The 67,767-nt window shown below is 44.3% G+C and overlaps 1 protein-coding gene across 2 annotated transcripts; it reads right to left on the reverse strand.

Annotated features, from left to right (window-relative positions):
* Window positions 1–21,249: 21,249 nt before the first annotated feature.
* Pmp22 (peripheral myelin protein 22) lies at window positions 21,250–51,399 on the reverse strand. Of its 2 annotated transcripts, none has more exons than XM_051180395.1 (5): window positions 51,297–51,399; window positions 47,340–47,456; window positions 45,760–45,859; window positions 29,175–29,315; window positions 21,250–22,554 (listed from the first exon to the last, which is right to left on the reverse strand). In XM_051180395.1, exons 2-5 carry the CDS (start codon window positions 47,415–47,417, stop codon window positions 22,391–22,393), a joined length of 483 nt encoding a protein of 160 aa, XP_051036352.1. In that variant the 5' UTR covers window positions 47,418–47,456; window positions 51,297–51,399; the 3' UTR covers window positions 21,250–22,390. The 2 variants fall into 2 exon arrangements, with proteins under 2 accessions (XP_051036352.1, XP_051036353.1); XM_051180396.1 differs by lacking the exon at window positions 51,297–51,399 and adding an exon at window positions 48,871–49,015.
* Window positions 51,400–67,767: the final 16,368 nt, after the last annotated feature.

A 67,767-nucleotide genomic window follows, 5' to 3' on the forward strand; every position in this document is an offset into this window, starting at 1 on the left:
TTTCCCCAAAGTCAAGCTTACATCTGCTGGAGGAATGATTAATCATTTCACAGCTCAATTCACCTACAAAGGCTTATACACAATGTTCACAGCAGCTCTACTATAGTAACCCCACACCAAAACACCCACTTAAAGATGAATGTTTAACACAGTGTATGACTAACGGGATGGAGAATTACTCAACAATTAAATGGACTGAACTACTGCTCCACTCAAAAATTGCTTTCAAGGATGTACAATAAAACATAAAAATAATTTCAAAAATATACTTAGCCTAATACATCTAAAACATTTTCATTTTTATATACAACAAATACACAAACTACCAATATGAATTGCACATGAGTAATTGTGACTAAAGTTCAACACCTGCTCCTCAGTCATGTGAGCCACTCTCCCCAACAGTTCACACGTGGTGCACGGCCACTGTGTGAAAGAATGCAGACTTAAGCCATGAGGTAACACTTGGGAGTCATAGTGCCATCTGTATTGATGCAAAAAACAAAGCCCAGTGGCCCTTCACCACCTACCACAGATGACTGAAACTTCCATACATAGCAGCTAAAAGTGAGGCAGCCACATCTTTTCTCCTCTCTGTGTCTTAACACCTCATTTATAGAAAGAGATTGCAGCGGGCATGTGGGGATCAGCTGGTTCTGTTCAGCTGGTCCTGGTTCTTGAGATTCATCCTCCCCAACCCCTGGAAGGGCACTAAGCTCCCTGAGAATGGCCTTTTATTTCTATGAGTTGTGGTTCTCCCAGCTCAGTCAAAAGTGACTTCAGAGGTACTTCCTGATCCTACAGAGGTTTTCCATCCCCTACTACAGGGAACTTGTTACAGGGAAAGTTACCCCCACCGAGCTCTTTCATTATTGTGGTATTGAAATTTAGCCAATTGACTAGTGGTTTCCACAAGGCTTTTTTATAACCTTAGTTTTGACTAATCCACCCACCCATTACCACTCCCCTCCCCCTCCCCCACAATATTGGCATGACTGTTAAGGGGTAACTGCTTTCTGGTTGGGTTTGAGGCCTAACCCACAAAAGAGAATTTCATTCCGGGTGCTGTAATCCTGGTAAAGAACCTGCCATTGTTATTTTGCTAAATGGTCATATTGTCAACATTGCTTCTAAATATTTATGTTTATTTGGGGTGTTCTTAGCCTTGGTCTAAGGAGCTTCTTCATGCTGTGGGCTACAGTCAATGGATAGAAGAATAACTGGCCACAATGGATAGAAGAATAACTGGCCACAGCACTGAGAGTAGGGAATAGAGTGCTCAGTCCTAAATAGTGCCTCTGTGTCACTTCCACACACCGAGGCTAAGGGACTGCCATAGCAGAGAAGGCAGAAAGAATGTGAGTGCCGAAGGATGGAAGAAGTGCTGTAAATGTTGTCTTATAGACATGGTGTGTGTGTGTGTGTGTGTGTGTGTGTGTGTGTGTGTGTGTGTGTCGAAGGCATGAACAGCCTGATGTTATTAAAACATCTTAAATGCCATAATCTATAGCTCTCTGAAGTGTTTGAAGACTGCCTATCTTAAATATATCTGTTTGACCTTGAAAACATATCTAACATGACTACAAGCTTGATTTTTACAGATGACTAACTACTAACCTGCATTTCTTAATTATTCTAAATCATTTATAATAATAGCTTCCAAGAACTAGAACTGTACACTACATTTTTAAATGAGCTACATAGGTAAAATACCTTAAATATACAGTGTGTTATAGCAAAAATAACCTTAAATTTGTATCGACATAACAAATCCATATCAGTGTAAAATATTTGAGATTAATAGTTGCTTTTTAGTTTAAAAGTACATTCAACAATGTACCCCTTTAGTCTATCATTCCTATACCCCTTTTCTTATCTTCTCAGAAAGAGATCCCTGAATCTCTCCTCCTTTGCTTAGTTTCATCCCTAACAACTGTAACTAACCCCCATAAATGATGACAAACACCCATAGCCCACTGAACAACAAAACCCAACCACCCTACCTCTTGAGAATGTGGGCATCATGCTCTCTAGACAGCTTCCTGTTGTCTGGGGGCAATGGCATCTTTAGAGGACTCTGAAAAAAAAAAAGACTGAATAATGGTCAAGTCCTAGGAGAAGTTGTCTCATTTGTTGTCCAGTCTATGTGTAATGGGAAAATGCAAGGTTTATCTTAATTCATGGCTACAGTAGTCTGTGAGGCTGGACCATCTCAGCCACAGCTTTGACATTGTTCTGAATACAGATTGTTGAAGAAACTTCAACAAAGGCATTCTGAGAGGCTGGATCACTTGGGCTATTTGGGCTATTTGTCTTCATTGGTGTCTTTTCCTTTTTTTTTTTTTTTTTTTTTTTTTTTTCTGAAAATACACAAACTTTTAAAAGTAACATGCATATCTACATTAACATAAGTATGGAGTGTGCAGTGTGCACAAGTCAGTTAAAGACTGTTTTTTGACCTATGTTTGAGCAGATAAAAGGCATCTGTTAATATTATAAGTCCTTTTGGACTGTGTAACCAAACTGTCATGAGAACTCTGTAGCCAACAAGATTTGTCATGTTTCACCCAGTCTCAGAGCTTTTCCCATAATTCCATCAACCTATACATCACCTGTCTTGTAGTTTTTTGTTTTGTTTTGCTTTGCTTTTTGTTTTATTTTTTCGTGTCTGCAGACCAGATTTCCAGGAGGTCTTCCCCAATCAAATTTGGTCTTGATTAATTTTGAAGAAATCCACAACTCTGAGGAAACAAAAGCATAACCTCTGCCCCAACACAATACATTTTCTGACTTCCATTCTTAAGTTGGGGGCATCCTTAAAATAAATAGGCTGGTTTAATTCAGCAGTTTCCATAATTCAATATCTCTCAGCACCTCCCATTAAAACTCAATGGTAAAAAATACATACAGAATAGAGAACAAGTTAATAGGGAGGGAAAGCAAGTAGGAGGATGAGTGAAAGCTAAGATCTTTGTTGAGTTCAAGCCCACTACCAAACAACCCAACCCATGGGCCTCCTGAAATTTCTCCCTTTCTTTCTATACTTCAAATCTGAGAGTGCATGTACCCCAAAGACTCGATTGTTCTGAGCAGAGCCAATAATACCCAGTCTCCTCTCAATTCTAGCCTGATTTCTACCAGGGGTAACTGAGGGGCCAGCATAATTAATATGCTGCCTCATATTGGGCAGATTTATACTCACCCCATGAAATTTGAGGAGCAGAGAGCAAGGACTTGATTCACAAACATCCGGACAGGCAACAGTCAGGATGTGTCCCCAGCTGATACCTGTGACTGAAGACAGAGGGTGAGATGGGAAGTGACTAAAGCCACTGCCCTTAGAAGCCAGACCCTGGAGATCTGCATGTGGAGAAACAACTATCAACATTTATCAACATTTGTGCTAGTAGTGTTTGCAGTCAACAGTAACAGGAAACTGAGCTATGTCTGTCTTAGAACATACATGGGGCATTACCCAGCCCAGTGTGAGCATATGCTGAGGTTGACCAGGTGCTGATGGGATGTTGAGCCAAGGTGAGGTTGCACAGGAGAATGATAATGGACTCAGTGGTTCCTTATACTGAATCAGGGCTGTTAAGATAAACACTTGATGTCCTACTTTCCCACCTGTCTAGTAAGTTTCTTTTAAAAAAAAATCTAGGACATGTTAGCACATCCTTGAATGACAAGAAAAAGTACAGTTTCAGAGATAAGATGGTAAAATCCTAAGAACATCATTAAAATAGAATAAGCCTTGTTTTCACTCAAGACATTCCCTGCAATGAACTTTTACTACAGCAACAATGTTTCCTGGAGACTTAATTGTGTGGAAGGATAATCCTTGGGCAAAGTTCAGGTATTACCAATTTTCAGGTATTCCTATGGTCATAACATTTTTAGAAAGGGTTAGAGAGATAGTTCAGAGATAAATATTACTGGCTGCTCTTCCAGAGGATCAGGGTTCAATCCCCAGCACCTACATGACAACTCACAACCACCTTTAACTCTAGTCTGACACCCTCCTCTATGCTCTTTCTAGACTGTGTGGCTCAGACATGTATGCAGGCAAAACACCCTTGCACACAAAATAATAAAAACAAATTTAAACCCTCTTATTTATACCAATACACTCTCAATAAACAAGACTTATCTTCAAGTTCACAAACTCCTTTATGGAAGAGCTATACCTGTATTTGCCATCTGTCTGCATATCTGTAGTGCACTGTTCATAAATGAGTAAATAAAAGACCATCACGATCATCTGTGTATAGTCAGTTTAGTTGTCTGCTCTGCTCAAGCCTCAGTGACTATGTTTTAGTGATAACACAGTTGTGAGCATAAATTTATTAGTAACGGAGGGAGATTTAATGCTGGGGATGATCTTATGATATTTCTATAGTATATGATGTACAACAATTGTCTAATCACATGCTCTGCAGGTGCCATCCAGCTACAAAAATGAAGCAGAGCTGGTGGGAACAAGGGAGGAAATTAAAGTACTAAAATTAAATAACTTTAAGTCCCAAATATAAGCTGTAATGAGGTAACCATAGCAAAGAGGTACAGAGCTAACCATGCCCTCATTAATTACTTAATATTCAGCCTTGTGATACAAGTTCCATAAAATATTGGAAAGATTGAACACATGTGAGTTGTACAGTTGGCGAGTGAATAAATCATGATTTGAAGGCCCAATTCCTGAATCCCAGGTTCTAACTCCACCTAGGGCCACCCCCTGAGTCTATGTGGCTTTTCCTATATATTCACTATTATCAGGCATCGTGGAGACCACAACAGAATTAAATACACAAATACTAATAGTGCTTATTCTGTTGGTTTAGAGGAGCCTCTAAGGAAACATTTTCTGTCCTTACAAAGGCATGCCCCTGAGTGTCTACCCCTCCTAGTATTAGATGAGGCCCAGCCAGTGTAAGCACATTTGTAGCTTTGTCTAAACAGCAGGCAGGATGGAGAGACTTTGGGTCGCAGAAACACAGAGTTTTGTACCACTCACTGAATTTTCAGCCTGTGAATAAACACACATCTCACCTGCAAAATACACGCAGTGGGGCGTAGATGGAAGAGCCTCGTGTTTCTCAGTGCGTCCCAGTCAATTTCCAGCCACCAGGGGGAGACCTTCAGGATGTTTCTGCCTTGTGATCTAGAAACACACAGAAATCTGATCAATTTACACCAAAGAAAAGCATGCTGAGGCCGGAGAGATAGCTCAGTTAAGAGCCCTGGCTGCTCTTTCAGAGGACCCAGGTATGATTCCAGTATCCACGTGGTGGCTGACAACTATCTGTAACTCCAGTTCAAAGAATCGGAAGCCCTTCCTCAGCCTCTGTAGGCATGAGGCACGCACATGCTAGCCAAACAGCCATACACAAGAAGTAAAAATAATTAAGTGCTTTAAGGGAAAAAAAAAGCATCTTGTGTTTAATAAAGCTAGGAGGGAAAAGTCTGCAAATGAATTCTACTCCAAATCCTTCTCTTGTGAGCTCAGATGTAGACGACAAGAATAAAGAGGCAAATGATCCCTCCTCTGTCCTCACCCAGAGACTTCCCCTTTTGGAACTCAGTCACAGACTCTGTAAATTGTAGGTGACACCTTCTTAAGTAATCTACTTGATAGTGGAATAAATGAAACACAGTGCAGGCTTTGAAGGCCAGCAGCCCTTCTCGATGTGCTGGAGAGAGTGTGGAAGGAGCTTGCGTATGCTCATAAATGAACAGTGCCTTGTGCCTCACAAAAGTGTTTTCAGGGAATGTGTTTGCTGTTGCTACTATTCCCAATGTGGCAGAGCACTAGAATCACCGTGGAACTCAGAACAGAACTCAAGAGAGCAAAAAGATGGAACGAATGGTCCTTATCCTGCACGATGGCAAGGTGACTGCTGTGCCTCTTCAGCCCCAAACCTGAACCCAATGAATATGTATAATCATAATGTAAATAAAATTAAATTTGAAAGCGAAATGTTTTTAGTAGCCAGCTTTTATAATTTCATGATGTTCTGAGATCATATTACCAACTGGACAGTTATTCTTTTACAACAGTTTATTTTACACATTTTGTGTGTGTGTGTGTGTGTGTGTGTGTGTGTGTGTGTGTGTGTGTGTGTGGTGTACATAGTGCATGGTGCATGCATAGAGGTCAGAAGCAAAAAATTGAGAAAATCAGTTCTCTCCTCCCACTGTGTGGATTCTGGGGATCAAACTCGGGTCATTGGGCTAGGTGGGCAGTGCCCTTATTCATTGAATCTTTTTTTTGTTTTGTTTTGTTTTTTGTTTGTTTTGTTTTGTTTTGTTTTGTTTTGTTTTGTTTGAGACAGAGTTTCTCTGTGGCTTTGGAGCCTGTCCTGGAACTTGCTTTGTAGAGCAGGCTGGTCTTGAACTCACACAGATCCACCTGCCTGCCTCTCAAGTGCTGGGATTAAAGGTGTCAGCCACCAAAACCCGGCCCATCATTGAATCTTTTATTTAGATGTTTTTATAACACTTTTTAAGTGCTGTTTGGTATCATTTTATGGATGCACCATTACATACATAAAACATGCATAGTATATATATGTATAATTTCTTTTAAAAGCCTTTTATTATTGTTTCCAGGCTTTCTTCTCCTAAACAAGAGATGGAATAAGTATTTTTGTCTCTGCTAAATTTTTGCATGTAGCCTTGTTTCCTAAATATAAAACCCCAAAGGTAGGCTTTTTAGACCTGAGGATATTTTCATATCTAATAATTTTGATACATATTTATGAATTGCCCTGTATTAATTTACTGTCTTGTACTGATGCCTCTTTTCCAATTGAATACATATGTGTGCTTGAATGTGTGAGTCTTCAGTGAGAGGAGAAACATCTGATTTGTACCTTTTATAGTTCTGCACTTACAAAGTGCCAAGTTACAACTGTCCTTTTTTTTTAATGTTTTAATATGTTGATTATTTGTTACTTACATACAACATAAAATTAAAAAGAACCTAGGGGCTGGAAAGGTGGCTCAGCAGTTAAGAACACTTGCTGCTTTTTCAGGACACAAGTTTGGCTATCCATATTGCTTGCCATAGTTTGGGGTTTCTATTGCTATGATAAAGTGCTATGACCATAAACTACTAACAACTCTCAGGTCATAGTCTAACACTTCAAGAGAAGTCTGGGCAGGAACTTGGAGTATCAAGATACATTAAGAACTCCAATACTTAAATGAGGCACAGATGTTGAGGCAAGGACTTGAGTAAGGGCTGGGTACCAGCCCCTGCTTGATGACTCCTCAGCAGCACAGATCCTATCAAACTTTCAAGAAAACCACGCCTACACACCGCCCCCTGCTTACATATACAGAAAACAAAACAAAACCCTTGAATTCCTATTTTCATCTAATTAAAAACTACCCCCAAATCTGGTTTAAAAGCAGAAAGCAAAGCAAGACCAAAGCCTCACTTGAAAACATGAGGGGGTGCTGGGATGTGGGGACAGTGTTAAGTGGGATCAAGATCCTCAGGACACGAGGACCAGCTAATCAGAAAATGAAAACAAACAAACAACAAAAAACCCTACAAATGCTAGTTAGCCCAATAATTTCTTCTGAATTTTAGGAATTTTCTGGTCTATGAACAGCAGATAAGGCTGTTATGCTAAAGGCAGAAAAATTAAGCAAAGAATTAAGCCTCCAAAAGAAACAGAGGTACACAGATCTCAGTGCTACCAGAATATGTGCCCTAAACAGCTGTAGTAGGGAATGTTTGCCATCCTGTAGACAGTTGAAAGCAGAGCAGGATGCACTGACTAAAAGGGCAGTTTCTAATCAAAACTGTCATGCTATAAATTCCTAAGGTTGAAGTATTTCTCAGAAGTGCTTAGGATGGAAAGAAAATGTCACAAATTAATCCCCTGGGAAGACTCAAGATTCTGTTGCTAAAAAAACTGTTCATCTCCACAGTTCTGTTTGACTTTCTACTGCTCTTTCAGAAGGAAGAAGAATGTTATTCCTTTAAAAATAAAATAAAAATAAACAAACCAAGAGCTAGAGAGATAGCTCAGTAGTTAAGAGCATTTGCTGTGCTTGCAGAGGATCTGAGTGTGGTTCCCAGCACCCAAGTCGGGTGACTCCAGCTCCAGGGGACCCAACACCAGCTCCTGGCCTCCAGGGGCACTACACAGGTGTGCAGAAACCCACACTCAGAGGCATGAATACTTTTTTTGTTTGCTCTGGTTTTTGTTTGTTTGTTTGTTTTGAGAAGGTGTTTCTCTGTGTAGCCCTGGCTATCCTGGAACATGCTCTTTAGACCACACTGCCCTTGAACTCAGAGATCCACCCGCCTCTGCTGGGATTGAAGGTATGCACCACCACTGCCTGGCCATAATTTTTAAAAATAAAAGTAAAATATTTTTAGTGATTTAAAAAAAATAACAAAGCCCACCAAAATAAAAGGTTTTAATGGGAGGTGTCATTCTGTAAATACGTTCCTCTTATTGATTAATGAATAAAGAAGCCCTGTTGGCCTATAGGAAAGCAAGATAGGTGGGACTAGGAGACAAGGAGGATTCTGGGATATGTAGTAGAGTGGAGTCAAGATGAAGGATATGAGAGAAGTAAGGTGCCTGGGCCCTTTCTTTGGTAAGATAAGACCACATAGAAACACTTAGATTGATAGAAATGGGTTAATATTTAAGACAGAGCTAGCCAATAAAAAGCTCTAGCCATTGGCCAACAGCTTTATAACTAATAGAGTCTCTGTGTGTTATTTTGGGATTGACACAGCTCTGGGACCAGCTGGAAGGAAAATGCACATAACAAAATGGTGCCTACAAGGGGTACTAAGACCTTCCACTTAAAACTTGACAAAAGCTTAAAAAGGGATTTTAGAAACAAAAGAACAGAGACAAACAACACTTCTTGGTAGCAGCATTTTTCTCAGGTGGGCTCTGTTTTGCTAGAGAAAAGCAGAGACTCACATGGCTCCTTTAAGGGAGGTTTCCTAACTTGACACAAGCAGAAAAAACTGCAGGGCTTTTCAGAGGCCTTGCTAACAATTGAATGGCATGTAAAAACAGCTGTCTAAAACAGCCACAGCTTTAATTTCATCAGTGTTGTTTAGCAGATGAAAGACTCATGGCTAGAAAGAAAAAAAAAAAAAGTACAGCTCTACAGACAGATTCAGATGAAGTAAAACCTAAAAGGTTTTTACAGTGTTTAGAAATATACTTAGGCTTGGGAGAGAAAAAGAAACAGGATAAAGTGGTTTTAAAAAAATAGAAAGAGAGAGCCAGACGTTGGTGGCATATACCTTTAATTCCAGCACTCCGGAGGCAGATCTCTGTGATCTGAACGTGAATCTGGTATACAGAGTGAATTCCAGGACAGGCAAAAGTTACACAGAAAAACCCTGTCTCAAAAAAAAAAAAAAAATGAAAAAAAAAATAGAAGTAGAAGAAATAGAGTAGTAAAAAAGTCACGTGAAGATGGAAAGTACACAGTCTGGGTACTATATGCTATTGTGTTGTCTTTGAATTGCTGAATTGCTAAGAAAGGAACAGCAACTGCTAAAATACACTTGATTACCAGTGCTGCTAAATTAATCCAACTTATGTATTTTAAAAATGCTTTGACTTCAAAATTTAAGTCTAAGGACAGGTTACTGGAGAAAAGAATTTCTAACAGGGTTTGAACAAGCAAGACCCTCTGAAGCAATGTCCCAGGTGATCCAACATTCAAAACAGCTGAGACAAGGCAGCTTTGCAGACTACAGCCAGGAGTTCTGTGTCTTCTTAGGATCCCATGGCATTACAGCGTCCCCAACCAGCAGGAAGCAGTTTGGAAAGAACAATGCCCAAATTCCCAAATATTGTCTATAAATGTTTGTTTTCACTTAAAGGGAATTAGTTATAAATGGTTAGTGAACACAACCAATGTCTTTTTAAAGGTAAAAAGGGGATTATGGTATAGAAATGAATACTATCTTTTGGAATGGATGTTCATTTTTTTTGATACAATTTAAGGCCAATTTTGTGCTTTGTATATTTCACCTCTTGTTTAGGTATTGTGTTTATATAAGTTCATTTAAAATGTAATGTGTAATTTATAGATAGTTACCTATAATCGTCAAAACTTACTTTGTTAGTTAGGCTTTTGAGATACACAGTGATGTATTTGAGATGGATAAATATTTTTCAAACCTTTCAAAGACCTACAGAATATGGCATTTAAAATGATTAATGGTTTTTCTTGACAGTGAGGTACAACTGCTCCTGGCAACACCACCTACATCAGAAAGGAAGATGGACATTGAAGAAACTCATTATGGAGTTTGCTTCCAATATGGCAAGACTAGCCATTTGGACAAGATACTGCTCTTGTCTGGACCGTTTGACTTTATGCTGTATTAACTGGACATGTAGGACCCACAGAAAAGCGACTGCTGAAACAATATGGACATTGCTGTAGGGTTTCTGCTTCATGAAAGGGTCTGCCAGACAGTCTACGGACACAGAAAAAAGTGACTGACAAACTGCCAATACAGGTGGGACAGTTTGAAATTTCCTGCTTTGCTGGGAAGTCTGCCAGATACATTGTGGCCTATGGGCTGAAGATGGATGTCCAATTTACAGAAGAACTTTGGATGACTGTCTAGGTATTGAGATGTCACTGTCATTTATAGAGTTTATATACTCTCCTTCTGTGGTCTTTGATGGAGTTGAAGATGGATAGTTATGATTATTGTTTTCCTTAGTTAAGATTAAAGATAAGTTACATGTAAGACTTTAGACTCACAAAGATATGATAGATGATGGAATATTTTCTTTAAATCTTGCTAAATGTTAATGGACTAAATATTGTTAACTATAGTTCTTATTTGATAACTATTTTGTTATATATTTTACTATGTTAAAGTTAAAACCTTTCTTTTTATTTTAGACAGAGGAGATGATGAGAGATGCTATTCTGTAAATATGTTCCTCTTATTGATTAATGAATAAAGCCCTGTTGGGCTATAGGAAGCAAGATAGGTGGGACTAGGAGACAAGGAGGATTCTGGGAGATGTAGTAGAGTGGAGTCAAGATGTAGGACATGAGAGAAATAAGGTGTCAGGGCCCTTTCCTCTGTAAGATAAGACCACGTGGAAATAGTTAGATTGATAGAAATGGGTTAATATTTAGGACAGAGCTAGCCAATAAGAAGCTCTAGCCATTGGCCAACAGTTTTATACCCAATAGAGTCTCTATGTGTTATTTTGGGACTGACACAGCTCTGGGACCAGCTGTCAGGAAAGTGCATGCAACAAAGTATTTTATTTTTTAAAGTACAAGTCTCAATGAGACAACAAGCAGTTGAGGACACAGTTACATCTCACTGTGTCATTAGTGAAGGGTTTCACTCCATAGGAGCAGCCCAACCCACATACAAAATTCATTGGTTTTCAGTATGTTCAGCTTCAATAAGTCAGTGTGTCACCACTGCTACCCTCAATCTTAGAATGTCATCTGCACCTCAGAAGGAAACATTAGATCCTCCACCAACCCTTTATCTTTCTCTGCCTCCCTCAGTCCTACACAACTACTAACCCACTCTATGTAGATCTGTTTTCAACGTCAGCGTAAATGTTTTCATACAGCAGACAGGCTTTTGTGCCTACCCTTTTTTTTTTTTTTTTTTTCACTTACCATCATGTGTTCAAGGTTCACCCATTTGGTAGCATGTTGTGATACATTAAACCTTTTTTACAGATAAACATTGTCTCAATCAGACCATATGCTACCCATTTGGGTTGTTTGGAGCTGTTATAACATCCCTGTGCAAGTTTCAGTATGGACATTGTGGCTGTTTCTCTTGGGATTCTAGGAGGACCAGATCTTCTAGGCCAAAAAGTAACCCTGCTTAATCCTTTGAGGAACTGAAAATACATTTTCAAGGTAGACACACTGTTTATATACCCACTGGTAACCTGTGAGGTTCCAGCCAAAGTGTAGGGTTGGAATTTAGATTCTAACTAGCCTGGTGATTTTAAAGCAATATCTCACTCTCCTACTAACCTTTCCCCAGGGTTAAGGCTATCTATGTATTTCAAAACCAATTTTGTATCTTCCTTGAACAAATATTCAATCATGGATTATTGTTTTTTTGGTTTGTTTGTTTGTTTTCATTTTGCTAGGGGTAGGAGAGATTGAGAAAGGATCTGCTTATGTATCCCAGGCTGGAATCCAACTTGCTGCAGTCCTTCTGCCTCAGCCACCTGAGTGTGGTGATTATAGATGTGAATAGGTCTTTAACAATTTTTAATTGAGTTATATAGTTTTAATTGGATTGTAGAAGTTCATTATATAATCTATGTATAAGTCCCATATTTAATACATGATTTGAAAATATTTTTATTATCTCATCCCATTGATTGCCTTATTTTCATTATGTCTTTTGAACCCTAATAGGTTTCGTTTTGTTTTGTTTAGGATTTGATAATATCTTATTTATTTTCACCCTTTTTAACTATTTGTGTAAAATATCTAAGAATCTTTGACAAATACAAGGTCTGATGTTTTCTTCTGAATGTCATATCACAGTAGCCCTTTTATTTAAATAGATCAACTTCATATTAATTTTTTTGTGTGATTTTTACACAGGGTCCTAAAACCTTACTATTTAATAATTATTACTGCTGGGCTTTTTGAGATGGAGATCTCATTATGTAGCTCAGGCTGGCTTTGGAACCCATTGTGTGCTGGGATTCCAGGTGGGGACAATCAGACCCCCATTGGCATATGGACATCTTCTCAGGATATTAACCTGTGTCTGGCCCACCACCCTCTCACTCCCTTGATTATCATTGCTTTAGAGTAAGTTTTGAAATCAGGAAGTTTGAATCTTAGTACTTTGTTCTTTTTTGAGATTTTGGTTAGATTATCCTGTAGCTCTTTCATCCAGTATGATTTTAGAGTCAATGTGCTAGTGTCTATAAAGATGTTAGCTGGAATTCAGGTAGCCTGTGTTGAAAATGAGGAAGAGCTTGGAAACACTCCCCTCTTTACAGCGTTCAATGTTGTGCCCCACAATGGTCTCCAAGCTATCAAATCTTGATTAATGTCCTCAACAAATGTTTTGCAATACACAGTATATGCTCTAGTTTCATTTGATTGCAAAATACTTGCTCATAAACCTTTATGCTCTTGATACCATAGAAAGTGGGACTGTTATCTTAAGTTTGCTTTTGAATAGGAAAGTTATGTATGCATATCTATGTCATAGCCTGGTATATTGCTGAATTAGTGGGTCAATCCTCAGCAATTACTAAATATAAGATCATTTCATCTATAAGTAGATGTAGTTTTTATCTTCCTAGCCTATCTGAATATCTTCTATTTCTTTTACCTTGTTGAATTTACATGGTGAGGCCCTCTCCAGGATAACAGTAAATAGAGTTAGTGAGAATAGATATTCCCATCTTGTTTCTGATCTTGGAGAAGAATCCAATGTTTCACAACCCATAGTGAGGCTTGGGTTTTTAATTCTATCTGATTGAAAGAATTTTTTCATTCTTAGCTTATTATTATTAGCAGTATTTTTCCTATTGTCTTTTTATAAAAACAATTTCTGAGATTATTGAAATGATAATTTGGGGTTTATTTTGTGGACTCAATGCATTTTGCTTTCATGTTATGGAATGCAGAATGAGTTATATAACTTGGCTTCTTGGTCAGTAAAAGAAGAAGTAAATTACATATTTGGGCTATTCTTTATAATTATTTCTTTTTTCCATTTTGGATTGAAGCTACCATTTAGGGTTAGCTGCTTTTACCCTGAAGGTTTCTGTGCTATTTCTTGTAAGGCAGCTTGCCAGCATAAATCTGCCTTTGTTTTGTGTGGGGAACGCCAGAGCAAAATTAGCATCTTAACAGCCATCTTTCCTACTACTCTCTTAGATACTAACATATTGGTAATTTTCCATTCTCCTATGACTGTTCTCCTGTTAACCATATGATGCAGCCTGACCCTGAAAGAGTCCCAGCTGAAGGCTTATCATATAGCAGAACAACTGCATTCTGCTTGGAAGAACATTCTGCCTCCCTCACATCCTCCTTTTGGCCCATTCCCTCATTTCTCCACTACTTTAAACCCTGTGGTTATATTCAATAAATGATACTTTATCAGAATACTGTCTTGTCTCCATCTCTTGAGTATCTTGTCCCATTATTCTCATTCCCTTCCTTAGGGTCCCTGTAGACTGACACCCTGGGGGGCAGGGCAATTTTGTTTATGTGAGAAAGTGTTTTACTTTAAGTTTTGAGATATGGCTTTGTCGGATGGAAGACATTAGTTTTTGTTTTGTTTTGTTTTTTTTTTTCCTTAAGAATTTCACTAGGCTACTCAATTGCCTCCTACCCTTCACGGGTCTTCTGGGAAATCAGGTATCCACCTTTTGGGGGCTCCTTGGTGGTCTAGTTTGCTTTCAGTTGCTGTAATAAAACACTCTGACAAAGGAGACCTAGGGGATGAAAGTGTTTGTTCCCATTCACAGGATACAGGTTAGATCACTGAGGGAAGTCAGAACAGGAACCCAGTCAGGAACCTGATGGCCAGCCTGCTTGCTATATTCCACAAAGTGTCACCTCCCTACAAGGCATTTAACTGCTAAGGAAGAACAGTAGAGACCATGATCTCTCACATAGGTCATGGTGAGCTAGATGAAGCACAGACCCACCCACCCAGGAAATAGTACCACCCATAGTATGCTGGGCCCACCCACAACAACAGTTCAAACAGTCTTCCTGATCTGATTCCTTTCTCGGGTTAGCCTAAGCCAATAGTTCTCAACGAGTGGGTCTCGACCCCTTTGGGGATCACATATCCTGCATATCATATATTTACAATTCATAACAGTAGCAAAAAGTACAGCTATGAAGTAGCAATGGACATAATTTTATAGTTGGAGGTCACCACAATACGAGGAACTAAAGTGTTGAAAGATTAGGAAGGTTGAGAACCTCTGCTCTAGGCTGTGTTGGTAACAACGAAAGCTAAATACTACCTGATGACCAGGAATTCTTTTTACCTGACAGATCCCAGCATTCCCCCCCCTGCTCTTGTTGATCTTCATTTCAGAGTGCTGTGTCATTGGGGGATCTTTTTGTGTTTATCATAATTACCTTGATCCACTTCTGGGAGGTTTGGAATTTAGTGATTGAAAAGCTGGGAAATATTTTGTTAAAATTACATTTTTAACAACGATGTTTAACTTTTGTTCTGTGACATCTTCATGATGGCTGCTTAGAAGTCATGTGTGTGTGTGTGTGTGTGTGTCCAAAATTTCCCTTTATGTAATTTAAGTTGTTTGTTGTCGGTTGCAGTCTGGAAATGTTAAACAGGAAATTGCAGACATGAAAAGTTCATGCATTTTTAGTTAGGTGTCACTCTGAGTCATGTGGTGAAATCTAATGGTGTGGGGCTCTGTCTCTTCTGGGATACAAATCTGTCTTTTGTCCAGTATGTCCACCCTGTATATCCTACCCACCCACAAGCCACTCAGAGTCACCTTCATTATTGTTTCATTTACCCAGTGTCACAGTACTTACTTTCATCTGCTCCTACATGGTGGCCTCATTCTGGTTTACATTCATTTACTGTGTCTGATCATGTAGGCATCATCATCACACACCATTAAGTAAAGCTGAATATGGTACGATATTTTGAGACAGGACCTAAATTCATGGAATTTTTGTTATAGTAATTAATAATATTGCTTAATTGCATTATTATTGTCATACTGTACATAGGTTATAATATAAACTTTGTTATGAGTATATATTTATAGGGTAGAATAACATAGTATACATCAGTCTGGTAATGTCTCCTTGTGTCCACTAGGGGTCCTGGGCAATAGTCCCCATGGGTAAGAAGAGACTATTATATACATTATCACTTTATTTCCAAAGTGCATGGGTTATATTCTTCATTTTCTTTTCACATCTCATGGTTTGTTGTGTGAGAAACTAGATTTTACTTCATATATTATTGGTGTTGTGAGATATTTGTATACTGTGTGAAGATATATTGTAATAGAAAGCTGAATGGCCAATAGCTAGGCAAGAGGTATAGTTAGGATTTCCAGGGAAAGAAAGGAAGAGGGGGGAGAATCTAGGTGCACAGAAGATCCCAGGAAACATGGAGAGGAAATAGGAGGTAACACCATGTGATAGAACATAGGTTAATATAAATGAGTTAAATTAAGTTATAAGAGCTAGTTAGAACCAAGCATAAGCTATAGGCTGAGCTTTCATTTTTAATAAGGCAGCCCAAAGAAAAATCCAATTACACACTGGGGCTGTGACTTTAAAAGACATAGCTTGTCCCCTGTCCTTTAATTCTCCTTCTTTGCTTCCTATGACAAGAGGGTAGATAGGGGAGAAAGCTACATCGAGATTAACATATGAAAGAAGACAAAGACTGGAAGCCCTTCCTCATCTGTATCATACAAGTGGAACATGTTCAAGAAAGCCTACACTATACAAACATGAGTGAGGCAGGGGCTATGGAGGATATTACACAGGTCCTGTGGCTTGCGGCTCAGCACCGGGGCTTTTTCCTTAGCTCACTAGTCCACACCCATTCTCAGGAATGTTGTCCCTTTCTTAATCAACTTCTCTAGGCCTATTTCTAACCATGTGTCCCTGGTCCAGTTCTTTGCCTGGATACTTCAGCAGGTGCCCAGGACTCAAGCCCACATCGGTAACCCTCTTGAACATGCTATGTTGCCCTGATGTTCTACCTTAGCAGAGGCCTGGACTAGTCACAATGGTCCCAGTCAGCTGTGAACAGAACCCCTCTGAAACTGGGCCCAAACAAGCCAGATTTTGACGAGCAGCTCAGATGCATCGACAGGCATCAGTGTTGATGGAGGTTCTGGAGGAGGCAGAGCTTGGGTATGCCCACAGGCACCCACATTGATGGTGTGGGAGGACTCTCTTTGGTCCCTTTCCACTCCCAGTTGTTAAATTCCACTCATTACCTAATCAACCCTCTACTGTTTCCAACAATGTCGTCCTGGGTTATAAATTGTTCTACTGTGAACTGGCTCAGCCTCTGACTCCTTTGAAGGAATAGTTTCTGTGGTCAGGGGTTGGCTTGGTTCAGACCCACAGCCTCCTCCTTGTATGTGTGCCTGATTCTCTCTCACAAACCAGGAAGCCTGAGCTCTCGTTTGCAACTCAGATCCCTCCCAAATGTCATCTCCATAACCTTCATTTTCCTTGACAGTGCCTTTGGTCTTCAATTTCTTCACTCTGAGATAAATACAGTCAGTTCCTTGGGGAGTAGAAAGGATATGTTTGCTCTATGGCCCAGTTTTTCTTCACCCTGGCACTCTTAGAGCCAAGGCTCTGGTGTTTGGAGTAGGAACACCAGCAAGCTCCCCTCAATTGGCTCTTCAGCAGTGCCTGGAAGGACAAATGCCTATATTAATATCTTCAATGTGATATCCCCTTTATTTTCAGCTAAACCCTCATAGCATGAACTGAGGATGTTCAGAGACATTTCTGGCCACCACTGTAGTCTATTAAGCAGTGCTCTATGACCTTGAGCTAAACATGACAAAACAAAATCATGTTCTGTCTTTTTAAATTAGTACCTTTAAGCTGGGAGTGAGCTAGGATGTACTCTTTAACTGAGCATGCTCAGTAATGTGCCCACCCCCAGAGTAGTTTGGATGTGAGTATCTGAAGGCTCCTGGAATAAAATTGCAATGCTTCTTTTCTTGAGGGAAGGTGCTGCTTTGGAAAGGGCTCCTAAGATCTCCCTATTTTCTGCAGGGAACCCATCAGTCCCTACTTCCATGCCTTGGTCACACTCAGCCCAGCTTTTCTCTCACCCAAGCATGAACCACTGTTCTCAGGTCCAGCCAGATTCCTTCAAGGATCTGATCACTGTGAAATATGGGGGGGCTGCCTTCCTGGTTGAAACAGGGCAAGAATGAACAGGACCCCATAATCATAGCATTGAACTCTGGTGCCTCTACCTCAAAAGTGAGCCTGAGTGAGGAAAGGAAGCCCCGCCTCACACTGCACTCAATGGAAGCTGGATCTCAGGAGTGGGTAGGAGAGTAGGATGAGAGATGCTAAGGGCAGCTCTTCAGGGGAGATGGAGCCCTGTGTTTGGCTCTTACAATGTAATCTCAGCCTCAGTGAACTGGGATAAGGGGGGTACTAGAGAGCAATCTGCAACAGCAGACTCTCTTAACTTAGTCACCAAAGTGTCTTGAGTGTTCCTGTGTAACGTTCCTTGCTATCTTCTTGATACCATCTTCAGAGTGTTCTTGTTCTGGTTTGATCGACGAGATGGCAGCCTCTGCTCTTGCCAAACTTAATACTTTCAGTAAAGAAAGAACAAGTCTGTGGGACTACAGCCAGATTGTGTTCAGGGCGATTGCTGAGCAGATGGTAAGGATTTCTGTGTGGTTTGGGTGTGCCTACCAAAGGTTCAGAGCCCCTGAGCAGCACTGTTGAGCGGTGGCAGAACCTTAAATTGTAGAGCCTGGTGAAAGGCAGATATGTCTCTGGAGGTATCACTATGTCAACAGATTAATGCTGGTCAGAATCAGTGAATCAGCTCTCAAGACCACAGGTTGCCACAAAGTAAGGCTGTGCTACAATATTCACCCCACCCCCTTTTTATGCAGCCATCTGCCTTTTTACCATGACATGTGGGGCCCTGATCAGAGACAACACAAATAGGATCACCCAGTATTACAGTTCAAACTAAACAACTCTCTTTTCTTTATGAAATACCTAGGCTCAGGTGTTTGATATTACAACAGAAAATGGACTAAGACAAAAATCACATCATACATAATGATATTTAGTGCTTAGAGTTGAATATGCTACGTCTGGGTGTCCAGTCCCTTTCTTGAGGCTCTGTCTGCTGTACAACAAATCCTAGATCAGACTCAACATGCTACAACAGGCAGGTGAGCAAGGCAGTGAGTCTGCCCTGGGATGGGGGAGCCACACAGACCTTTCCAGGGGAACTGGTGACAAGAGAAGCCATTTCTAGCATCTTCACTGAAGCCTTCCTCCCCTTGTTAAACCCCAAGAATCAAGAGCAGTAAGTAACACTTGCCTCTCAACCATAGTTGATACAAGCAATCTGGATATGAAACAGGTAATGTCAACTAAGTTTAAAAAAAAAATACAACTGTCCTTTGTCTTGGTAGTCTCCCTGCCAAGAACTTAACAGAAGGGCAAACTTCAAAAACTCACCAATATCCATTCATGAGGATGTGTGTTGAAACATTTCATTTCGGGGTAATAATAAAAACAGGACACAGGCTCAGTACCTCTCAATAAGTAAAGGTTTATGCAGCTCTATGGTAAAAGATCAAAACAGAGCTCATTAAAATAGAGTACACACTGACATAAAATGAGCTAGCTTTTACCAGAAAGCAAGGCACAGAGCAGTGTCTGAAAACTTGGTGTCCATTTTGTAGGCACCAGTGTCCAACATACGCTCAACATTTTTTTTCTGGAATAAACCATAAGCAATTATCTTATTTTAGAATCCAAATTATTATAGGTTTTGTGGGCACTTATGTCAAGAGAGTATGAGGTTGGAAAAAGGTTTTCCAATTTTATTGTTCTGTCTAGATATGGCTAGGATGCTATAAGCCTAGGTTTGCATATATCATATGTGTTGTGTATGTATTGTAATATATATTAGTCAATGGCATTACTCAGGTGGGGAGAGTTGGGGGCACTGTTAGCTTTCTCCTTTGTGCATTATTTATACCAATCTAAATAAAACTTTAATGTTTTATTTCCTATTGTCTTTGAAGACAAACTTTACAGAATGAGAATATGGCTTGTGGAGCCAAAGTCCTGGTTTTCTCATCCCTTCACCTGTATCCCATGGCTGGCTGTGGAAATGTGGCCAGAGTCTTTGTGTCATACACACAAGTACAGGTCACCAAAGAACCTCATATGGGGCTCACAGTTCTGCCACAGGTGTTCAGGAAGAAGTACCAGGTGGCTGCAGGTGGCTGCCCTGGAGGCTCCTGCTACTCAAAACACACCAGCCTCACCCAGGCACCAGTTGGAAAGGCAGGTTCTCGGGCCCCATTCATTTGTGGATCTCAGTAGGCGTCATCCATGGCTGCCAAGTGACTCAGGACCACTCTAAGGTCTGATGAGCCTGGTGTAACCCTCCCAAGGGACTGATGCTGGTCTTAACGAATCTGCCCTCAAGACAGCAGGTTGTCATCAAGTCTAGCCACCTCACACATTTGGCCCCTTCTCTGTGCCACCATTTCCTTTTCTTCCATTTCATCATGAAGTGATGCTGCCATCCTGAGCACAGGGAATCCAAGTGTTTGGGGTGGGACCCTGTACAACAGGGTCTAGTGTGCAGGCTGGGACCAAGACCAAGATCTGCGATCAGGATCTCCTGCCATGCTCTTTCCCAGTTTCCTCTATGATGATTTGTGGTAACTAACTCACGGCGTGTTTTCTGGAGTGCAGTCACTACGCTGAGGACTTTGCTCCCATCGCCTCCTTTTCATTCTCACAACCCTAGAGCTGTCACACCAGAATCCACGTCTTACAGACAAGGTAGAAAATGTGCTCCCATTGGGAAGTAGCAGAGGACAGGCTCCCTCTGGAGCTGCCTGCCTTCCACGGTCATACAGCATCACACTGGATTACCTCGCTCACTAAAATTCAATGATGAGAATTTTCTCATTCTTTCTTGACCTTCATTGTAGTTCAATGAACGAGATTGACAACATAGCCCAACACACTGCACCATTGCAAAAGTCTAGGGAATAACAGAAGCCTGGAGCTGAGTGATGCTTATGACCTTAGTCATCCTGATGGGCTTAAAAGCTTGGCTATTCCCACTTTATCACCATTACCATTCAAAACACCATTGAGATGATTTGGAGGCCGAAGCTGCTCAGAGCAATCTCCTCTGCACATAAGCACAATTCTGTCATGCCCATGTGTTCCCTATACATGACACCAAAGGGTGGGACTAAAGGAATACTGAGGAGCCTTCCAGGCCTTACAGCCTACCCTCTGGCTCCACTCCCCAGCTCTGTACAATTGGCAGGCATCGTGCAGACACTAAAGGTATCACATATTCCCTCTACTGCTATATTCTCAATCCTCAAGTGCCACGCTGCAACCCAAACTTCCCTTTCCACTGGAGCTCTTCACCTGTCACCTGTGCTGTACACCCATACCCAGGGCCCACAAACACCCAGGAGACACAAGTGAGTTACTCTGATATTTATTTTTAATATAGCTTAGTCCACACAGTTGGTATAAAATCAGAAAAAGCAAGCAAAAAATGGAAAGGTCTGGAGTCTTAGCATCAGAAGGGCACCGTATATACATCTACAGTTGGTGGCCAATACAAGTCATTGCCAGACAGTCCTTGGAGGCACCGGACACTCTAGACCCAGTGAGCCAGGGAACTCACAATCCCAGGGGTCTGGACACTTGTCCTGATGCTCTGACCGTGAGAAAACTGTGGGAGTGATGGAGGCTTTGAGATTTATTTATCATAGTAATAACAACAGCCTAGCTAGGTACGAAAGCGGTTATGAACCATTTATATCACACACAATTATTCAGGTCTCCGTTCTACTTTATGTCATAAAACCGTTAATTGGGTTTCCAGTGAGTGGTTTAAGTGATTAGTAATAACGAGGAATGGTAAATCTATAGCACCATTTCACAGACTCCTTGTCTCTGACTTCTCATTTAAATGTGTGGCCCTGGTACTCTGCCTGCAAGGACAAGTGTTTCAGAGCCACCAGCCATGTTTTTGCTGAGGGCTCTAGGTCAGGGTGTTTTGTCTGTGAGTGCTTAGGGCTCCACACAGCGATTCAGGGAGTGGATATTCCTGCTAAATGCACCAGGTCATCCACAGTGTGAAGGCCTTTGGCCATTTGGGGTTTGTCCCCACACTTTGGTTATCCTGTGAGGTTGAGAGGGAGGGAGGCATCTGATTTTAGATGAAAGGGGCCACATGGAAGTTCTCATGTCTGAGCAAAAGTTGAAAAAAACAAAAACAAAAACAAAATACAAACAAAGTACTGAGCTTGGTTATAGTGTTAGGATGTAAAGTTCTTTAAGATTCAACACGAGGCTGACAGTCAACAAAAAAGCAAACAATCCTATGTACATATATGTAAAAAGTGTTATAAATAGGTTTTATAAACCATAGGTATTATATACATCTTCAATTGACATCAATCCCCACTCAACTGCATTCTGTTTGGTTTGAATTGAGTTGGGGTTTGGGATTAGCTCTTTTTGGTTTGTTCGGTTCCTTTCTGGTTTCCTTCCTCCCTCCCCATGTACCCTATGAGTGCTCAGAGCCTAGATGGATGGTGCGTCATTGGGCACCTCATTCACGTTTCCGTAGGATCACGTAGATAATGCCACTGAGGAGGGCCAGGGGAAAAGCCACCCAGGCCAGGATGTAGGCGAAGCCATAGGAGTAGTCAGTGTTGACATGCCACTCGCTGTGCCTCACTGTGTAGATGGCCGCTGCACTCATCACACAAAGACCTGGAAGGAGAAAGACAGAAGGTAACTGGGGCGGGGGGGTCACAGTGGGCCTGTGACTCTGTGCCACATGAACATCCACAGTGCTAGGCAGGGAGAAAGTTCCTAACCTGGGTGGGCCACCCAATGCAGAACTGGGAGGAGACAACTGGAAAATGAACAGCTCCCCACCTCCAACCTTAGCCATCCTCACTCTTGTGAGGATCCTCCGCATACTTTCTGCCTCATTTCTTTCTTTCTCGGTCACCCTCTCCCAGGCCATTTCATATGGACAGGGAGGACTCGGGCTACCAGATAGGCCTGCTGAGCTCTTCCCAGAAGTGGCTGGGTGTGGAACCTGTGGCCCACTCTACAGATGGGCAGTGTTGTGTATGACCAGAGACCCATAGAACTGAAGTGATACTGCGCCAATGGTGGTGTCATAGGATAAGAGCAAAAGTTTGACTCCCTGCTGACCACAGGGGACCAGGTTCCCTTAGTAATGATGTCCCATGAATGGAGGTAACAGTGTCTATTGGTGATACAGGGCAGATAAAGGCTGGCAATGGAGAGGGGAAGGGAGACAAGGAGGAAATGAAGACGACAATGAGGGTGAAGATCAAAGTTGCAGAAGAGAGGGCACAGATAAAGAATGGCTAGCTCCATTCTACTTGGTGACCCCAAGCTCAAAACAGATGGAAGAATATCAGACACACAGGTGGGTCAGGCCACCCTGACTCTTCGGTGCAGCCACCATGCTCAGTTTTGACTACCTATGCCCACGTGACAGTCATGTCCCTCCACAGAGAGGGGTCCAATGACATCAGCACCCCAGCCTGGAGCTGGACAAAGCCAGATCTGTTCCCTACTGAAAACAGAGCCTTTGAGAAGCTCTGAAAGACTATTATAAAACATCAGGCTGTATGGGATTCATGCAGTCCCAGGGCCACCTACAGCTAACACCACTGCTATTTGGGCTGCTGACCTGCTGGACAGTTCAACTTTGTCTGACTGAAACAACAGAAGTGGGTGATGCCACACAACCTACCCTGGTCAGATTGTCCTTGGGCAACTCAGAGAAGAATATGCCCACTCAGCTTGCCCCCCCATCAGAAAAGTCGAACAATAGTCTTGGGACTGCTGTGGGGTGGGACCTAGGATCTGCCACTACCCACAGAAAGTGCAGAGACAGTAAAGCTGGCCATGTCACGGGAAGCCATAGTCTTGCTGAAGGACAACAGCAGTTTGGATGTCCTAGGACACACTTGCCCAGCCTTGATCCAGGGTCCTCAGTTTCCTTGGCCTGTTGCTCCCTGGGCACCCTTTCTCATTAAGAAAGGGATAGGGGTGTGACTTGGTGGGGGTGTGCTTGCTTAGCATGTGCAAGACCCACCTTCAGCTCCACAAAATGCAAAAAGAAGGGAAAATACAAGCTAGGCATTTGTGACACAGGCCTGTGAAGTCTCAGCACTTTGGAGGGCTGAGGCAGGGGGATTTTGAGTTCAAAGCCAGCCTAGAATACACTTTGGGACCCTGTCTTAGACATAAGAAAACCAAGGCAGGAAGTGAACAAGGAAGGAGGGAGGGACAAAACGGGACAGAAATGGAGAGAGGGATGAAATAAAATCAGGAAGGAAGGAGGAAGGCTGACATGTCTTGAGCTGCCTGTGGCATAAGCTACCAAGGGCAGAGTTATAGGGAGGGAAGCATAACACAGAAGTCAGAAGGTGAAACAGAGAGCCAAAGGAGGAAGGACGATGCCTATCACCTGGACGTGGCTTCCTGGGGCATCTCCTGGTCATGGGCATGAGCAATGCCTCAGTAGCCAATGTGAATCCACTATGTCTCCATTCCCCAGCAAGGAGAAAACATCAGTTTCTGTCCCTGACCAAGAGTGACTCGTTACCCCAGCTGGGTGATGTGTCTGTCATTCAGGTACCTATTGCTAAGTGAGGCTCCTGGGAGAGTGACAAGTCCACCCAAATGAAACCCAACATAATGACACTGATCATTCAAGTCACAGAGGTTTATACCTGCCTCATAATGGCTGAGTCTGCAGCACACCTCTGCACATGCTCCCTACAGCTCCCTGAAAGAGAAGGTCTCAGGCCCCTGAACGCCAATGGCAATCCTGGCTGAGCAATTCAAACCCAGGCAGTACAGGGCCAACTGAGAAACTCCTGGTAACTCTTCATCAACTCCATTCCTCCAGGTTCTTTCAAAAAGTATGGAGTGCTTACTGTATGTTTGTACTGTTCTGAACAGCAAAGGCACCAGAATGAAGGAGACAAGGCTCTGACCTTCAAGGGATGCCTGTCCAGAAGACAGACCTTTCAATACGAAACAGTGTAGGAAGGAGAGGAATGTGCTCAATGCCCCAAGAGATTAGATGAACTGAGCTCTACATGGCAGAATACAAGCCTTAAGGTTGATGGCCGCTCAGCCTGGTCCCAGGGATATATAAGAGGTGGCCAGGTGAAGAGGAGCAGGGTCAAGGAAGACTGGGAGAAAGCATTAATAATTACCAGGAGGTGACAAGTCTCACATGACATGAGGTTGGACCTCATCCAGGGCCAAAGTGTCATGGCAAGGAGACAATGAAGGGAAGCCTTACAGGAATCTCCAGTATGGCAGGAATATGAGCAGGCTCAAGTCCTGGGAAACTCTCCCCAGGCCAGATGGGATGGCACGTCAATAATCCCAGCACTCAGGAGGCTGACACAGAAGGATCTCAAGGGCCAGCCTGAGCTACATCATGTCTCAAAAATAAAAACAAGGGCAGAAGAGATGGCTCAACAGTTAAGAGCATTTGCTCTTTCAGAGGATTTGACCATCAGACTGTTGAAACAATGGACCCCAAAGAAATGGGAATTGCCCTGGAAATTTCATGCTGAGAGAAGGTAAGGGCACCAGGAGGTGGAGAACTTGTCTCCCAGAAAGAGGTTTCACAGGGCTCTGTCAACTTGTCAGAACATCTTGCAAGGTGAGTCTGAAGCCCAGATAATGATGGGTGAGTATTGGGTGGGGCCATACCCTGACTGGAGCTGCTTAGGTGTGCACATCCATGGCTTTCTCTTAGAACTTTGGATGTTAATTCAGGACCCAAATATGGATTTTGGAGAACGCAGCTCTTCATCTCTATGTTCTTCTTCCCAACATGGCCCATTGACTAACTCTCCTTTATCTGATTTCCGCTTTTAATTTGGTCCTTTTTAAATTGGCCTCTTGAGTTGGAAACCAGTGGAGGTTGGGGGTCTTCCATGCCTGGAGCTGGTTAGTTGCAGGACATTAAAACACACAACTCTACTTCTAACTTAGTGTCTGTGTGGTTTTCTTGATGTTCTCCCACCTAGGACGCATGATCCAACACAGTAAATGTAAGGATAACAAATGTGTAGGAACAATGGTACCCAGAAAACAGAAAAGATTCCAAAATCTGGAAGTGGGACCAGGACACTCTCCTCTCAGAGGTTTAGAAGAAAATACAGCTCATGAGCAGGATTTGCTATTAGTGAGAAGATCTTGGAAGACCTCACAGCAGGATCAGGGCACTTTAATGGCTGCATATCAAGTACCCAGGGAAAGAGCCACATGGAGATACTGCCATCTCTTCTGGATGCAGACAAGCTAAGGAGGGCCTTTTTGTTATACTTGAAGAAACTTCCAAGCCAAGAAGTGTGTGATCAAGGGATGGAGTTCACACAGAGACTTCAGCAACAATGGGGCAAAGCCAGAGAGCTGCTGTGACAGCAAGGGAGGTACAGCCAGCCAGATACCCCTCGGTGTTCTGTCTCCTATCTTTCCCCTAAGCTCTGGCTCACAAGCAGGATCCATACAGACCACAGCAGGCCCTTCAAAAGAAAGCTGTAGGGCCTGGAGAGGTGGCTAGTTATAGTGGGATATTCACTTTGTCTCCTTCTGTGGCACTGACCACGCCCATTGGGGGGTGGAGCCAGGGGCGGAAGTGACCTATGGAAGGAGGTCTGAGGGGGGGCTGCTCTCTTGCTGGTGGGTAGGGGAGAGGAGAGCATCTGGTAGAACCTGCTGGTGTTCATCTGTTTAGGTTGTAAGTTATTTCTCCCTGAATAAACATCTATTCAGCCTATTTGTGTATCCTGATCCTTATTTAACCGCAATAGCTAGTCAGTTTAGAGCACTTGCTGCTCTTGCAGAGGATCCAGGTTCAATTCCCAGCACAGACATGAAGATTCACAACTATCTGTAACTCCATTTTCAAAGGATCCGGTGCCCTATTCTGACCTCCTTAGCACTAGGCCCGCATGTGCTTTACATATATGCATGCTGGGAAAACATTCATACATGTAAAGTAAATATATTTAAAGAGTAAAAAAAATTAAAAAGTTAAAATGAATTTTCAATAAAGAAAGCAGTCATGATACCCCAACCTGTAACAGCTCCTGATGAAACTCAAACGGTTCTCTATTACCTTCCACTTAATATGTTTCAGTGCTTTGCAGCTCTGCTGTTCTCGGAAACGTAACTGCCCACTGTGGCAGCCACACTCAGGTTCCACATGCTCTGACCCTGAGGCTCCCTTCTTCTATCTGCTCCCTCACCCAGCTCCTCCCTGTCTTCCCTTCCCAGTTGCTTTAGTTTTCCTGACATCTTCCTTGATGCTGAACTGTCAGTTCTCAAGTATGTACTGATTCTCACCTCTGACCACACTAACCTCCCTCATCACCTCTCCAGGGCCTACCTTCTTCATAAACACCACAACCTGGGGAAAGCTCCCTAGCTTGACTGAGAACTGTCACACTCTGTAAGAAACAGGAAGTCTCTGGGTAAAGGCCAGGTCCTTAGCTTTCAATTTGAGCAGAAAGACCTGCCGGCAATTTCAAATGAATATTCTGGAGACCGGAGATTCCTAGGAGACCTCCCTTGATATCGTTTTGACTAGAGTTGACAACCAGGCACAGAACATTCTTAGGAAACGCTAGCCACTGTTTCCCTTCAATATTTCTAACCCTGCATAGCTTCTTACTTAAATAAGGGCCACTCAGCTAATGACTCATGACTGAAAATGAGTCACGTGAGAGATGAGCAGCTAGATTTGAAGGGTCTAAGGAAAAGCAAATCACGTGCTCTCAAAGTCAGAGGTACCTGAGGCAGCACTCTAGAATGTTCAGAGGAGAAGCGAAGGTGCACAGTAGACAAGACTCTGAACAGTTAGGGAAGCTCTGACGATGTCTGTATGGATGGAAAGGCCTTAACCCAGAGGCCACCTGGGACACCTGGGTCCTTATCTCTGAACTTCGCAGCTCTTCTCCTCAGCCTTTGGGCTGAGATCAAGTGTAGTCACTAGACCTTGTGAATTTTCCCTGGCATGGCATTGTAAAAACAAAAGATCCTGGATAATTGAGAGCAGCAACAATTAAGAGGAGACATAGCAGATGACAATGCTGTCACATACTAACTCAGCTCCGCCCACTCAGTTTTCAATTTGTGTCATTTTGTAGTTGCTGCTCATAGCAGATGCCTCAAAACTTATGAATAACAAAAGGTGTGAGTCCGAATTTAGCATCCAGTAGAACTCAGGTACAGGACTGGGCATAGTGGTGCATACCTTTGATCCCAGCACTCAGGAGCCAGAGAGACTGGCAGATCTTCTAGAAAAGGTATCAACAGCCAGCCTCATGGCATGTCTCTCTATACAACTATCCAAAGGATGTGTGGGTTATTTCCAATGCCCCAAGAGCTGCTTTCTGGGCATGGATGGTGATACAGCCCATTGACAATCTCACAGCTGGCTAAACATGGGGACAAGATCTTTGGCTGTTCAGAGGGCCAGGATAAGGAGTGTGTTGTAGTACCTAGACATATTTGAAGTTTACTCTCTGCCTCTCACTTCTCTGTAGTACCCTCCAGTTTTGGTCAATTGGCAAACACCAGACAGAAAGGTAGGCATTAATGAAGCAAGACACTGACCAGAACCCAGAGACAACCCTGTGACAGACACTTCTGGGCCCCACACACCATACATGCAGACCACAGGGAGAAGGTGGAAACCTTTCCTGTATCTGCATGGGTACTGCATTCTCATAGTTGGAAATTAGCACGGAGTGCTGGTGAGGACAGCAGAGAATGCAGCAGGATCAAAGCCCAGGGAGTTTGTCAGTGTGACTATCTCCACTTACAGGTGCAAAATACTTTCCTGACAACACCCCTGCCAGCACTCTCAACTGGGTCAGTTCTAAACAGGGCCAAGATAGTTTCTTGGGTATCACATAAACCAAAGGAAATAGTCCTCTAGGCTATTCTTAGCTCGCAGTGGGTAGCCTCAGCATTTACCTCTAATGATGTGCTTCATTCCTTGTGATGGGTCTAGCATGTTCAGAGGCTTTTCTTCTTGAGTCCCTAAGACTCCTTCATGTGTGTCTCATTTCACAGAGCAATGAAATGCTCCCAAGTTCAAATATATATGCATGAGTAGCACACACACACACACACACACACGCACACACACGAGCGGAGTTATGAAGAGAGAGAGAAACATACAGAGACAGAGAGGAAATAAAAACTTCAGGATAAACATCCAATAGTCCAACTCAGAAACATCCACCACTTTGATGCCATGTCCTTCAAACGGTCCATATTCTGTACGTCCATTGCCACCCACAACTTACCAGCAAGGATTTGGAAGAATCCAGTGATGTAAAACCGGCCACCTTTGGTGAGGGTGAAGAGCTGGCAGAAGAACAGGAACAGAGACAGGACGCTGAAGATGACAGACAGGACCATGGTGGCCTGGACCGACTGCAGCCATTCTGGGGGAAGGAATACTTGGTTAGGAAAGCTGGGAATGGCCAGGGAGGGCTTACATCGGGGCATGTGGGTGGGGCCAAGGGGGCCTGATTCCCGAGAGCCCAGAAGCTGGTGGGAACAGTTCACTTCTGCACTTTAAAACATCGTCAAGCCACCTTTTCTTGTTGAACCACGGGCACTTTTGGCAAAGGATTTAGGAAAAGAATGTGTCGCTAGGAGTTAAGTGCCATTTAAAACACAGTGGACCACGTTCCAATGTTTCTGCTTAAGCTAGCAGACAATTCGTGACTTGTATAGTCTTAAGTTGTAATTTTCAGCTTTACAAGAAAAAATTAATGCACAGTCAGTAAAAACTGGAATTTGGAGCTTTCCCTGGGCTGGATGTGTGTAGTATAGCTCTCTGTCACAAGGGGGACAGCAGCAATGAATGGCAGTGAGAGGCAGCTCCCAGACAGCCACCCAGCCACTGTCCTGAGCACAAACAGTCCATACTGCAGTATGCAGGGCGTTCAGCTGTTGGTTAACTTGTGTGTTGAACATATCTTTGACGTATATTAGTTTCAACTTACAGTGGGTTTACCCCATGGTAACCATAACCCCATGGTAACCAAGAAGCAACTCTGTGTATATGTGCTAGAGGGTCTGAGCCATTCTACTGCTTCCTAATAGTCAAGGACTTCTCTCCCCAAATGGGTTTGTTGGGTCTAAAGGGCTTGTTGGATCCTCTCTACTATATTCCAAAAATAATAGTTCATAACCAATATTCAGTAGTTTAGCATCCCCCCTCTAAAGAGATCCTAGAAATGGCTGTTGGAGAGAGAGACACTCTTACAGAAAGCAGAAAGATAAAGTGCTAAAGATGATGGGCATGCCATGTTCTTTCTATACCAGTTCCATCCTTTTCTGGGTCAACCTTGACCATGGCCGATGACTTTATCACAGAGCTGTCTGTGTTCAGTTAAATCACCAAATAGGACCATGGCTTCCACATCCTCACTTTTGTCAATCCCTTCCCACCACCACCACCACCACTACCACCATGCTTTAAACTTCCAACTGGAATTCAGGCAAGGGAGGTTATCATCAGGTCAACATCTGTTGCAACCTAATCTGACTTTAAAAGAAATGGAGGAAGCACACTATGCTCAGTGTGCCAGGGGGACATGTAAAATTGTCTGTCAGATGGGTTGTACCATGTCTACCCTACTCTCACCAAAGAAAAGAACTGACAGAGAGGGCTTTATCTTCTCAAGAAGTAACTAGCTTAAAAATGCACATATCAACTGGTGGTGGCAGACATCTATAATTCCAACACTGGAAGAAGATCGAGGGGAGTTCAAGATCAGCCTGTGCTACACAGAAGGACCCTGTCGTCCAAGGAAGCTTGCACCCATGCTTAGCACAACATCCAAAGCTATGGACTCTAGACTATTCATAAAAGTTGAGCACCCTTACCTAAACACCTGCACACACACGCTCAAAATAATGCTCTGAAATAGGCAAACTTAAAAGACCAACATACTGCCCTAAGTAGAAAGTGCCATACCAGGAAAGGCTGATTTGTGCACAAAATTATTACTATATAAAAGTATTTTCAGGCTATAGACCATCATAGTATATGGAATGAATTCCACAGTGAGACTTGGATTTCATAGTCAACACTGTATATATGAAAACATGAAATATTTTGAAAGCCTAAATTTTAAATATTTATGGTACAGGGAATTTTGGATAATGGGTATGAAACTTGTGATGACTACTGAATAAGGTGACCCTGTTGTGAGTCCCAAGTAGCTCAGGAGAAATCTTTCAGATGCAGAGCCAGGAACCCCTTCTAGAGTTTCCAGTAAGGCTTTTGCAGACTCACACTGGCAGCATTATCAGATGGAAGACACTCAAGCTAAACTATGCTAGCTTGTTTGTACTGAAAGAGATTTCCAGAGAGGTTTGATGAGCCCAAGTGTCACCACTCTATCCGAGAGGCCCTGCCTCTTTTCACCATAGCAATACATAATGCTGCTTTCTCTGATTTTTTTCCTCAGTTGAAGAAAGAAAACAATGTCTGAGAGGCTAGAAGCAGCCCCAATTTCACGTCACACAACCGCCACTAACGTGTGTGCCACTAGCGTGTCTTTTCCTGGCAGTGGCTTTTCTGAAGGATCATTCTTCAGTAATGCTGATGTTACCATAACACATTAAAACACTATCTAGCTCAGTGAGATGAAGCAGAGGCCACAAATCTAAAATCCCAATCTGAATCTAGAGCTGTGACTTGACTGTGGCTGAGATGTGTGTCCTCCAAGGTGCGCTGTCCTAAGGGGCAAAGCTGGAGCAGGCACTATGCTGGGTCTCACTCTCCAGTTCTGAGATCTTTCACCAGTACAGTATGGATTGCACAGTATGATAAAAGTCGAAATCCTTATGTGTTAAATTTATACAAGTAGGAAAAGTACCCTGGCCTTCATTTATTGACTTTTGAACCCCCATTATACATGAGTGAACTAGCCCAAAATTAGTTCTTAAAGCAGAACAGAATTGGGGATCAGGGAGATCTATTCAGTGAGCATTTGTTGGACATCTACACTGGCTATGGGGTTAAGAGAATGAAGAATAGGTCTTCAACAATAAGTACAATAGATGAAATACATAGATCCATAAAGTGAGACCAACTCTATGCTTGGCCAAAGCACATGTGAAATGAATTCAAATTACTCACAAACAGCTGACTCAGTCAAATCATTCCAGATGATTACCTAAGAGACACACGTAACAAACAGCAATCTGAAGACATTTTTAAAAAAGAGACCCTAACTAAATGATAATTAAAATAAAATATGAATGACAGCACACAAGAAAACAGACCTTGAGCTGAAATATAAAGGGGAACCAAAGAGAAAAGCTTTCTTCTTCCAAGTATGGAAGTCAGAAAGCCAAAATGATGGGGCATGTCCTTCTCTCTGTATATATTTCTCTTATTGGTTGATGAATAAAACACCATTTGGCCAATAGCCAGACAGGAAGGATAGGCAGGGCATGAGAGGAAGGAGTGGGGAGAGAGAAAGAGGCCGCAGAGAGAAATCATGTAGCAGAGGAAGCAGTAACAGGTCCAGACCCTTCTCAAGTTAAGATAAGACCATGTGGAAATACTTAGATTAATAGAAATGGGTTAATAATTAAGAGACAGCTAGCCAATAAGAAGCCTAAGCCATCAGCCAACAATTTTATAATTAATACAGTGTCTGTGTGTTTATTTGGAGCTGAAGGGCTGCAGGACCTGGCAAGACAGAAACCTCCATCTTCATCAAAACACAAGGGTCAAGGTTATGCCTACAGCAGGAGCAACCTCAATATAGTAGATATATAGGAAATGTACATCCAAATGATATAAACTATTTTCAAACCCACATGGGACAGGCAGTATTACAGACTGACTGTGCATTAGGTATTGGAAGGTGGAGAACCATCTCAGGAAAGTGAGGATGATCTAAGCATAAAATTTCAGGAGTTGGAAATAAAAAACCAGCCAGGGCAGGCCAAGGCTACAGCTGGGGGTATAGCGAATGCCTCACAAGTACAATGAACACCCAGCATAGGAAAATAAACCAGAAGCCAAATCAATTTGCAAACTTAACAGAAGATTTAGACAATCAGTTAAATGGAGACAAAAGACAAAAACTTCATCAGCAAGGAACAACACTGAAAGTTAACTTGTTACACCCATGAGCTGCAGCCAAAGCAGCCTTCAGAGGACAATGTCTGCCTCTTATGCCTTTACTAGAAAGATGCTAAAGAAAGGGGTATTGAACCAAAAGCTGGAAAAGCAAGAGTGAAATAAACCCAAAATTGGTTGAGTTAGAACAGATTAATGAAACTGAAGAAACATGACAACATGTATTTTTAAGAAAATACCTGGTGGGGCATGGGGCAAACATCCATGTGGAATTGAAGAACAACAAAAAGCAACAGTAATGATATTATTCCTGAAGAAGAAAAACACTCAGAGCTGTAAGACTCCAGTTTTATCAAAAGCAATGAGCAATATAATTCTATTCTTGTCACTAAACTGGAATTTGACACAATGATTCAAAACTTCACCTAAAAGTTGACTGTAGATTTACTGAGTGCTTGTTCAGGCTGCTCAAAGCCCTGAAGTATAAACCAAGCATGGTGGCTCAACAAAAGCTCCAGGTCATCCTTGGCTACATAGCAAGTTCAAGGCCAGCCTGGACTATTTAACACCCCATCTCAAAAATTTTTTTCTTAAAAAAAAAAAAAAAGAAGAAAAGCAAATAATAACAGCTAAGAAAAAATTTCGATCAAGCACAGTAACAGCACATAGAAGATCAACAACAATCTAAACATCTAAAACAAAAGGAAGAAAACCAGAAAAAATAAACAAAAATTACCAGACATCAAGCAGAGACTTCCAGTGTATGTCTATTACCTCACATGCTATCTATTAGTAATATAATTCATAAAATACATCTATAATATATAATTACACTATTTTACATGCAAAACTTATGAAGTTTTAGCAAGTCAAACTGCATGTTCTAGTCACTGAAAGAAAACGTTGGAGTAGGGCAGAAAAAAGACTTCAGATGTCTAGACACAAATTTAGTATACATTAAATGTGGTCTGCAAACCATAAGGAAGAAAATGATAGGTGTGGTGTCAGTTGAAGGTAGGTCTCTAACTCACAGATCCACAAGATTAAGCTGCAGAGGGATCAAAGAGCCAAATGTTAAATTAAAAGGCCATGTAGATATGTGATTCACAAATGAAAACTATGAAGCCAGTAAATATATGAAGACACTCAACCCCATTAGATAACCAGATGATGTGTGGAAAATTCATGAAGAATGTGATGCCAGTTTTTATCTACCCAACTGTCAAAAACAAAAAAGTTTTAAGGATAGTATCAGGTCTAGTGAGATGGCTCAGTGGGTAAAAGCCCTTGAAGAATCTATAGTGGAAGGAGGAACCAACTCCCAAAAGTCACCCTCAAAGTTCCACACAGGCATCATGACATGTGAGCACAGACACTCATAACAAGTAGAATTTAAAGTTAATCACATCTCCTGGATCACCAAGATACACTGTTCAAAGGAATAATGGTGACATAGCTTTTTATACCTCGAGATCTGAAGGAATTTATTGAAAAGTTTCAATGCTTAAGACATAATGAATTATCTGTCATTTATTTAATTTAATATCTGTATCTGGAAGTAAATACTCGAACATATACTCAAAAATATTCTTAGAAATTTCATCAGCAAATAATGACACTGAAAGCGAGCGTGCCAGCCCCACAAGCTGTGGCCAAATCAGCCTTCAGTGAACAATGTCTGCCTCCTGTGCCTTTCCTAGAAAAATATTAGAGAGAAGTGGGGGGGGGGAGTTAACTGTCAATTCCAGAGGCTAGAAAAACAAGAATGAAATAAATCCAAAATTAACTGAGTTAGGATAGATTCAGGAAATCAACCAGGATGTTCACAGTGGTGTCAGTTCTATCATAAGGGATAATGAATTAGCTTATTTCCCTATAGTGTCTTACCTATAGTATCCTACAATAATGAAGTAGGCTATCTACTTACAATGGGACTGCAGCACTTGAAAAATAATGAGTTAGATAGCAGTACCTTTATAAGACCTCAAGACAACAAGGACTAACGTGCACACAGCCCAGGGCTATTATGTAATCCACACCAAATGAGAGTACTTGCTACAGTACATCCCTACAGAAAAGAATCAAAGATCTGACAATCTGATGCCCAGGGAACCTCCAGGAACTTCAGCCATGGGGGGAAGTTTGGTCAAAAATCCTTTCACTGGATCTGTATCTTCTGATTTATTTTAATAAAAAGAGAGTGTATTCTCCATCTATATGAAACATTCACATCCACAAGACTCAACCAGACAGGCTAAAGACTCTTTGAAAAGCTGTGCCTGTAGTGTACACACAGACTTCTCTTACCCACACTTCCTGAAAAGAACAACGACAACTATTTACACAGGCTTAACACTGCACTACTGTTAAGCTAATAGAACATGCAGGAGGATGCACAAAGTTTATGCACAAATATTAACTACCCTACTGAATGTGAGGAACTTGAGTTTATGAGGATTTGGAGATTAGGCTGAGAACAAATCCACACTTCATAATGAAAGGCAACTTCTCATGTATTATGTGAACATTTAAAAACATTTAAAAATTACAAGGCAAAGAAGGTATGGCAGTGTTAATAGTAAAGCTTGGGTTTTTGAACTTAAAAGAACTGTAGGATTCCTGGCACAGAAAAGAAAGACCCTCTTTCCATCAAATGCCATCCATCAGGTGCTAACTGAGGTCAGCAGAGGATAAGCAGAGAGTCAGACCTTGGAGAAAACAGCCTCCATGACAGTCCCAAGACTGGCTCAGCCAGCTGGCTGCTCAAGGGGAAGCCTACAATGTCCTAACAGGGCTGCTCAGCTACTCTAACATTTCTCCCCAGCCAGAGTCATTCTCAGGCTTAGAATAGAAGGGTGGCCAGGGCAGAAGGGTGAGTTCTTGAGTCCATGTGAGAACAGGCTCAAGCAATGATGAGCAAAGCCAGGCTCTCCCTAGCAGTCATGTGCATGTGCTCTAGTTGGAAGAGCCCTGAAGTGGCACCGCTGCTCGGCTCCGCTGGTCACCTATTTAACCTGACATCAACTCTTGGAGAACCGAATTGCCCTTCTTTAGCCTGACTTACTGTCCCAGATCTTAGGGTTGCCATGGTTTGGGCTGCTGTGAAACCCCTGTTAAAGGAGGGTGCAGATGTTGGTTCATGTGACTCTGGGGTCCAATCTCATTGGAAGGGGGGAGGAAAGAGAAAAGGAAGGAGAAATAAGAAGGAAGGAACAAGCAACGGGAAAGAAGTAAGGGGCATTGGGAAAGAAAGTCAACCCCACTCTTCCAGACAGTGCTAGTAGCGGAGAAACAACCTTTTACATAGCGACTGGAGCCTCCATTCTAGACACCTCCATCCAGGTCACACAAAGCAGTGCTGTACTAGGGACCACAGAGTTCACAGCAGCGATATGATGGGGGCACCAACCAGAACTCCAAGAAGGTTTCTGACACAACTTGGGCTTCCCTGTGTTTCTCTTCCACAGCACAGCACAGTGTCTATCTATACAGCAAGCTGTCTTACAGAGTGTCTGTGGTCTATACAACAAGCTGACTGCAGTGAGCTGGCAGATTGAGTTTTGGGGGTCACTGGACCTCGGCAGTGTCTGCTCAGCTGTCTTTTGTAGGACAAAATCAGGAAGCGTGTAAAGCCATGGGTGCAGTTGACTTATCTGATAAACCCTTACTCAGTAAATCAAGTGGTGGCATTACTGTGGCCTCTAAAGCTAGTTTGCCCATTTTTGCTAGAACAAAGCAAGAGGCTAGTGATGGCAGTAGAGAGAAACAGAAGCGAGGGAGAAGGCTGCCACTTTGAAACTTGTTTCCAGTGAACTGCAAAGGCCCGTACGTATTCCAATGGTGAACAAGCCCCAGTGTGGTGATACTCTGTTCCCCACTAAATGCAAGCCTACAACAACTGAGTATATAATCCTAGTCATTCTGCAGAGCTCAGTTAGTATGGAATGCAGAGTGGATACCTGGGGGAATATCACTAGAATTCTCGGGGCCAAGTCTAAGCCAATGTCAACTCTTGGTGCTGAACCAGAATATACAAGCCTGCATGCTCGGCAGGCCGGTTGCTCCAATGAGACTGCCAAGTGTCAGGGCTACAGACAACGGTCTGTTTGGGGCTGGGGCTATAGACAGGCCCATCCCCCAGAGCACATAGGGGGATGGTGGAGCAGGCTCACCCAAGCTTCCCGGTCAAGGTCAGATTCCTGCTCAGAGCCAGCTGAGCAGAGAAGGAAATACATCTGCCCCCTCGGCTATATTCTTAGCCCAGGGCCTACAGTCTGCCTTTTATTATCAGCACTGAGCCAGCCTCCATCCCTGACCTCTGGTTCCCCCTGGGTAATTTATGAATGGTTTTCTGATTCAAGAAAAAGAACACATGGGAGTCTAGAGTGTAGTTGAGTAGATCGGTGACTTGCTTAGCATGCTCAATTATATGGGTTTGATTTTCAGGGCTACCAAAAAATTATAAATAGTAAGTAGTTCTGTTGAAAGTGTAAGGTTGATAAGCTAGAACACAAATTGAGGAGATGGAAGAAAGCTACCAGATGGGTAAATCATAAAGGAGAACTTACTGCCTCCTATAGGCACAGTACTGCACTATTTTCAAAGTCACATGACAACTCCTAGAACAGGAACCCCCCCCCCCCAATCTCCAACCCACCACCATCACACAAAATCACCATTTTCCCTTATTTCTCAGTATGAATGCCATTCCAGAAATGGCTGGATTCCCAAGCAGCCTCCACCCTGAACAATGTGGCCTCTGCTTACCCTTCGCCCACCAGCTCTGTGGCCCAGAGGCCAGTGTGGGTCCCATCCCAGGGCCTCGACCCCTTCCCCTAGCATTTTGAGATAAGAATCAGGACTCAAGCTAGCTTTGCCCAGGGCCCCTGCAGCAAGTACATCATAGACAAACAAGGCAGGCCCTAGGGTTCACAGGGGCCTCGCTAAGGCTCACCTATCCTGAGGCCTTTTCAGCTGGTAATTAAGGAAGTGTTTTAGTGGGAGCAACCTGCTGCTGGACATAAGTGAACACTAAGTGCCCAGGCAGGGGTGGGGGTGGAGGGTAGAAAGAACCCTCACATCAAGGGACTCCAATGACACAGTAGTTCACTAATCCAAAAATCCGAACTATTCAAAAAGATCTGCAAAGTTCTTCACCTGACCCAAAGTGATAGGTGCACACAGACATCTACAAAAATAAGGAAAATAAGCTGTGTAAGAATACATTTCATGTTTGGACTTCGGTCCCTCGACAAACACAGCTAAGGCATATGGAAGTGTTCCAACATCTAAAAACACCCCAAATCAGAGCCGCCTTCAGCCGCAGACCCTTTGGCTAAGATGCTCAATTCATGGAAACACGCAGAGAACAGCACTTGTAATTAAAGGCTGGTGGAAGACACACAAACTAGTCTCTCAGTCTAGCTGTCCCCTCTGACACCCATGCTCTTCCGAGCATTGGGTCTTGGACTGGCAGAGGGGTTCCTATGTACTCCCTTGGGTCCCTGAGTTACTGAACAAGAGAAGCTTTTGGGGGCTGCCTTTGTACTTTGTTAGAAAGTTGCAGAAACAGGCAGATCTGCAGAAAATGTTTATTCTGAGACTCAGTCCACAAGCTGATACCAAAAAGAGGGTGTGGCTTTCATACTCCAGTGTATTAGCCTCCCTTTCCGGACACTCACAATGTGCAGTGAATTGTTACGGGTCATGAGAAGTTGTGCTCTTGTTTAAAAAAAAAAAATGGGAAAAGCTTGAGTAACTTCTGAAGTTTAGTATTTTTAAAATCATTGACCACAGCATTGAACACTTGAGTTTGGCCACAGAAGACAAAGAGGCAGATTCCATTGCATAGCATGAGCCATGCAAATGGAGAATGGACAGGGAGTGTCGTGGCAGGGCTGTCTCGGAGATCTTTGGGTTTTACAGGATTTCTGTCCTCCACCTCCCCCACCAGATATAAAAAGGCTATCATGGAGATTAACAGCTAGAAAGAACACAGTCCCCACACTCACCAGGAACAGAATGCCACCCACCCTTTCCTAAGCACAAAGCTCTTCTGTTCTTCCCAGGTCCCCAAATATTCTATCCAAGTCCTAAGAAGGAGTTCAAGGGGCAGCCACCTCCTTGGGACCATCTGTATAACAATTAAACCCTGGGTGTGTCGAGGCCCTGAGACCTGTGCAGTGAGGACTCTGATGGTGTGCCTTACCTTAGCACACATGACTAGTTAAGACCTCAGGGCACCTGCCAGTCTGCCCTGTTTGCTAGAGGTAGACCAGTGTAAGAGGGCATGGATTCCTGGGGTCTCACTGACTTGTTTTTCCACCATAATGCACTGAAGTGCCACAAAAGTCAGCAATGTACTTGAAAATCAGAGTCAATGTCTTTCCTGGCACCTTTTGGATTTAGAACCCACAAAAGGTAGGAAAGGGGGAGGGGAGATGATGTGGCTTTGCTTCTTGTACCAGTCAGCTGAGCCAAACCCATGGGTTCGCTTCAGAGAGGCTCTCAATGTCACACTTACTGCCTACCCAGACCACACAGTGGAGACCCTGGGACAATCTCACTAACTCCAGAGAAGCCACAGAAAGGAAGAGATGGAACTGCAGTCCTCCACTATTTGAAGAGCTGTCAAACAGAATAAAGATTGCTGTCACCCCCATGCTGCAAGAAAGATTTCCAGTTCTTGTGGGTGAGCCATGGGACACGGTGAACCCAAGTCTAGAATAAGGGCACAAGGGTAGGCAACCAGGGGTGACTGCCCCAGTAGACAGAAGCTGTGGGCCAAGCAAGGGAATTTCTCAAATGCCTTCATCCTCTCACATCCCAGGATGCCCATCCCAAGATCCCCTCCTTCACAGATCCCCATGAACCTCTCTCCAAGGCTCAGCTTGGGATGTGTTCCTCCTTTGCACTCTCTTCTCTGCTCCAGCCCCAGGACCCTGAATACCCTCCCTCACAGATTCAGGATGTCCAATTGTAGGGATCCAGCAGACTGGTCCCCAGGGAACTGCTAAATCCAAAGGAGACCTTGCTGACACGGCTGATAAGCAGATCCCGTTCTGGTTTCTATCTTCTGATGCCCCATTTTCCTCCATCTCTATAAGCTCAGTCCAAGAGCCCATCTCATACCTACTTCCTGCTCCCAAAAACCTAGACATCATTTCTAACCCTGCTTCCACAAACTCTACATCTAATGCAGCAGCAAAAGCTACCACCAGTGGCTCCTCCTCCACTCCTCCCAGCCAGCCGAGCCTCTACCAATGTCCTGCAGTTCTAATGTGGGTTGGATGTAGGACTCGAAGAATGCCTGGCATAGTGTTTATATCATCCCTGTCATCAGAACTATCACTGTCCATCATTCCCAGCCTGGACCATCACCACAGCTCCTCACTGGTCCTTTGCCTTTCCCCACCACTCACAGACAGACCTCCTATGACCAGCTCCTTCCTCCCCAGGGACAATAACCTACCTTGTTTCTACAGCTTTCTGAACTCCACTTTCTACTCTCAGGATTGTTTATTGATTTTAACCTATGTCCCCCAACTAACTGTGTGCTCCATAGGGCAGAGACCTGGTCTTTCTCACACTCTCGTGTGCCTGCGTTCTGGAACAAAGTCTACATACGGTACAGGACAGCCTCCACACTTGTGAAGAACATATTGCTGCAGTTCACTGGTGTCTCCTCAGAAAAGAAAAACTTTCTTGGAAGCTGGGTGGTCCCTATCACTAGTAGGATAAAGGCACACTGGGTTTATTGCAGAGATGTCCCTAGACTGATGGGGAAAGCAGTAGGTAATTGGAGGTTCTTGCATGCTAGGGACTGGATTTTCCATCCCTAGGTCCACACATCCTCCTCTGAAGCCAGCATGCTACTAAGTCAAGCCATGGCCAAGCTCTTCCTGCTCCTAAAATGCAAAAGTTGCTTTCTAGGCTCCAGCGAAACCCTAAGGATACAACTGATATCATATCCCAGGATGCAGCACCAGAATAACCATAACTGGTTATTATGAAACACGGAATCACTTGACTGTCTGATAAGGGTTCAAATGTCACACCCCACCCCCAAATTCCTTTTCCTGCCAGAGAACCCACGAGATCCTGTAAAATCAAGATCCATTTCTGCAGTGGGATTATGGGTAGGTCTGGGGAGCCACAAAGATTTTAAGCTGTGAAACAGGAGCCAATAAGTGCAGAGGGCCTTTGGGCTTCCTGAAGTCTGACCTGAAGCTGGGCCACAGGGAGGAAATAGTCTGGTGTCCTTGCCAAAATGACAGTGTCACCAAATGCAAGAGTGAGATAAAATCTAGTATCATTCTGGAGACAGAGACAAAAGAGACCACCAAGAGTGTTTGGTGGGACCGATGCTGGCAACATAGATGTTTTCCTGTTTCCAGCCCAAGCAATGCCTCCCACAACCTACTGACTGTCATGAGTTTGCTGCTGTGGTTTAGAATGCAAAAGAATGACAAGGAAGTCTCACTGGCTTCTGGTCTGAGCCTCAGCCACCTTCTGAGATAGAGAGATTCTCTGAAGCTAGGAATTCCAATTTCACCAGAGGGCCCAACCACTGGGAAGGTAAACTATGACTTGGGGGCATGGCTATCCCCTTCATGTTCTGGATTGAGTAGATACTTTATAAAATCTAAGTTGTGTTTACATCCAAGGGACAATGGGAGTGAGTGCTGAAATTCTATGATGAAAGGAAGAACAGTGAGGAAGGAAAAAGCTGTTTCCTTCCAGCCAATTTCCCTGGGCCATGGCAAGGCTGTCACTTGGAAATGAAGGCCAATGGGGGATCAGCAAGCTTGGAAAACCGAATGAAGGAGCCACGTTTTTATATATATATATATATATATGTGTGTGTGTGTGTGTGTGTGTATACACACATATATATACATATATGTGTATATATTGCATATATGTGTGTATACACACACACACACACACACACACATATATATATATATATATATATATATATATATATACACATATATATCTGCATCCTGGGTTCAGCTTGGGAAACCTATCATAGATGATCAAGAACAGATACATGCTATCTAGTCAGAAGCTGCCTCAGTGGCTCTAACAAGTGGGGGACTGTGACTATAGACATTAAAGGATGAGATGGCTTATGAAATTGGATTCTGAGAAGGAGGAGAAGTGTGCACAGGGCAGACTCCAGCTGTTGGAAAGGCTGGGTGGTGGAGCACTGTTCACTACGACCCCTAGACAGTGGCAAAGAATGGTCATGGAGGAAGATAGAGGGTGACTTTGGCTGGGGCCTCTGAAACAGTCTAGAATTCTCTGGCAGGTGGCATTCGGAAGAGAAGACTGAACTGGAAGAAAATGAAGACTCACAGGTATTGATAAAGGACTCCAACATTGAGGAAGAGGGAAATGGAGCAGAGAGCATGGAAAGTGAGGGAAGGGAGAGGGGAGGGTGGCGAGAGGAAGGGAGAGAGAAAGTTTTGACACAATGCCACTCCATTTCCCTGCCTTCATTAGTAACTAAGCTCCAACAAAATAAGGAACAAATATGTGCTTCCAGGAACATTCCATTAAAAGGGGACAAGTACATTCTTTCTTTCCTCCTTTGTTCACCCTGCTGTTGAGGTCATGGATGCGATGGCTGGAGCTCTAGCGGCCTTTACATCCATGGGGGATGAGAACCAACCCCAAAAGATGGCAAAGGAATGATCTAGAAAGGACCCTTCCCTAGAAATGTCAAGAAACCCAAGCATCTCCCGGGCTGCCACACTCTGACTTCATTAAAAGAGGAGAAAACAAACTCATGTGTGGAGTTAACATTTGAAGATGTACTACAGGGCGGAGTCAGTCCTAACTCTAACGAGAACACCAGCCAACTGGTCTTCCATGCCCCATCCTCTTGCAGTAGGGCACGGTGCACACAGAGCATGCCTCCCCACTTGCCTGTATTTACTTAAACCCTGCCTGCCCTTTGGAGGAGGGATCATATTCTGCCTCCCACTGTAGATTGCCCTTCCACTTCCTCCTGAACCCTGGCACTGTCTGCCCCCTCTCCTCGGGCACCTGGCCCGGTGTGCATCACAGTGAGTGATTCACACCCCCACACTAATACCCTCACTCCTCAGTGAGGCTCAGCATCAGCAGGGGCAAGGTCCCTGACTGCCAAGGTCCCTGATTGCCAAGCCCAACAGCTCCCAAGACTTGAGGGTGGGAAGAGGTTTCAAGCCCAAGAAGGACACGTAAAACTAGATCCAGTGTGAAGAGATGGCTTTGAGAAGAGACCTGAAAAGCCTTTGGGTTTGATAATGTAGATACTGGGCTGCCTCGGAGTACATGCTGGCAGTCCACATCCACACAGCAGTGGCTTCTCTAGCAAATGTGCAAGCCCTCCTCCCGCCAAGAGATGGGAAGAGCATCTGTGTCCCTTCAGAGAAAGAGCAGGTTGGATCTAAACAGTGGCATGTGACCATGGTATGGCAGCTACTGGAGGAAGCTGAGGCACAGGGAATCCCTTGAACCCAAGAATTCAAGACCAAATTTGGCTGAAGCCAAACCCCAAAGAAGGCAGGAATCCTATGATGTAAACGGAAGTACATGCTCCATACATGTTCTTTACAAATCACTGTAAATAATGATTCCTTCAAAAAGTATGCTTCCGGAATCCTAAGAACAAACAGTTCATTTAATTCAGAGAACAGTTAAACGCGGTTCATTCATGAAAGTGGCCCCCAGTCCTTTAAAAGTAACTTTGTAATTCCACTCTATTTTGGCACAACTCATTGTCGAACACCATGGAACAGGCAAAGCCAGCCCAGGGGACTGATCACTCAGAGCACAATTTGTAAAATGCTGACACACCCAGAAGACGTCAGGGAGGTAATTACCTCTCAGGAAGTGTAAATGGAAACTCCTAATTTAGAATAAACTCAGTGGAAGCAAGCCTGGCTTCTTTGGGGCCTTTCCTGAATGCTTCAAAAGCCCATTAATGTCAGAGTTGTGACCTAGGGTTCCCAGAAAAGTCGTCAAGCAGACTTGGAATCACACTAACAAACTGAGCAGAATCACTGTAATCTAGCCCAGGAAGTTGAACTGGTCAGGCATGGAGAAGCTGAGAGGCAAGTTTTCTCTTTAAAATAGCACTAGTGTCTTTTTAACATAAGCTTCTGGCATCAAGGAACATCTATTTACTGTGCTGGAAGATGCAGAGTTTGGGCCAATTAGTGGGTTACCCAGCTGTACCTTCCATTTTCTCTTGCAGACTGTGCACGACTTAGCAGACTTAGCAGTTCCTCTGCCTCCTCGTTTCAGCTGGAACTCAGGCGGTTTTAATACGCCTGCCAAAACTTCTGCCTTCCGGGCCTAAGAGTCTTGAATTATGTGCCAACCCCACGTGGTCAAATGCCACTTAGGGACAGCGCCTGTGGACACCAGGCTGAAAGCCCCAAGAGAAGCTAGCTGACTTTTGCAGGTTGTCTTGCCACTTATGATCACTAGGTGTCAGTGGTGAGTCAAAAGACGCACATCCTGAAAGTGCAGAGAACTTCTGCCAGACCCTAAAGCTGAAGTGGTTGAAACCTGATGCTGTGGCTTTGGGGGGCCAAGAGCACTCTCATCACATTCTCAGGCACTTGTGAACAGTAATTGTTTACTTGGCTGCCAACCCACCATGCAACCTCTAGGATAGTTTCAATTTAGTGTGTCCCACACACCCAGATGAAGAACTACCCATTTCAAAAGGACTGGGGTCTTTGCCCTTTCCCTAGCTCCAGAATGGTGAAATTTTAAAACAGCTTTTTGCCTCCCTATGAATATGTTACCAGTTCCCATTTCTGCTAACTCTAAGGTCTTTCATTTGCTACATTTCAATGATACTCTTGCAGAGTCTATAGAAAGAGAGAGAGAGAAAGAGAAAATCAACCAAGAAACTGGATTGCACAGAGCTCAGAGTCACTTCATACCTGCTCTGTGGAGCTGGAAATTAACTGGTCCCTGTCACTGAGTGTGACATCTTCAGCTACACATGAGAGAGCAGTTTACAGTAAGATTAGAAGCTGTCCTTCACTGGTCTTTCAAAGTCAGAATTCCTGGCCTCCTGGGCCTAGTTCTTGGGAACATAAGACCAAGTCTTGGCAGAGATCTCATGACTACACATCCACCAGTACTGCCCACTTAGTCACCTCTACAATGTTCCCTGCTATGCATTTCTAGTGTATCCTCGATTTCAACCTCAGCCTGGTTTCCAACACCCCACAGCCAAAGATGGTGAGAGCAGAGGAGAAATGCAGTCTACGGAGAAGGGCCCACAGGCTCAGCTTTTGATGCTGAATAGTACCCTGAGGCCCAAGGCCTACGAAGGCTGTCTGGTAATGGGGGCCAGGGCAAACCTGGCCAGGCCATCCTCAGGAAGTCTCAACTGCCTAATGCTACAGTGGGAAGATGCCAGACATTTCTGATAGATACAGTCACCAAAATGTCCACAATATCAACTGTTGCCAGGTACCTCCTCTGCTTACCTGTGTCCTTATTTCTGTAACCACCAACAGCATCACACAAAGTGACTGGGACAAGCTGAAGTCATGGCTCAGGCAGAGTCACAGTGATGCTGAAGACTCCCTCTTGAGACAACTGTCCCCTGCCTCACCTGTTGGTTCCATGGCTCTGTGACACATGCCATCCCACCCAGGAGGGGCTTTCTAGACTAGAACCTCAAGAGCTGATGTTTTCAGGTGCAAAGGAAGAACCCTCTGGACCACTGTGAGCAGAGCAGAAAACTAGTCTCTCACCACTCGCTGATGATGAGTAGCAATGCTGGACGGCTCCAGAGAAGGATGTGGTACAGTTCTGCCAGAGGTCAGTCGTGTGTCCATTGCCCACAAGCCATTGCTGGAAAAAATCAGACACCCCAGTTAGTGAAGCCCTGAGAAAGGGAGAGGGGAGGGAAGGAGGGCCAGAGCAGGGGGAAGATGGTGGAGCAGCTATCACCTGAAGGCCTGCCCCACCCCCTGCCCAGGGAGATCAGCACAGGCCACTCCCTAGCCCCCATCACCTGGAGCCCCACCCCCTCCAGCCCTCAGCACAGGCCACGCCCTGGTAATGTTAACAATTATGATCCAGGAATGAGAGGGGACAGTCTGATACAGATATCATGTGGAGACAGGAGCACTGTTTTGTTTGTGAAAAGCACTTTGGAAATTGAAAGCTAGCTCTCTCTCTCTCTCTCTCTCTCTCTCTCTCTCTCTCTCTCACACACACACACACACACACACACACACAATCCCTACCCCCACCACATGTATACCTTCTGGGTGTCATTCCTAGTCATGACCTCTCTAAGCCTACGTCTTTACATGCATATATTTCTTGGGTGGGCGTGGAGGGGTCAGGGTCTTATATAACCCAGGATGTCCTCAAATCTCTATGAGGCCAAAGACAACCTTGAACTCTTGACCCTTCTGCTTCTACCTTGGGAAGAGCTGAAATTACAGGCGTGTACTACTATACACAGGTCCATGCCATGCTAGGACCTGAACCCAGGCTTCACGCTTGCTAACCAAGCACTGAGCCAACTGAGCTTATCATTCCTACTGCTGTAAAGATTAGCATCAACCATAGTCATAATTAAGATCTTGTAAATAATAAAGCAATTTACAAATCCCAAACCTGTTTCTTGGAAACCACATTTCCACCTTGCCTTACGTTAAGACATGAAAGCCAGAAACATACATCTTCATTGGCAAGAAAGTAAACTTAAAACGAACTAATCCAAGGTGTTTGACGCTTTATAACCACTTATTTCCCTGCCTAGCTCGTGTCAGTGGAGGACGGTCCTGTAAAATTTTACAAGACTGCTGCAATACTAGCTAGAGAAAATACTATAGGCCTGCTGCAATACTGGCTAGAGACTTGCAATTTTTTCCAGATAAGTCTAATTTAAGTTGATAACTCCAAGTTCTAATGAGTTTTATAAAAGAAAGGACTCTTCTGAGCTATTGGGGGGGGCTTTATAAATTGCCCATTTAGTTCCAAGATGCTACGTCAAGGAAAAGAAAACTGTCCACTCTCATCAACTGGCGGCCAGGAACCATGGATCTGCCCCGCCATCAGTCCTTTGGCTCAGAAGCCTGAGCAGCTAGAGTTCTTCCAGGCCTTGCTCACTTCCTACCCCTGACTCTGGCTTGACTTTCTCAAAGGACTGAAAAGAAGCGGGTGGCCAGAAAGTGCAAAATCAAATGTCCCTGGGCCTCTGAGATGTTCAGCTGTCTGTAAATATAATTCCAGTTTGGCACATGGAGAAAGTACCTTGGAACCCAGAGCATGGATAACTGCCGCCCCGCAGGGGCCTCCCCAGCCCGCCCGCACTCACGCTGACGATGGTGGAGACGAACAGCAACACTAGCACCGCGACGTGGAGGAACAGGATCCCCAACAACAGCAGGAGCATGGTGGCTGGGAGTTGGGCTCGGGCTTGGTGGAGCGGTGCCTGCACAGAGAGGGAGGAGGGTGTGAGGTCGCCTGCCCTGGCCAGGGGCCCCAGCTGGCCGGGAGGGGGCGGCAGCCGCCATCCTTATCCCCGCCCAGCGCCCGCCGGCCCGCGATCAAACATCTTTTGCCTTTGGAACAAAACAAGCAAGTGGTACGCACGTCTCGATCACCCCGGGAGGCGCACGCGGAGGAGAGGAGTTTCCAGAAGGATGAGCCGAGGCCACAGCAAGCCTCCGCCCAGTCCGGGCGCCTCTCGCGGCTTGTGGATCTCGGGAGGCCACAGAGGCCACATCCCTGCCAGAGTCACTGGGCTGATTCCCCCGGGGACGGGAGGCTCAGTGGTTGGCGCCAGGATTGCAGTCAGTGGCCTAGGGTCGCCCGCCGCCCAAGACTGGTTTCCCAGTCCCCAGTGTGCCTCGCATTCCGTTAACTTGCCTCCAAGTTTCCACCGGGTTTTGCCAGCGGAGAGGAGCTGCCCCGCCCCGGGGTCGGCCTAGACGCTGCCAGCTTCGGGATCCAGAGAGCAGGCGGGCTGGAGGTCTGCCCGGCTCCCGAGCTTCCCGCGCGCCAGGCTCCGCGCCTTCCTTGCGCCCCAGGGGGTTAAGGGCCTCCAGCTCCACTAGCTCCACGACCCCTCCCCCACGGTGGCCCAAGGGACAGCCAGGCTGAGCCTGCCTCACGCAGGGCCCCCACGCATACCCCGTCCAGTTTTCCATCCCGAGTGCATGTGCCAGGAGTCCTATCCTGGGGTGCCGCTGATTGACGGGAAGGAGACCGTGTAAAAGGGCTGGTTGAGTATGAGAATTTCCCCAGGTCAGGGCTAGCAAGGTCTGAGGTCCAGACATCTTATCCCCCCACTTCACAGGCTTTAGGGAGTTAAAGCTTGGGTGATAGGATAGCGAATCTGTGAAAGACCTGGTTGCAGCTGGGTGGACCAGTTAAAGACCGAACCTAGGACCAAGGAGACTTCAAAATAGTTTTGACAAGTATTCTATCTCAGACACCTACATTATCCTCCCAAGGAACACGTCAAAAACAAAACCCTAGGAATGCACAGAAAATTAAAATTACATCAGATGGCTTCCCGTAGCAGGGAGCAAAAGCAGATAGGGCCTGTGGCTGGGACCTGAATGTCCAGAGGTCTGAGATACCGTCCTAGGTATTTTAACAGTGCATCACCCTCTGGAAAGAATTGCATGGCCCCAGACACCCTCTATCCAGACACCGCCACCACCCTGAGGTCTGAACTTGTCCCTCCGGTAGGCTAGGAAAGAAGTAGGCAGTTGGGTCCCAGCGCTCCTGCCACAAGGCGGCCCTTTGGCGGGCCGGAGCCCGGTCACCACTCTAGCTAGGCGCACCATCTCCAGGTGATGCCCAGGTTTATTCCCCTTTGACTTTCCCTACCAACTTACTTGCAGTTCAAAGGGACAGCTGTCTCAGGGCTGAGTAGCCTCAGGCACAAACTCCAGTGCGACCTCTGGGTTGCTGGCGTCCCCAAAAGACAGCTGTGCTGCGGGGCTGCGCGCGCAAAGCAAGGGGGCAGTGGGAGGCTCCCGGCGTTCCCCTTTAACGGGAACTACGCCCTGTTTGCGTCGCTGCTGAAGGGTGTGTCTCGGGGTCAGCGTGTGCGGGAGGGCGGGCCTCCCCGAGGAGAGGGGGCAGGCGGGCGGGGCGCCGACTGCCCAGACAGTTACTTGGACTTAAAGACACCTCCGGAAAAAGCAGATCCCTGCAAAACCTCGACTTTTACTCGGAGCTGGAGGCCCCTGGGCTTCTCACCTCCCACCTCCCCTAGCTCTGTGGTACTCGGACCCTGTTGACCAATAAATCGTACCGTCGCCCCCCCCCCCCCACTTCCACGATACATAAGTAAAGTTTGCCAGGCATCGTGCAGCAAGTGCACAGGGCTGAGTTTCCGGGCGCACTGAAGTGGACTGTGTCCATGTGGGGACTGAGTTTGGACCCTCTCTTCTAGCGGCAGTTGGGACCTCTGGGACTTTGCACACCTGCCTTGCCTACACTGGGGTCTTAACTGGGCGTGTTCTCAAAATACCCATCCTTTTCCTATTTGAGGCTAGAAAGCATGCTGGCCTTCTTGGATTCCGGGGACCTAGCTAGAGGACACCACTGGGACCAGAATGTGAGAAGGGGAACAGGCAGACAAAGAGGCAGGGAGTGCTAGGATTCAGCTCCTCCTAGCTTTGGCAAAACCAGACTACAACCGCACATAAACTCTAGGTGAAGTTTGCTTGAAGCAGCCTGGCCGGGCTCCCAGCCTTGGCTGGAGTCCTGGCCACTGGGGTAGGGGGTAAGGGGTAAGGGAACTGGCCATCTGAAGAGCAGCCAGAGAAACTAGCTGATTCATAGCTGCCTGAGTGTGGCCCTCCCGGAGTTGTAGAGGGAGAGGCTAGCCAGCTCTTCTTGGAGATGTGCCCAAGTAGCCATCAGGTCACCTGTGTCGGCTGACTGAGCAAGGAGCCAATGTGTTAAAAGTCTCTACCCGCTCATCCACACCCTCCCTACCTATTATGAGTTGTGTGTCATAAAGCCCTAGATGACTCAGATAGTTCCACATCATTTTGCAATTGGAAAGTAGCCACTATTTTAAGTAGTTGTATATTCTTGCTCATTAAATAAAAAATAATAATTTGAAGGACTCTTCAGACAATGATCTTCTAATTTTTCTTATCATATTAAAAAGAATACTCGTGAAATTTTTATTCAATGACCTGTCTATGCCAGGTGTTTTACCTGGGCTTGGCACACAGGGGGATAAGAGGAGATGTGGTGTGGTGGTTGAGGTCAGGGCTCCGTGCTCAGGCACACCTAACCAGCCAACTTCCTCCTGCTGTGTGCATTTACTGGGCTTCAGTGTTTTCAGGGTTACTGGGAAGAGCTACTGGTGCCAGCATTGAAGGGCAGTGATCCTTAAAGAAGATATGCTCAAAGCCCTTAGTGGTGGATCTGGAACAAAATACAGGCCCAGGCCACAAATGCACCACTATTATAAGAATACCACATACAACGTTCACAACCCTACAAATCAGGCCTGTCTACCTCCTTTCTGAAATATATTAGAATACCCAGAGTTATAGAGCTGCATGAAAGTGTATGAGGCTAGAGAATGAAAATAAGTCTTCTACTTTATGGATCGTTTTCATGTCTGGTGTATACTAGAAGTCATTGCTGCCCTCTTAGTTACTTAAAAGCATATTTAAGTATTCTTGGTGGCACCATGTTTAGCTCTGGATTTCCCTTCCTTTGTAAGGGAACTTTCAAAGGGAGTCTAAAATATGTCTTGAAAGGGGCATGTTTGTAGGTGCATCCACAGCCTCCTCCTCCCCTTCGTTTGAACTCGGCATTTCAGTCAATAATCACCTGGGGCACAGCCACACCACAAGCTGCCAGAAAGGTGACCCCATCTGTCCCTTGCTGCCTCTTGCTCCCTGGCCATCTCCCACTGCTAGAGAGGAAATGCTACTGAGGAAGTGCTGAGTAAGCTTAGCCACACCCTGAGCCTGCTGTCCACAGGTGGAAGTGGCCATGTCCCAGCCTGGCTTGTCATCTCTGTGAATACTGTTCCAGTATTGCACTAGGGTAGGGGCATCTAGGTCCTCCTTTCCCTTCCAATCTGGGTGTATTCAGGTTCTAGATGTTCTCAGACTACTCTCTTGCCTCCCCAGCCAAATACTTGAGAACTTCTGAGTCCCTGTCATTTTCAGTACCTATATGCTATCTCCATTACAATCACTTCCATTTATAGGTTACAATGGATGGGAATTGATCCACCCTATAATGTACAGACTACCCAAAGGCATCATTTACCAATAAAACTCACCAGAACGATGGTGCAATGCCTTCCTCCACACAGATTTCTTTGCAGTCAAATGCAAAGGATGGAAGGCACGCCCTCCCCACGGGACAGCAGATGCCCACAGCTGACACGGATCTGAGCTCTTCTGCTTGCAGCCAGGCTCCCTGAGATGTTCTCTGGTGGAGCTCCCTGTAACTGAAGCTGGACTAGGCGTCTTTCCAGTTTATTCAGGGGCTGGTCCAATGCTGGGATATGTCATGGTGGCCTGAGAGGTTCCCAGCCTCTACTATTTAAAGAGACAGTGTCCACTGTGTATCCTCTGGAAGAGAGTGATCCCAAGAGGCAGTGCAGGAAATGAAGAGCTTGGAAGGAATTTGGGGTGTTCTTGAAGCTGAGAACCTAGGCCTCTTCTCCCTGGAATCACTAGCCTATTCACAAGCAAAGAGGTCCAGCCCATTCTCAGTATGATGTCTGTAACTCTGCAGGATGTGCAGGACTGAAATCTATTGTGTAATGGGTGTATGTGCACAGTGTTAACAATGCAAGAAACATTTTACAGCATTCCAACATGGCACAAATTAGTCTCTCAGCATGTCACACCAGGGAACCAAACATGTATATCCGTGTTATCCAAGTCATTTTGCTGGGTGCCCTGTTAGCAAGGGTCTATATGCTTCGTGCTCTCTCTGCCTTGACAACATACTATAACATGCCATGCTCAAACATGCTGGCAATGTGTTTGAATGGAAGTTAGAGAAATGTGTCTTTCAGCTGTCTTTAAAGCAGCTTCCTCCAATCACCATTAAATATTGGACTTTGTGAAGTCACTCATGTCAAGAAAACAACCCCCTGCAGGAAAGGGTTCTGACCTACCAAGCAGGCTACACTGGAAGAGCAATTGGGAAGTCAAGAGCTTGGCAAATGATGGTCATTGCAGTTTTTTGTTTGTTTGTTTGTTTGCTTGCTTGCTTGTTTTGTTTGTTTTCAATTCACCCCACCCCTTCCAACTCATAAGAAGGGTTCCCATCACTAGCACCTGCTTTGAAGTGGATGGCTGCTCATCTAAGATAAAGGGAAGAGATTTAATTGAACGGATTTCCTGGAGTCCTGGCAACTCCCCAATCTCTTATGTCATAGACTCCCACTCTGGATCAACACAAAGAGTTTGAGGAAGTCCTTGTCTCCCATAGTGACCTTATGTCTCATTGGGCTCCCTCATCAGGAGCAAATCTGAACGTTCCCACTGCTCTGGTCACAGCCACATTCTTCGAGTTCCCCCAAAGCACACCTTCCTCCCTTTGCTTGGCCACCTCTATTTCCTCAGCACCTGTTCTCAGCCCTGACTGCTGCTCAGAAGCAATTGAGAACTTTGCCAGTGATCTCACCTAGGCCCATGCCAGGGATGCTGACATTAGTGGTAAGGGATGGGAATCAGGGGCAGGTCACATGTCACATTCTGCTTCTCCAGCGTATGGCATTGCCCAGCTGGGCATCCTGGAGTTAATGCACTCTTGCTTTTATATCCAGCTCCCCTCTGTGGTTCAGTGCAGACTGGGCCAAACTTGGGGTGGGCTACCTTATTATGTAAGATATGGGATAGTCTGACCAGATGAAACTGGGCAGGGTATAACAGGAGAGCCCATCCCAATCCTCCTCCGACCTGGTCTGCATGGAGTTTTGGAAAGCAGGGAGCACAGCTCCTTCAACCTTTACAGACACCCCCCCTAGTGGGCGTTCCCACAATTAAACTGAAGATTGCAAGGCAGAGCCAATTGGTCCTCCATCCAAGGACAAAATGGTCACATCAGGGGAGGTTATTTATGATCTCAAAGCCTGGAATTTGAGGAAGAGTGATGGGTAAGGCCTGAGAGCATGGATTTTGCATCTGAACCAATCAGTTCAGCTAGCCCTTCCCCTCTATGAGCCACTCTTCCCTGGACCCACCCTCCTAGTCTATGTCTCTTTTGGTCCCTCCAATCAATCTCAGCAGTCAGGCCCTGGAAGTCCTACTGGTTATCTGCTCCACCCACATGTGTCTTCACCCATCAGATCTGTATTAACTGCCTGCATGCCCCCTCCCCCAGGCCCAGAGCCACATGAGGACAATGTCCTTTTGGTTTTCTTACCCTCCTATGAGTAGTCCTCTCCTCAGCCAAACAGGACTTAATCCTAGCCACGAAGAACATCCCATTGAACCATTGGCCACAATATTCACATAGAATAGTCACCCAATCATAGTTATCATTGTGGATGTTGCCTCTCTTTACACACAGGGAAAATAAGACTTGTGCAACTTCATTGAGAAGAGAATGAAGTTTCCCCAGATCGGCTAATTCTACCAGCTGAATGTTTTGGCTGCACCCAGATTTGAGTCTCTCAGGAGTGATCACTCTACCCTGAAATGGTGTGGGTGTGATAGCATTAGCTATTCATATCTACCAGATGCCTATTAAAACCAAGGACCACTCTGAGCATTTCATCTGAATCAAATCACTAATCTTTGTAGTAACGTACGAAATGGATACTGATAGTACCCTCTTTTATAAGAAGGGGCACAGCATGACACCAAGTGACTTTCTCTAAACTCTACAGTAGAGCCCACACTTAGAACCCATTCTGTCTTACTCCGTGCTATACCTAGAATATCCTAGCACAACTTTAACACTAGACTTCCATCAACTTTCTGTAATTCAATACCTTTTTCATGAAAGATACACTTTGTTGCTCCCATTTCTTTTTTTCCATTAAAGGGAAGATCACACCAGTCCCTTTGGTACTGATTCCCAGCATCCAACCTCATTCCACAGCAAAGCCAGGTACTTCTGCATGGAAGGAAGTCCATATCACACACATCCACCTAAAACCTGTACCAGGGCAACTCCCAGAAGAAACAGTTGGTTCCACGAGAGTGTCATTGTCATCCTTGTGGAGCAGGATTCAAGTAGACCCCGTCGGAGGAAGCCCCTTCTGCATTTGGCAAGTGATAAAATGTTGTTGGTCTACTGCATCCTTCCCAGAGGGAAGCATTATAAGCATTTCCATGTGAGGGAGCTGAGGCATGAAAAAGTTACATTTTTCTCCCGGGATTAGTTCCCAAAGGCCAGGCTGGGACATAAGGCAGATCTCTTCTCCCAAACCTGTGGTTTTTCATTCCACACACTCCCCAAGAGCAAAGTAGAATTGAGCTTGAACTTGGCATGTGTCCAGATAATGAAGTGGTCATTGAAGCATCTATCCCCTATCACTATCTGGCCAGTGTTCACACAGCAAAGGGAGCCCATGCTGCTTCACAGCAGCCTGTGTGGGAGTTTTTGGCCCAACCTGGGTGCAGCTGGTCTGGAAGGGTTTTCAAAAGTCGACGTACTGGCTCTGGATGCATCGACATTGTTCTGACCTTGTGCAAGAGCAGCTTATTGGAAGAACAAGAAAAGAAAGAGGCGGGAAGGAAGGGACAGGAGTAAGTGTGAATTCCATTGACTCCTCTGTCAATGCACAAGTTTGAAACCATGTCATGTCCAAGCCCCTGGAAGATGGGAAGATGTCCTATATAAAGAAAGAAGGAGGTAGAAACCAGCCCACAACACACACACACACACACACACACACACACACACTATACCACATACATGACACACACCATGACACACACACATATATACCACATACCACATACATGACACACACTCAATATACCACATACATGCCACACACACACCACACACACCATACCACATACATGCCATGCACCATGCCACACACACACCACCACCACACACCACATACACAACACCACATATACACACACCACACCATACATACACACACAACACCACATACCACATACATACATGTCACACACCATGACACACTCATGACACACACATATACCACACTATATACATACCACACACAAATACAACACACACATACAAACCACATGCACACACACACACACACACACACACTCTATCCTGGCAAGTCACAGTTTTATTTCAGAAAAAAGTGTTTCTTCAACTCCTTCACCTGTGGGAGAGAGAAAGCACAGAATAATTATGTTGCACACACACACACACACACACACACACACACACACTACAGAGTACAAAAGACTCTTTGTCCCTGAATGTGTTGTTGCTTAGGGAAGCTGGATTCCAGAGATGCAAGTAGATGGAGAAAGCAGCCTTTCTCTGATATCTCATGAGCTGGCAGAGAGCAATCTGAGCAAGAGAAGGTCAGAAACAGACATGTATTTGCAATGCTGAAGCTTTTCTAAAACTCCTAGTCCTAAATGGCAGGCTTCTGCTCTTACGGAGGTGGGGAAAGCGAGTGGTCTTGCTGCAGAACTCAGAAGTGAGGAAAGGGGACAATGATACATTGCCCAGGCTTCTGCAGACCAGCTGTGGTTCTTCTTAGAAAGACAGCCTGGTCTTGATAAGAGATAGAAAGAGAAATGACAGGAAAGGCTACTTACCCCAAGGGGATGCTTAAGTCAGGCATAAGATGTGGTCATTCACCTCCAGCAAGAACATTTGTGAACCTGGGAAAACAACCCCGTTATGGTCCCATGGTGTCTCATCCTTTGTACACCTCTGAACCTGAGGAACAACAGTTGGTCCCACACCCTCTCTTTGCTTCCTGGCTGCTGGGAGGTAAGCATCTTTCCCAATGTACACCATCAGCCCTAATGCAATAGAGTCAGCCAACCTTGGCCTGAGATTCCTGGATCGTCTCTGTAAGTTGATTGCAAAATCAGGTATTTTTGATTGAGCACTGGAAGGGTGACAAACACACTATGTTTCCATGCTCTAACATAAAATGAGAGAAGCAACTATAGGGAGCTAAACACACCACAGAGCTACTTGTAGTGACCAATGTGTCTCAGCACACTGAATCTGTGGTTTTCTGGCAGGAGTGGAGGAAATACAAACTGAGTCCACTCCAAGGAAGGAGGGAGAGGGCCCGGAGCCAAGTCTTGTGTACTTGTGTCTGTGTCTCACACCTGGACACAGAGGTAGGAACTTATGGTTGGGCTAATTATTGAGTTTCATAATGTTGATGGTAAAATGCTAAGATCTGTATACATTATGAGTTTGATAATCCTTTTATATTTAACTTTTAGCAATATATCAGGCAATTCTGAAGAAAAGAAATAGCCTCGACCTATCTTTAGCTGGAGGGATCCTGACTGAGCCCAGAATTCACTGGTTTGGGTACATGGCTTTGTGAAAATAAGACGTGGCATGTGGTGAGGCATGGGATTCGGACAACGAGAACAGTACAGAAAATGGCGGTTAGTTTTGCTCAGGGGGAAAGCCCTGTGTGGTCATCAGGGTTTACCACCTACTACCATGTTGTCTTGTTCCTCAGCTTCCTCCTCTCCCTTTCTCAAGGCAATCAGTATGTGTTCATACTGAAATATGAACATTAACATCGGAACATGTGAATTTCCTGTCTCAGCAGAGTGTTTTCATGACCACAGGAACCCTCTCCCACCTCAGCCCTATCTAGTCTTGGGTCACCTAATATGCAACTATGTCATGAGTTCCTAGGAGAACAATGGGTTACAAAGCATTTCTTAAATGTATTGAGCCAAAGAACTGCTCCCAGGTAATCTCCAAGACTCAAGATCACTGAGTGTCACTGGTGAAAACATTGGCCTATATGACCTTCTCTGGCACTAATGCTATAGGCTTCATCAGTGGATGAAATGGACTTATGGTCATCTCAGAAAAACAAAAGGCAGATTTCAAGGCAGGAGGCATTGGCTAAAGACTCTCAGCCAGATAACTTTCTCAAGATAGGAAATGGAGAGCATCAATAAAAAGTACCCAACACTGAGAGGTCCCAAAAAGATTCTCATATGTGGAATTGGGATGATGTGTCTAGGATCATATAGCGATCAAGTGTTGAGAGTATGAAGGTCCTTGCACCCACAGATAACCAGAGAAACCAGGAATGTTAATCACACAGGGCTGTCTCCTCAAAGAAGGAAATACCAGTTCTTCCACCCAGAAACCTGGGAATTGTAGGTGATTAATAGGTCAGTGATCAGGGTTATCTGTTGGGCCAGTCCACATCAAGCTTCTACAACCAGGACCAGAGGTGGTAAGTAATCTAAATGACCCTCACAGCCAGGGCTCCCCAAATTCCCATAATCAGACCCATAGATACCTAATAGTCTAATGACCCTTATCTGTATAGCCAGAGTCTCCATAAGACTCTCACAACCAAGACCAGAGATGGCTAATAGACCAAATGATCTCTAAGCTATTTTTATGACAAAGATCAGACCAGACCCTTCCCTGGGCCTATCTCCAGAACCCATCTTCTTGGAAGAAAAGACATGTGCCCTGAGTCAAGTTTTTATGTAATTATATCTCTTTGTACACAGGGGATTGTATTACACCAAGATAACTTTTCCCCCAAATTATACTGTGTTTAAACTTGTTGGGAATAAACCTCCTGAGATTAGACTCTTTAGAAGGCTTGATCTGGGTTGATTAACTCAGTCTGAACAGAGTTTTCATTCTCACCTCTTCATGATGCTCTTCCTGCCTAGATAGGGTCACCTTTAATCAACACAGAAAGACGACATCTCCAGGTATTTCTGGATTTGCCCTCATACGTTTCCTCCCCATTTTACAGTGTTTCACTTCAGTGAATGGCATTGCTATGATCTTTCACAGAACACAGCTAAGATGGGCATAAATGAGCCAAAGATGGCATTTGGGCATTGAGTTCGTTAGTTCACTCTAAGCTGAGACTCATTAGCTCAAAACCCTACTGGTTTCAAATTCATTTTTTAGATATTTTGGGAAATGAGCTTTTACCTATGGACAAGACAGAGTTTTATGGTTGTTAAGACCACAAGCTGCTATGGCCCTTCAGAGTTCTCCAATGCAGAGGACTGTTGAGTGACATTGACATTACCCAGACGCATAAAGCCCCTTTCTGGTGTCCTCTTTCCCAAAAGCTCCCTATCCTCACTCCTTGGTGCACTGGTTCCTGGTAAATCTCATGCTATCCAGACTTTTTTATGCAGCCCTGTCCATACACTGCCAAGAAAGTTTGTTATGTTCCACAGTCTCTTGTTGTCATAGATTTTTCAAAAGCCCATCCCCCAAATCCTGTGAGTGAAGCCTCATAGGTGGATAGGGGGTAGTTGATAGGAAGCAGGGGATAGGGGTGGTGGATAGGGAGTAATGGATGAAGGTGGTGGTACACAGAGGATCCCTAGATCTGACATAAGCATGCTGCAATGTCCTAACGAAATTCTCAGAGGAGCTGAATATTAGTAGCATCCCTTCCAGTAACCCAGCAGGATGTCTGTCTCCAGTGCTATATTGGAAAAATTAATGAACACTCACTTAGTGTGCTTTCTATTGCTGTGATTAAACACTGAGCAAAACTAGCTTTGGGAGCAAAGGGTTTATCTAGTCTTACAACTCCATCACTGGGAGAAGCCAAGTCATGGACCTGGAGGCAGGAACTGCAGCAGAACTGAGGGATACTGCTTAATGGCTTATTCTAGTGAAAGAGCCTTCATTACAGCAAGCTGAGGGTGGGAGCAGGGGCTTCTTTGCTTGGGAAAAGAATGACCAGGAACACACATCTGTACATAAGCAGGTGGAAGTCTATGAGATCAGTAAACCCAGATGACACCCACGCATGCTCACTCCCGATGACCCAAGAAGCCATTTCACTCTGCAGCTTTAGTATCTGGTCTTCAATCCTTATGCCTTAGCACACAGTGTGTGGATTCCTAGGTGGAGATGAAACAGACCGCCCAACTCCTAGAAGCTTCACACTGAAGTATCAGTTTCCTGTCTCTGCCAGAGCTGTCTTCCATCAGGGAAACAAAAGCCACATGGTCCTCCTTAAGTTGCTGCTCTCTGCTGACTTCTTCCATGGTGAGAGAGATCTGACTTTTTCCAGATGGTGACTAAGTATATCTGGCATCCACGGCACTCCAAAGAGCCAGACTTGGGGACAAGTGTGCTTTGAACATCTCCAGCTCAGCTATGTGAAAAGAAGGAAGACTGAAGACCTCTTAAAACAATATTCATTCAATTGATATTTATTGAGCAGCAACTGTAGCTAAGAACAAGCAACACTGTTGGGCCCCTCAACCTTTTTTAGAATGTAAAAATAGCCACAGATGCTTGCGGTCCTTCAGTGCACACCTCCCTCAAGACATGGAGTCTACTCTTCCATGCTTTGAGTTGGCGCCTGTCCATGCTAGTGTGACATTAAAAGTGCAACACAGTAGAGGCTGTAACAGGAAGGCCAGACAAGCTTCTGAGAGTAGGACATGACAGGATAAGAGATTCCTAACTCTAGCCACTTCTGCTAAAAGTCTGGCCTGGAGCAGAGGGATGGCAATGAAAGCCAAATGAGAATTGTTGAGAACCAATCATGTGCTGTTTTAGGCCAGTAACTTTGGAGGTGGTTTGTTACACAGCACAAAGTAGCTGATACATTAATAATCCTTGATCTGCAGATAGTTGGCAACCATGTTACATTTAGAATCAGGAGTCTATGCCACTGGGGACAGAGACGATGTCTCCTGTAGTAGCAAACTGATTTCTTCTTACCCCTGACTCGGTGACTTCTCCAAAGATGGAAGGTGACAGAAAGACCTAGAAGCTTCCTGAGTTTCCAGGGTAATTGCTGGGCTTATGCCACCTCTCAGACATTTCTGAGAGTCTAGTTATTCTCTGGAGTGCTGGTGAATCTGGAGAGTCCTGTGGGTTTGTGGTGTGCTTTGGGACTCAGTGGAGAGCAAGCAAGACTTTGCAGTGAACTGTTGTTACAAGTGTGTGCTTGCTGGTTATTTCTAATTCATTGTAATTAGTTACATGAGCCTGCAGGGCATGGGAGACAGCAATGTCCACTAAATGTCCTGAGATATCAGAATGCTGAAGAACTGCAGAGGAGGCGAGGAAGGAGAGAAGGAGGCGGTGGTACCTAACTTCTTTCTTCTGTATCTCTGCTTGCCTTTGGGGAAGCGGGACGAGGGGGGCGAGTTGAAACAGTCTATGAACTCTCATAGGTCTTGTGTGCAGTATGCATCTTGAATAGTTTTTCTGGAAAATGAGCTGAAGATGAGTCTACATGTATGTAGTATCAGGCCCAGTGTCACGACACCACATTTATCTCATACCCTAGACTGCTAACACTATTCTTTGGACATGGAACCAAATGACATTTCTTTAATCTTCTTGGCAACTCCTATGGAAAACCAAGTGAAAAGGTTGGTAAAGAACAGAATCCTTGCTTGGTACTTAACAATAGGAACAAGGAGTCTCCTCACAGTTCTTCGCCAGCTAGAAGTTGGAGCAGGAAGCATGGATCTACAGCTATCCACAGGTCTTGGTTCTTCCCTGAAAGCTGCTTCAAGGATGCCGGGTGAGCTCTGACAAGGAAATGTGGAACATCTGTGGATTGGGCTTTAAAAAGCATGCCCCTCAGCTACTCCAAGACAGCAGAGATATGGCATGATGGAGATGGAGACCCCATGTGAGCACAGAGACACCAGGCTCTTGGCTCTTATAAGCTCCAGGAAGTTGCACATGGGTTTCATCTTGTGGCACCAGAAACTCAGTGGTATGAACCCGTCATAGACTCAACCACCTCATTTGTTTCTTATCTCTCAGGGCAACAATTCTTCGGTGACAAATATTCAGTGTTCTAATTATTCTTATTCTATGTATTTTGTCTGCTGTGTATGCGTGGTGTGTCTAGTAAGAGATAAACACTGTCTCTATTACTAACTTGGCCAGCGTTCCTTCTGGCTTTTGGGGCTGCAGGTCAGCCCATGGCTCCCCTCCAGACATCTGATCTGAGGCTGCCCCTCTGTGAGTCTCCTCCTGACATCTTCCACCTGGTATGGCTTGTGATATCCAGACTAGATGCTTTCTGAACATGATGTGACTTTCCTAGCTGGTGCTCATGGATCCTGCCCTTTCTCTCAAATGCTTCTCATTTCTGGATATGAGGAAATTCTGCCTCCAAGATCTTCTTTTCTTTTCATGTCTATTGATATAAATTCCTGCTAGCTTTGTGTCAGGGTAGTTCTTCACACCAGAACTGAGAAGGTAACTGTGTTGGTAGCTACCACTGAAAAGCACACTCTCCTGCCTGGTGGGCTGCCTACAGGCTATGCAGTAGGCTCCAGGTCCCCAGCTTTGTGAGCTGTCACCATGGTTGGGTGGGTCTTGGTGATGCAGCTGTTTTTGAGTCATTTCTGCTCCTGCAAATAACCCCTCACTTAGTCATGTGAGTAACCCCAACAAAACTCGTTGGATCATCGACTTGGACTTGAGTGGTATCCATACTTTGGTCTCTCATGGGTTCCTTTGCTGGGATGAGTAGACATGTGTGTTGCAATTCCCCAGGAAAAATCTGTCACACAACTCTCTGGGGCATGGATGATGAGGATGCAGTGGAACTCAACTTTCTAGTCACGTGTTCTGCTTTTTACCATCGAGTGTACACTTCTCTGTGCCCAGTCAAGCAGTTCATATTGTATCACAGGAACATCAGCATCTCCGCATGTCACAGGCCCATGAACATCTCACAGAGTGCTGACACTGAATAACAAGCGATGGGTCTTGTAACGAGTACGGTTTTTCCGCCTGCCGCCGCCGGGTCTTGTCCTACCGCCGCGCCAGGCCCAAATAATACACAGAGACTCTGTATTTGATACAATACTGTTGGCTCGGTTACTTGTTTCTTATCGGCTAGCTCTGCCTTTAATTATTAACCCATTTTTGTTGCTCTATGTATTTTCACATGGCCTTCTCTTACCAGGGAGGCAGCTGGCGTCCAGCTCTCTCCAGACTCTCCATCTTGACTCCTCCTTACTACTTTCTATTTCTTCCTTGTTTCCTAGACCCTCCTATCTTCCTTTCCTATTGGCCAACAGTGTTTTATTTATTAACCAGTATGAGAAACATATACAGAATGACATCTCCCATCAGGGTCTAGTTATATTTTATTGTATTTCTTTATTATATTCATCCTTCTAGGTTAGACGATCATGAATGAATGGGACCTCTTTTAACTGTTTTGTGGGTATGCCAAGTTAGAATTATGAAATAAAACAGGTATTTATTAAGTAACTGAATTCAGCACAATTTAAAAAAAGAATCTCCAAGCCTGTACAGATTGCAGTGTGCCTGTGTATAAAAAGACCATGCTGCAGAGGTTCAGCATTACTTCTGCTATGATAGCTATTTAGTGTCCATTCTTGCCCTTAGATTTCCAGACCATATTATAAAAAAGAGATAATGGAAGAAGAAAAAGAAAAGAAGAAAGGAAGGAGGAAAGGAAGAATGAAAGAAGAATGCAGTAACTGTCCCCACAGTACTGTGGGGTATTTCAGTTATGCTTCATTGATAGGTCAAGAGGCCATCGTCATCATCACTGCCATTCCCCACCACCGTTGACTAGCCCCTGCCTGGATCACAGCCAGGATTCCATATGAACTATTTGAAGGCCTCCGATGAAGTGCAGTGACTGAATATTTCACGTTCAAAACATCTGAGGGACTAAACTATGTTTATCCAGACCTGGCCATTCCAGTTCTCAAAACGGCTTTCCTGGAGCACTCTGGAGGATTAGTCTCTGCCAGAGAATGTTCCTCTCAAGTCAGAAAAGGAGCCTGGTTGGACTGTGTATGTGCAGCTGGTGGGAGTGAGGCTGTTTAGCTCGAAGCTTGCAGTCAGGGCCATGGGAATGTGGGAACACACAGCTTTCTCCCAAATGCTCATAAACACTTCATTCATTCATTGCAGAGCTCTCCCCAAACAGGCATGGGATGCTGTGACCACATGAATTCCGTGGATGTCCAGCCTGCCTTCTGGACAAGCCTGGGCTGTGACATCTGGCCTCTGCTGCTACTTTAGTAGCCACAAATTCCAGCCACGGGCTGCTTGTGGTTCTGTATCCCACGCCTGGTCTCAGCACACAGAAGACATGGACCTATGACAAATGGCAGTGGCTGCAGTATAGGCAAGAGATGGCAGGAGAATTCAAAGTGATTCAGTGTGATTGCTCAGGAAGACCCTTTTGTGTGTAGCTTGCATCTTATGAACCCTAACTCACAAGCTCAGAGATGTAGCTTTTGACTTGTATTCACCTTTGCTTCCTCACAACCTTTACAAAAAAAGGCTGCTCCAAACATCCCACAGACATCAGAGTAAGGGCCGTTTTCCGTATACCTGTGTCTATATACCAGGGCCACATAACACTGTCCCACAGACTGGGTGTGGTGGTTCAAATAACATGATTTTTTTTTCTCATAATTCTGGAATCTACGTTCTAAACCTAAGGTGTACTGAGTTGCCGTCTGAGTCGTGTTACCTGGGCTGTCTTCTCAGGATTTTTCTCTATGTTTGGATCAGTCATGGACACTCCCTGCCCCTGACCTCCTTCCAGACTCATTGTCAAACCTTTACAGGCCCTGTCTCCAGACTCAATCCATTCTATGTGACTGGCAGCCAGGTCTTCATGGCTGCCATGAATTCCGAGGTGACACAGCTTAGCCTGTAAGTGTTACAGCTCTGAGGGGGAAGGCTTCCCCAGTGGAAACGTTGCAGCTCTGAGGGGAAAGGCATTGTGGCAGTCAGGTGCCAAGGGATACAGAGTCACACCACACAACAAACTTCACACAAGAGATTTATTGGGAAAGACACAAGAGGGCAGCTGCCTCTGCTTGGGAGAGAAACAGTAGGGAACTGAGCAGGAGGCGGGTTTACAAAGGGTTTCTTGGGGGTGGAGTTTTCCAGGGTGGGGTTGTTAGATCTAAGACCTGAGCATGGGGCAAGCCCAGGCATTGGTGGGATTTCAAGCTCTGAGATTGGTGGTTCCTCAAAACCCGAAAGGGAGTTCAGACTTTGTACACTACATAGAACCCTTCATAGAAATGGGTAGTACAGCCTTGTCAATTCATGAGGGGCCCCCAATGAGGAAAATGGAAGCTTCAAGTATGCCCCACTTCCCATTCTCCAAAAGTGACTCACTTTCCTTCCAAAGAAGCCCTGGGCCCTGTGACCTCCAAAGGGGGCTTTATTACACTGGCTTAGGAAGTTGGATGGTCATCGGAGTGCCTGGATGCTGGAGACACAGAAAGTTGGCAGCTGCTTAGGCCAAGAGCTGTGCCTCTGAACGAGGGGGGCCAGAGAGAGATTAAAGCACACTGAGGCTGAGAGCTGGAAGCTCCCTAGAAACCCCCTGGTGGGAATCTGATGAAGAAGCTGCAGTCTGATGCCCCCACGTGATTGTAGCAGCAATGGGCACACTTACCCAGGAGGAATGGAGCCCATGTGGCCTGTCTGGTTTCTTCTACTTCCAATTTCATTCCACTTTCTGGTTTCTCTTTATTCATAAGAATTCTATTTCCTTGTAGCCTATGCTGTAGTCAAATGCACTTTCTGCCAAACCACACCCACCTGCGTGACTCTGCAGCCCGCTGCCCAGCCCTTCCATAGACCCAGCAGCATCACAGCATCTCCCCAGAGCACAGTCAGCTCCACCAATGTCTCCTCATGGACTAATCCATATGGTTGAAATGACTCCACCATGTGTTTCCCATGTTCCTGCTACTCACGTCCTCTGCCCCTTCCTTCCACCGAACTCTTTGTTTCAGGCATCTAGGAAATCCACCAGGAACTCCAAAGCTGCTTCAATGAGCAGATTTCTTTGGAGAAGAGGAATCGGATTCTCCTAAACTTTCTTTCCCTGGTGGTCCCTCATGAATTGCCAAGGTTCTACCCGCCTCCTCTGAGTAAGAATGGGATGTGGGATGAATTGTGTTGCCTAAAGTTGTTAAGTTGGAGTCTCACATTCAGTCCCTGGTACTATTCCCATAGCCTTCTCACAGTACTAATTTCTCTCTATCCTTTGACTGCCAGTTCCCAATTTAAGCTTTGTCTGACTCAAAAACCAGAGCACACACCCTCAGCATGGCTTGCACTCGGGCTTAGTCACTTGTCCTCCCTCCCAACACCATTCGTTTCTCTTTCCTTGAGTGACACACTTCCTTTCTGGTCTTCTATGCAGTTGCTTCCATGACCCCATGAGCACAGGGCAGCCCTGTTTCCTCCTGTTGCCAAGTACCTAGGATAGGGTATAGACTTTAAGGCAAATACAAGTTTATATATGCTTAAGGAAATACAAGTTAAGCTCAGTAGGACTGTTGTCCCTTCAACTTTATGGTTGTTGTTGTTCTGTGGCTTATCTTCCTCTTTGTTTAATTTATTTTTATTATTTGACAGTTTCATGTATGCATAGAATGAATTTTAATCATTTTTACCTCTTACCCTTTCTCATTCTGCCTCCCACCTCTTTCACTGAAAACTTCCTTTTTCTCAACAAATCCTCTCCTTTCATGTTGAGGGCACACACCCCACTGGGTTTCAACAGAGTGACTTGCATAGACATAAGTGAAAGGAGGTCATTTACTGTAGATGGACAACTTACCAGTATCTACATCACTGTGACACCTCTTTCCCCCCAAATCCTTCACTGGCAACAGGGGGTTAGGACTTGCTTGCCATCACTGGTCCATGATGAAATGTTGATGAGCCCAATCTTGTGTGGATAATCATGGCTGCAGTGATGTGTTTGGATAATCAGTGAGTTCATGAGTGGTATGTCCATGTCATGTATAGATGATGTCTTTTGTGACATATTTTATTGTCCCCTAGCTCTTAAAAATTTCCCCCCACTTTTCTGTGACACCCTGAACCTTAGAGGAGTTGCTATGGATGTCCCACTTAGGGCCGATCACTCCACTATCATTTATTCTCAGCACTGTGCCTAGTTATGATTCTCTGCATTACCTACCACCCACTGCAGTAAAAAGCATCTCTGGAGAAGGCTGGGAGCAGCACTAATCTATGGGTATAAATGTGTATTTGGAAGGCACTGTGACAATGTGTCCATTTAGCAAAATGATATTAGAAGTTTCCCTCATTAGGGACTATGATCTCCCCAGCCATGGGCTCTTGTCTGTGTTTATAGTACTAAGCATGAATACACTCTTATAGTACTAAGCATGAATACACTCTTCTAGACAGGCCTCAAATCCAACAGAAAGTACTTGGTTACCCCCATAAGTCATGCCATTATTGTGCCAGTGGGCATAGGCTTTCTGGCAGGTTATAATTGTAGCATGCAAGGTCTTCTACTGGGTAAGATTGTTGATGACATTTCCTTCTGTAATGGTTAGTTTTAACTGTCAACGAAACATAACTTAGAACCATCTGGAAAGATTCTCAATGAGGGATTGTTGAGAGATCAGGTTAGCCTGTGAACATGTCTGTGGGGGGGATTATTTTGATTGCCTTAATTGATGTAGAAAGGCAGAAGCTTAATTGATGTAAGAAGTAGCTGGCACAATTCCTTGTTTAGGGGCCCTGAACTATATAAGAATAGAGAAAGCTAGATGACTACTAAGCATGTGTCCATTCATTTTTCTCTACACTTGACAAATGTGCTGTAACTAACTACTTCAAGTTCCTGGTTCTTTAACCTCCCCTGCAATAATAGACTGTAGCCAGAAATTGTGATCTGAAACAAACCCTTTCTTCCTCTGTTACTTTTGGAATATTTGATCACAATAGGTAAATTAAAACCCCCTGCAACCTGCCCCTCATCTTACTAATTATTTCATTCATTCTAGTGTGCTAAAATATACACAACAGAAAAGTTTCCATCTTAGCCAGGTTTAAATGTATAGCTCAGCGATATTAAGTACATCAATATAATGATGCAATGGTCACCATCATCCATCCTCAGACAACTTTCACCATAAAAAAATTGTACCCACATCCAAGTCCCTGGAAATCATCATTCTACTTTCTATTAAACTGATTGTTCTAGGTCCATCATATAAATCAAATAACACACCATATGTCCTTTTGTGCATGGTTTACTTCACTAAAACTCATCAATGCTGTAGCAGGTGTTACAAACTCCTTTTTAAAAATGAATATTCCCTTGAACATGTATATTTTGCTTATTGATCCATTGATTGATAATTGAGTTGCCTTCTACATTTGGGCTATCATGAAAATACCTTAAGAATCATTATATAAATATTGTTCTAAGACCCTCTTTTCAATTCTTTTAGGTATATACAAGAGGAGAAATGCCAAATCACATGATAATCATATATTAATTTTTAAAAACATAATGCTTTCTATTAACATCATTTTACTTCCCACCAACAATGTATAAGCAGTCAAGTTTTCTCTATATCCTCACCAACACTTATTATTTTTGTTTTTGTCTTGAAAGGAGCCAACTCAATATGTATAATGCAGACTGCATTAAAATGTTGCTTTGCATTTCTCCAGTAATTAGAGATGGTAAGTATCTTGTCATTCATTTACTGATTGTTCATATGTTTCTTAAGGAGTATTCCTTCATTTTTATTCCACTGGGTTATTGTGGACTTTTGTTGGAGGAGAACTATAGATTATTGATA

Source organism: Phodopus roborovskii, unplaced genomic scaffold (genome assembly GCF_943737965.1).
Source record: "Phodopus roborovskii unplaced genomic scaffold, PHOROB, whole genome shotgun sequence".
Classification (NCBI taxonomy): Eukaryota; Metazoa; Chordata; class Mammalia; order Rodentia; family Cricetidae; genus Phodopus; species Phodopus roborovskii.

Coding starts and splice junctions, on each gene's coding strand:
- Pmp22 (XM_051180395.1), bottom strand. CDS start 47,417: ATGCTCCTGCTGTTGTTGGGGATCCTGTTCCTCCACGTCGCGGTGCTA. Junction 45,860..47,339: donor TCGTCTCCACCATCGTCAGC/GTGAGTGCGGGC, acceptor GATTTTTTCCAG/CAATGGCTTGTGGGCAATGG. Junction 29,316..45,759: donor CTACTCATCATCAGCGAGTG/GTGAGAGACTAG, acceptor TCCTTCCCCCAG/AATGGCTGCAGTCGGTCCAG.